The following is a 72,089-nucleotide window of genomic DNA, read 5'->3' as shown; positions in this document are numbered from 1 at the left end:
AATGTGGTTAGGTGGGCAAAGTAAATAGATTGAAATAGGAGTTACAATTGAAGATCCTACCAGTTACATTACTCAAATATATGTAATTAATGTCCAAATAAGTGCTTAGTGAGGGCTTTGAAAAAGAGACCCATGCTTGCTTTTAATTTGGAAACTCAACAATCTGATCTTTGGACTATAAAAATAAACTGACCATTTGTTGTTTTGCTCTCTGCATACTAATCATGAATTCTTCTTCTTAAATGTTGGAATAATGCAGTGTTCCAATATGTTTAGAATCACACTATTTTTGGAATATATATTGTTCATTAATATTACAACAAAAGAAATGTAGCTATACCCTACCTATTTAATAAACATCTCTCATTTTACTAAGGACTAGAACATCCATAAACATATTTATGACAATAATATCAATCCATTTCATCCATTTTATAAAAATCTTGAGTTACTTCCCTTTTTTTTCTTTCATTCTTGAACCAAACATTCTTATAATAGTATGTGGTTTGAGTCATTGTAATATTTTTTATTGTGTCATGCTCAGAAGTATAACCTAGCATGAACGATTGAGAGAGGTTCAATATGTTATTAAAGAGGAATATAAAGAATGAGATGAAAGTTGTTGTAAAAATTTAGCAGATAAATGAAGAAGATTTGTGGTAGAGTAAATGAGAAGAAGTTATATATATCCAATAGTAGGAAGCATTTTTTTGGTAAAACTAAAAAGTAATTAATTAAAGTTAATATGTGAACATTTTGTTCAATCTTTTTCCATCAAATTTTGGCTTATTCCTCTTTTGTTGATCTATAATTTGAAGAAGCAAATAAAATTAAAACGCATTTTCGCATTGGTGTCTCTCCCATTTAACTATTTCTTCCTCAACTCTTCTTCTCCCCTCCATTTTCCATCATTTTTTATCTTCTCCTCCCACGGGTATGAACTTTATCTTATTGGTTAAATTCATATTTTTCTAATTTATCTATATTCATATTTTTCTAATTTATCTATATAAGTTTTGACTATATTCTTGTATTGTATTGACAGATTTTGCGGTGGTTGAAAAAGATTTTGTTGTTATTAGAAAAAAATAAAGAGATGTATATATTTTCTTCTAACCAAGTTCACTCAATATATATATATGTATGTGAAATATATATTCAATTTATTATGATGTTTTTGTGAAGTATCGTATGTTAGATTGACAACACCATAAAATCAATAGGAAGAAAGTAGTAGAACCATCCTTCAAATTTGTAAGAACTTTTTTTTTTATTAACTTACTTCATCAATTGTATTATGCTTGAGGTTTAATTTATATTATTAACATTTTATTTGTATCAAGTATGATATAAATTGGTTTAATTTACTTAAGCAATAAATTCTGTCTCACATCAAGTATTTGTGTTCCATAGTTTGTTATTATGATTCGCTGCAGTAATTTTTTTTATTTTTAATTTGCATGTTGAAAAATAAAATTTTATTTATTGGATGAAAATTTTATGAAATAAAATATAATATTATTTTATTCTCAAAAGCATTGCCACGTTAATTAATTTCAAGTGTGAAAGTCTGTTCTTGTACTCATTGGTTGAGCAATGGATTTGGTTCCTTAGAGCACCCAAGTTTTGAAAGGAGGAAGGAGATAAGCAAATATTTCCGTTGGTCAGGCGTGGTGAGGAGATGAGAGATAAAATAATATATAATTCTTCTTACTCGGTATCTTACTGTTTTGCCAAATTAATATCTTACTGTTTTGATTGTTTTTTTACCCACGATTTTATCTCATTATTGCCCCACGATTTGCTCTCACATTAAACATGTGATCATTGGCTACCCCTCACAAACCCCACTATATATATATCAATTTCCCCTCATTCCTAAACATATAACAAATTTTGATTCTCTTCTGTGGTATTCTCTTTGAAAAGTTTTCGAGTAAAATTGTGTCTGTCATTCAGTGTTTTTATTTGCTAGTTGATTTTCGTGCAAAATCAATTAAAGACGAGAGACTGTTTTATTCTGGAGATGACGAGGCTATTATCTGTTTGCACAGTCGAAAGCAGAGTCGCGAAACGTCTTAAAGAGAGTGTATTACGTGACTCAGTCGTATATTAAGTTCGTTTCTATTCCACTACTATTATGTTTGTTGTTGTTGTTTTAATCTTTGCGTGATATAGTTTGCCGAAATTGATTGAGGCGTGGGTTAAAGACTGAAGTGCAACAACATTATCACGAGGTTAACAATATTTTAAATGTGTGTTCATCCATTGAAGATCTTGACCCTACAAATATTTATTTTAGTTAGACCATTGGCAAATAAAATTGTGTTTGTTCTTCGAAATATTATTAAAAGTAATTAAGAAGGATCTCATATTTTTAGTCCTAAAATGTGGTACTTTTTTGCTTTTTTATCATTATCGATTGGTCGTGAGAAGATTCAAAATCTCCCTTTCTCTAAAAGAAATATGGATTGATATTTTGATAATAGTGAACTCCAATGATTATAATTATTAGCTAGATTGTCACGAGAGTTTAGGGTTCTATTATCTTCAATACAAAAAGTCAAATTTATGATTGTTAGATTAATTTACATATACCTTCCCTAACTAAGTAAACAAGTATGGTTGTTTTAGATCTATTATTTTTAAAATATGGTTTCAGTTCATTTACTATCAAATATATAATTTATTAAAAACACTTTGTTGAATAGAAAATTTTTAGACTACTCACAAATTATCACATCATTTACTAAATTAATGATGAAAAGTACAAATAAGTAAATTTGGGACTAATTAAAATAATTGATATGTGTCCCAACTTAAAATTGAAAACATAAATTAGTTATGTCGCATGTTTTCATCATAACTGTTGGATTAAATTAAGCTTAATTGAGCTCAAATGCTAAATATGGTCCAAATCCATGTGGTTGAGTCAATGGGTCTAGTCCATGGACCAACCAAGACTCATTGACTCAACAACGCTCAAGCCCATAAAGCCTACCAGATAACTCTATAAATAGAGGAGTTCTTCTCATTTGTAAGAGTTGGAAATGTTTTACTCCAGAAGGTCTAGAGAGAATTCTCCCAAGACCTAAAAAACTCTCTAACTCCTCAAGTCAACCATCCTTGAAGATTGAAGCTCCTTTAAGATACAAGCTTTCTTCCAAGACTCCAATTTCTACAAGCTTTACAAGACTTCAACTTTCCTCGAAGATTGAACCTTCTTTGAAGATACAAAATTTCTTCCAAGACTCCAACTTCAAGAACATCACTTGCTCCGCTTCCTCAAATCAAACATAAGCATCCAATCGAGAGAGAATCAGAGGATCAAATTCTATAGATCGAACCACATCGCATCAAATCAACAAAAATAAAACATCAACTCAAGTTCAACTCCACGAATCAAATTTCTCCAGAAATTTCATGTGAACAAATTGGCACGTCCAGTGGGACATCTCTACCTCTCATCTCTCTCTTATCATCTAGATCTACAAGCAAACCAATGGCATCAAAGAAAGTTGCATCCAAATCTTCAGTTGCAAGCGACACTTACACGGGATTTGTCACCCGTAGTCATTCTAAGGGAATCTTCCAAGAGCAGGATCAAGGTTCCGCCATCGCATAGAGCATCCTTAAGCAATTGATGGAATTTCCTAAAGCTGGGATTGTAATCAAGAAAAATCCTCTATACAATTATTCTGATTTTGCCTCTAGTAGGTCAAAGAAAGAAGCACACCTTGATGTGATGTCTGTCATAATGGATGATGTAATGGTCGAGGCCACCATGGTAGAGATGGAGAGAAAAATTAATCTTATGATGAAGGTTGTTGATGCAGACTCGTGAAGCTGCTGAATCGAGTCAAACTCCTATTGTTAAAGCTGGTGACAAAAGGAAGAACGTGGTGCAAGAAAATCAGCCACAACAACAATCAACTTTTGTGGCTTCTCTCTCAATTCAACAACTACAAGATATGATCACAAAATTCATCAGAGCTCAGTATGAAGGTTTGTCTCAAATTTCTTTCATGTACTATAAGTCATACACCAAAATAATTGCCAACTTGAGAATGTTGTTTGGGTACCAGTCTCCAAAATTTCAGCAGTTTGATGAAAAGGGCAATCTGAAACAACACATTTCTCACTTTGTCGAAACATGCAAGAATGTAGGATTAAAAGATCAACTAGTCGGACAGTTTGTTGGAAGCTTGAAAGGAAATGTTTTTGAATGGTATATTGAATTGGAGCTAGAAAGCATTGGCCGTTGAGAACTATAGGAGAGGAAATAAAGCTCAAAAGAATAAAAAAAGAAGACCCAGAAGCTTAAGCTCGTACAGGAGGAAGACATGGATTTCTCTCGACCTCAGTGCTTAGTAACCTTGGCAGACTTTCTTCCAAAAAGCTTCCTTTGTGATCATTAGGATGAAGACTCAAAAGTCGTTGCATGTCATGCTATCATCACAACAGAGGAAGAAATAATCCCTCCAAGATCACTGGAAGAGGAGGGAGTGTCAAAAGACCTTTCAAGGTTCAATGCGGAGGATCTATTATCACTTCCTAAAGAAACCAAAACAATCTCTATTGATGCATTGCTAAATTCAAGAGCATCAAGTTTGAGTACTCAGACTACAACATATGAGAGTGCTTCTTATTGTATGTCTATAGACTTTTCAGATGATAATTTGTTGTTGGGATCTAAACTTCATAGTAGACCCTTATATGTTTCTGGATACGTTTAAGAACAGAGAGTCGATCGAATTCTCTTCGATAATGGATCAGTTGTCAACATAATGTCGAAGTCGACTATGAGGCAATTAGGCATCTTGATGAACGAGTTTCCAGATAACAAGCTGGTAATTCAAGGTTTTAACCAGGGCAGCCAAAGAGCAATAGGCATGATACGGTTAGAACTCACAATTGGCAACCTAACGGCCAGTGATTTGTTTCATGTCATAGACTGAAGGACCACTTACAAGTTGTTACTAGTTCATCATTGTATTCATGGAAACAGAGTAGTAACTTCAACACTACATTAGTGCTTCAAATTTTATCAAGATGGTATGAAGAAGGTTGAAGTCGACTCTAATTCGTTCTCAAAGGTTGAGTCTCACTTTGCAGATGCAAATTTTTATTCAAAGAATGATAATATCTTAGAAGCTTTATCTGCAGAAACCCCTCTTATAAAATGAGAAGATAATTCATAGCTGAAATCACTTGCAACCATAGAACCACATGAAAGTGCAAAAACCTTTAACTCTGGAAAGGGTAAAGCATACACTAGGAGCACAAAGAGTATAATCTTGAAGGATGAAAAGGCTGCAAACCCATCAATTTTGCGTTACATTCCTCTGTCGAGGCACAAGAAAGGTGAATCACGATTCGTGAAGTCTCCAAACAGTTCGAAGGTTGGTGACACTGAAGTCTTAAAATAAAGCTTCGCTACACCACTAACTAAGATAATGAAGCTGAGGTAAACAGAGAGAGTCGATGCATATAACTAGAAAGGGGAAGGAAAGAGTGGTTGACAACAATCATATTACTATAGAGGAGGTTGACAGTACTGATGAAAAAGAAGGCGATAATCAGATAACCTTAGCATTTATTGCACGCCCCCTAGTATTTGAAAGACTACGCATGAGAGAGGCAAAAAGAAAAAGTCACCAGTCAACACCGAGCCTTGAGCGACGTTCAATCTTTCGAAGGCTAACTATGACTTCTATAAAGGAGAAAAGCACATATCAGGCCTTGACAGCTACAAAACCATCAGCCTTTGGAAGGTTAGGTGTGTCTAAAAAGAAAAAGGTACAAACACCCCATACTCCAATTTTTAATTGTCTTGGAGATGGAGGCTCACATGTCAACATTGGTTCCAACATAAATACAAAGAAGAAGGAAACAACATCTCATGTATCAGTTTAGCGTCGAATTAAGCATACAAACGTTGAGAATTGTTGTAGTAAGGATTTCCTTGCGAGACAAAAGGAGAGGAAGAAATTCATAGCAATGTTCCTTCTCGAATGAAAAGAAAAACATTTCTTACTCTCAATACAAGTCAAGGTTCGTTGAAGGTAAAAAGACATAATGTTATACTAACAAATCCTGAAAAATAAGGGTTAGAACAAGGGGAAGGTGAAACTTCATGTCATCACATCACCATTGTTGAGGAATTAGAGACTAAAACTCATGAAGAAGACGCATAAGATGTCCGACAGAGTTTAGAGAATGGTGGCCAATCTACTGTAGATGAGCTAAAAGGGTGAACCTTGGTACAATAGAGGAACCATGCCCGACTTTCATTAGAGCATCCCTCTCTAACGAGGAGGAGGATAAATACATGAGTTTGCTCACCGAATACAGGGACATCTTTGCTTGGTCATACAAGGAAATGTTGGGACTTGATTCAAAAGTAGTTGTCCATCATCTTGTAATTAAACTAGGGTATCGGTCGATTAAACAAGCACAACGACATTTTCAAGTGGAGCTTATTCCTCAAATCGAGGTGGAAGACAACAAGTGTTGGGATTTATGTCCTAAGCTCATAGATTGTAAATATAATTCATTGATCATTATTAATAAAGTGTTATTATTGTAATAATTGTTTGATTAAGGTTGTCTAAGGTTGGAGGTACTTAAGTTGACGGTTTACGGAACACCTCCTACCCAGGAACTGAGCCAGAATGGGTGTTGAATTAATCTTATTTCTATTAGCATAAGATGCCACTAGGTAAATTAAATGGTTTAATACACCTAGAACCTCTAAGAGTGAATAAGATTTAAGGTTATAAGGGAACTCCACCGGTAAAGTTCTGTCTAAGGCTGTGGGTACTTAAGTTGACGGTTTATGGAACACCTCTTACCTGGGAACTAACCCGTAACCTGCATTGAAATTAACCTTACTCCTATTAAAAACGAGATATCACTATGTAAATTAAATAGTTTAAGTGTACCTAGAAACTTTATAGTAAAGTTTTATTATAAGAGTTATAATAAAAATAGACTTAGATAAATTCATTTAGCCATAATTTAGCTAAGTACAACAAACCCTAAATTAATAGAACATTTTAGTGGGAGAAAAATGGTATATATGATATATCAATTTTTAGCTCTCAAGTCTCTAAGAGTTCACACGTGAGATTCATACTCGACTTTGTGTTGTCTTGGGAGCGGCCTCCCCTCAAAGAGTGTTTGTATGGGTCAATAACAAGGTGAATAGGGGAAATGTTCATAGTAACTGGGAGAAGGACGCGTGTCAACATATCCTACGGTCTCTCCATTAGGTTGCACCGTGATTTTTCTATGATTCGTCTCCATATCGTTTTAGTGTGACCATCCCTTCGAAGGGTCTGATTGTAGAATTCAGAACAACGCAAATTCCAGAAATGGATAGGGTTTCTTAGGTTAATCTTCAACAGTTGTCTTTCCTTTCGGTAGCCCTGTTAAAGCGTACCTCTGGGATCTGAAAATGGTAGGGTCACACTTATGGAATGAATTAAGTTAGTTAATGAATCCTTAACTGAACAACGGTAGATAAAAACTATAGGAATATGAGTTATTCTGGTATTAATTATTACTTGAGATTGTCTCAATTCAGGAGAGGAGTAGTTGATCACCCTTTGATGGTTGTTGCTCTAAACTTCTGAAGTATCATTGCAAAAACCAAATCATTTGTTTGATTAGGGTTCTTTGATTGCTTGTTTTTGCTGAATTGGTTGGATTATTTTAATGGGTTAAGACAAAGATAACTAATACGGTCAATTGATTATTTCAACATGTCTTTTTCAATTATTCAGCTGCTGAAAATAAAAATTTAATCGATAAAAATTATGCGACGTGGAAGTCAAATCTGAATAAGATTCTGGTTAATAATGATCTATGCTTTGTTTTAATGGAGTAATGTCCTCCTTTCCCTCCTCGAAATGCATCTCAAAATGTCAAAGATGCATATAACCGTTGGACAAAGGCCAATGACAAGGCCCGCATCTATCTCTTTTCCAGTATGTTTGACATACTAAGTAAGAAACCCGAGACCATGGTCATTGCATGTTAGATCATGGACTCCCTCCAAGAGATGTTTAAGAAGAATTAAAAAAAAAAAGGTAAATATGATTTACTTGTCTTAGAAAGATGTTTACTAACCATGTTTGCTCTTCTTTAAAGGAAATTAGTTCCTTTAAGCAACTCGAGGAGGGTGAGATGACTCTCAAGGTTGGAACGGGAGATGTCATTTCAGCTCGTGCAGTGGGAGATGTTAAGTTGTCTTTCAGAAATAGATTCTTGTTTTTAGAAAACTTGAACATAATTATGAAGATTAATAGGAACTTAATTTCTATTTTTTTGCTTATTGAACAATTGTACTCGGTTATTTTTTTCTTTAAGTGAACTGTTCATTTTAAAGAATAGTGTACATACTTGTTCGGCTAAGCTTAAAAAACAACTTGTATGTATTAAGACATAATGAAGAGAAAACGTTTTTAAATCATGAGATGTTCAAAAATGCTAATACTCAAAATAAAAGGCAAATAATTTCTTCAAATAACAATACCTATTTTTGGCATTTAAAATTAGGTCACATTAATTTCGATAAGATCGGGAGATTGGTAAAGAATGAACTTCTAATTGAGTTAGAAGATGATTTGTCACCTTCATGTGAATCTTAAGTAAAAAAATGATTTAAAAAAAAGACTAAAAGATCTTTTATTGAAAAAGGTTATATAGCCAAAGAGCCCCTAGAATTTATACATTCAAACCTTTGTAGTCCGATGAATGTAAAAGCTAGAGGAGGTTTTGAATACTTCATTTTTTTATAGATGATTATTCAAGGTATGGTTATTTATACTTAAATGGGACATAAGACTGAAGCTCTTGAAAAGTTCAAGGAGTATAAAGCTGAAGTTGAAAACCAATTAAGTAAAAAGATTAAAATACTTGGATATGATTGAGGTAGAGAGTGCATGGACTTGAGATTCTAGGACTATATGATAAAACATGAAATCTAATCCCAACTCTCAGCACATGATACACCTCAACAAAATGGTGTATCAAAAGGAGAAATAGAACCTTGTTAGACATGGTTCAATGATGAGCTATGCTCAATTGCCTAACTTGTTTTGGGGTATGCAATAGAGACTGCAATTATTTGATTTGTTGATTACCCTAAACAAACGAGAGGTGGTCTATTCTTCGATCCAAAATAAAACAGAGTGTTTGTATCGAAAAATGCTACTTTCTTGGAGGAAGACCACATGAGAGATCATTAACCACAAAGCAAATTAGTATTAAGTGAAGCTATTGATGAATCAACAAGGGTTGTTGATGAAGTTCGTCCCTCATCAAGAGTTAAAGAAACCAACACATCATGTCAGTCTATTCTTTCTCAATCGTTGAGAATGCCTTGATAGAGTGGGAGGATTGTATCACAACCTAACCGTTACCTGGGTTTAACTGAAACTCAGGTTGTCATACCAGATGAGGACATTGAGGAACCATTATCCTATAAACAGGCAATCAATGATATAGACAAGGACCAATGAGTCAAAGCCATGAACCTTGAAATTGAGTCTATGAACTTCAACTCAGTGTGGGAGCTTGTAGATCTACCTGAAGGGGTGAAACCTATAAGGTACAAGTGAATCTATAAGAGAAAGAGAGATTCAGTTGGGAAGGTACAGACCTTGACAGCTAGACTTGTAGCAAAAGAGTATACCCAAAGGGAAGGGGCTGACTATGAGGAAACTTTTTCCCATGTTGCTATGTTAAAGTCTATAAGGATTTTCTTGTCCATAGCTAGTTTTTATGATGATGAAATATGTCAAGTGGATGTTAAGACTGCTTTTCTAAATGGCAATCTTGAATAGAGTATCTTTATGTCTTAGCCCGAGGGGTTCATAATCTATGGTTAGGAGCAAAAAGTTTGCAAGCTGAATCGATCCATTTATGGGTTGAAACAAGCATCTAGATCTTGGAACATTAGATTTGATACGGTGATCAAATCTTATGATTTTGACCAAAACGTTGATGAACCTTGTGTATAGAAGAAAATCAACAAAGGTAAAGTAGCTTTCTTAGTACTTTATGTGGACGATATTCGTCTCATTAGGAATGATATAGTACATGAGTTCGATTTAAATTTAAAATAAGGGTTGGAATATGGCCAATTCAAGGTTCAAAGTTTTATCCGCAATTTAATTTTATTTTAGGATAAAAAAAATTTAATATGATGTTTTTTTTAAAGTAAAATTTAGAACATAACCAAAATTTTAATTTGAAATAAGGATAAGGTTTCTACCGTACTTGAATTTGTCTTGAGGATGCATAAGAATTTGGAATGACCAATTCTAATTTGAGATAAAAATTAGGCCCTCAATCTTGAGGTAAAGTTGGATTTATGACTTCGATTTATGTCATATATGCAAGTTAATTTGACTTGAATTTTGAACCCAAATTTTAATTTTAAATTGGGAATACCTTTTTTCTTAAAATGTTTACATATTTAAATATTTTAAGTATCTAAAAAAAAATTGAGATTTATTCCAAAAACAAAATAATTTAAAAATAAAATAATATAATTGGATTATCTTTTCTATATATATATTTAAAATCCTATTCCTTTTAGGAATTGGGTTTGTTTTTTTTTTTTTAAATGATTAAATATCATTTTTAATCCTTTTAGGAATATGATTTGTTGGTTTTATAAATAGACTCACACCTTAATCCTTTAATCTTCATTCAGCAACAGAAAGGTATAGAAAATTTTTCTCCTCCCTTTCTCTTTTTCTCTCTTTTTTTTTATTTTTTTTTTGTAAACGTTTACACGAACGATTTTGCCGTTAGCGATTCAACTTCTTCTCGGGGATGATCGGGCTTTTGCCGTCAGATCCACCGCCTTAGTAGAAGTGATTGGGCTTCTTCGTCGTTGGGCATCTTCATCGTCGGGCTTCTTCGTCGTTAGTGATTCAACTTCTTCTAGGGGACAATCGGGCTTTTTTCATCAGATCCACCGCTCTAATAGAAGCAATCAGGCTTCTTCATCGTCAGCAATCTAACTTCTTCTAGGGGATGATCGAGTTTTTGCCATCAAATTCACCTTTCTAGTAGAAGCAATTGGGCTTCTCTGTTGTCGAGCTTCTTTTCCTTTAGCGATCCAACTTCTTCTAGAGGACGATCAGACTTTTACCGTCAGATCCACCTCCCTAGTAGAACCAATCGGGTTCTTTACCGTCAGCGATCCAACTTCTTTTAAGGGACGATCAGTCTTTTTTCGTTAGATCCACCTCCCTAATAGGGGCGATCGAGTATCTCGGTTCTACTTCGCTGTCAGCGATTGAGCTTCTTCGTTCTTTTTTTTCTTTCTTCTTCGTTCTTTTTTGTTTTCTTCTTCTTTTTCTTTCTTTTTTTTCTTCTTCTTCTTCTTCTTTCTTTTTTTTCTTCTTCTTCTTCTTTCTTTTTTTTTCTTCTACTTCTTCTTTCTTTTTTTTCTTAATTATTAAAAACCCTTTTTTTTTCCAGGAACTCTACTTTTCACCATGGCGCTTCACTGAGTATTCTGATTCGACCAAAATGTGTTTAATTATCTTAAAGGACGAAAATCAATCTTTAGAGAGTGGGGTCATTCTCCCTGTGAGAGAATGAACATTTGAGAATATTACGGACTCCCAAATACCCAAGGACAATTTTATTTTTTGCCTAAAAAGTCTAAGGAACAGTTCGTAAACCCAAATTCATCTTTAACATCTTGGTTTCTGGAATCCTCAATTCACAACAAGCCTCCAAATGAGAATCCAAAATCAACGTTGGGTCGTGGAATTATAAGCCACCCAAAAATTTGTTGGGGCAATGTGCTCAAATTCCATGGAGAATTTTACTATCTTTCTCATTATTGGGAATGGTTAGAGCTCGTCGTTGCTAGAAATACGGCGATACTCAAGCGAGCTTTCCTATTTAATTTTGTGATGGCTTTCCTGTACACATATGATTGCAATAGTGACATCGTTCGGGCTTTCTATAAGGCATGGTGTCCTTCAACAAACACTCTTCACACCTCAGTTGGTGAGATGTCCATCTCCTTATAGGACTTATGGATGCTAGGAGGACTCCCTATTAAAAGTAGATTTTATGAAGAAAGCATTCCTTGCCACCAAGACTTATTAGGATCACCTGACGCATGTCCAAGAAGTTGTGAGCATTTATTTGCAGCCTATTATCACATTGTCTCTAACTGCATGGATCACTCTCAAATCCCTGTAAGCGAATGGATCTCTTTCTGAGTTACACGATCTTAGGTAAAGTATTCAAAGCCGCTACCTCAAAAGCCAAAACAAACTGCTCGCCCTCGCTCAACTCATAATCAAGATGGAATTCCCATAAAACGTTTTGACTAGTATGAAGCTGAACTCAGTGTGTTCCTTGACTTAAGCGTCACAGATGATCATAGGGAGAAAAGCTATCTAGCGGCATTTCTCTCTTGTTGGCTCTGTGTGTTTGTGTTCCCTTACAGGTAACTTTCCCTTCGTTTGGATGTCTTTAAAGTTGCTAGCCTCAGGACGGAAGGCTACACTGTTAGTCTTGCCATCCCTATTTTAGCTATTATTTATAGCGGCCTACGCCAGATTCATGATTCTACTTCATCACTTGGTCATTCCAATGTCTGTTTTCCTCTTCACTATGTCCATGGGTGGCTTGCTCTTTACTTCAGCACTCATTATAAAGCCCATAGGAGTCTTAAGGGCCCTCACATGGTTGAATTTTCTGGTGAAGGTGGGGCAAAATATTATACTAATAATCTTGAGGCTCAAACACATATCCACAAGGGAAAGTATGTGTCATTGCATGCGTGTCTTCTAACAAAGAATAAAGGCGAACTCTTAACGGATGATGGAGAGTTAATTAATTGGAATGCTTCATTTTTTATAAGTATTCGCTCTTGTTTTCTATCCTCGTAATGTTGATCCTTCACAGTTCTTAAACCTTATAATCCTTGTCGCTTTAGCCGAAAATTTTAGTTTTATCAAGACGTACCATATGACTTAGGCAAAAAAATTCTCGAAGTCGATTTTGCCAATGTACGATATTGTTGGATAATTTTCATTCGTGAGAACACACTTTTCCAAGTATATCTTTATGTGTCTGCCCTTAACCCGAACACACATATTACTTCTCATTATAAGGTCTGGTGACTTGCAAAACACGATGATTACCTCCAAGAAGAAGTATAACATTTGATAGATCGTCTCACTCCCCCTCACATCAAATCCAAAACCACCAAAAAAATTGAGATTAATTTTGGTAGTGGAAGTCAAAAGATATGCTCCAATGAAACTGAGGAACGAGTTGTGGAGAAAATTGAGGAAGGGACAAAATGCTTGGTGAATAATTCGTCTCCTTCTACACGATTTAAACTTCCTATTAAAGGTGGTACTGACGATGTGGATAAGGACAACCGCTTATTGATAGATGTCAAGCGTCCTTCTGAGCGTACTGAAGACAATCAAAGCAGCCATGATGATCGCCATTGGAAGAGACCCAAGAAGTCCAACAAACGGTCAATTGATGATGAAGAGTCTCATATTAAGGTCCCAGATGGTGCACAATTTTTTGATGTCCCCTCCCCCATGGTTTCTTTTCGTCTCCCTTTTTATTTATTTATTTATTATATTTTCTCTCCTTTACTCCTATTCTTATTTCTTGTTGTTAATATTATTTTGCAGTCCTCTTTAGGTGATAATGAGCACATCGAAGGAACCTTAAAGTCGATGGCAAATCTAGAAGGCTATAACGTTGTACTTACTTATAGTGAGAACCTTAAGACACCTATAGGTGCAACTATTTGGTCTGCTCGTCCTCTTGTGATCAAGGGGTCCCCTCAACAAGTGGAAGGAACGAAGCCTATTGCATCTTCTAAGATTTCTCATTTTTGTGACGACAACTTAATTTCTGACCTCCAACGACAGACTGCCATAACATTGTGGGAAAACCTATGATAGAAGATCACTTGTATCCCATTTGAACGAGTAAGTAGTCTTGAACAAGAAATGCTTAAGATCTTTGATGCAATTGCTACTAGCGGCAGCAACAACCTTACCGTTTTGAGAGAGCTTGTGGATGGTTACTTCTAAGGTGTCAAGAACCATAATCAAATACATTACTCATTTTTGCTCCAATCAACTAAGGATGCTCAGTTAACAGAGGCAAAAGGTTTTGTGAAAACTCTACGAGTTGATGAGAATCATATATTGGCAGAGACCAGCACCGTCAAACACCGCCTTACACGACTGTCTGCCAAGGAGGCTAAACTAGAAGCAAAACTAAAGGTGGTGCGGACTGAGTCTGCTAAACTTTCTGGCATAATTTTTAAGAACGACATAGAGTTGAAGCGGAAGCAACATGAGATTTCAAAGACTTTGTGAGGAAATTGACAAACTCGAATGTGCCCTAATCGTTGGAGACGTTGATGTTAATATGCTATCAACATTCATGAATCTTTAGAAAGCACACTAGAGGAGCTGAAGAATCTTAAATGGACCCCATGATTCACTGCCTCCTCTTATTTATCTATTTTACTTATATTTTTTTGCAATAAGTTTATAATAAAAATTTCATTCTTTCATTGTTCGACTTCTCATCATTTTTTTTATTGAATGTAATTTGTCATTTTTTTTATTGGACTGAACTTAAAGTTTCCTTTAAGTTGCCTATGTACCCTTTATAATATACGGATCAAGTCATAACATAGTTCAACTTTTTTTTTTTTTTACATGACAAAATTAGGCATAAAACTTCTTAAGAAATTTACCGTTGATTGGGCCAACTCGTAGTTCGTCTTGATCAACGATCTTGTATGCGCCATTTGTATAAACTTCTTTAACAATGTAAGGTCTATCCCATTTATGTGTGAACTTATTTCCTGTATGCCTTGTTGTGATGATCGGTCTTCTTACAACAAGTACTAGATCATCGACTTGAAAGGAGCGAGGTTTAACGTGCTTATCAAAAACTTTGCACATTCTCGCTTGATAACATCCCAATGCTTGTTGAGCCTCCAATCGCTTTTTATCAAGTGCTTCTAACTCTTGAAGACGTAACTTCACATTATCTTCCGTAGTCAATCCCTCTTGTACTGCCATTTTTAGCGACGAAATTTCCCTTTCAAGAGGAAAAAAACCTCCACACCGTAAACAAGCGAATAAGGTGTAACCCCTGTAGGAGTGTAATGAGTAGTTCGATAAACCCATAATGCCTCACCAATCCTTCCTTGTCAATCCCTCTTTGACTTGGAGACAATTTTCTTAAAAAGATTGCACAACGTTTTGTTGAATGCTTCTGTCCATACGCAGTTGCGTTGTACATGGATGACTTGTATTGCTTGAACTTGAATTTTTCACATAACTTGTCTATCATGCTATTGGAGAACTTCCTTCCATTATCTGTGATGATTCGGTGCGACATACCATATCGATAGATGATGTGTGTTCGAATAAAGTCTACCACGTTCTCCTTCTTGGCTTCTCTCAAGGGAATGGCCTCAGCCCACCTTGAAAAATAGTTTGTTGCTGTCAGGGTATAAGAATGTCCTGCTGATGATTTTGGTGTAATGGGGCCAACCAGATCGAGTCCCCAAGCCTCGAACGACCAAGAAGCCACTGTTGGATGAAGTGGCTCTGGAGGTTGGTGTATGAAGTTTGCATGGTATTGACAAGCTTCACACTTCTTTACATAATCTATTGAGTCTTGGATCATCTTAGACCAGCAGTAGCCCATTCTGCTTAGCTAGAATTGAAGCTTTGGTCCTGATTGATGCACTCCACAAACACTTGCATGTACTTCCTTTAGAGCTTTTACCGACTCTTCCTTTCCAAGGCATCGAAGGAAGAGCCTTTCAAGAGAACGACATTATAAGGTTCCCTTGTAATAAATGAAGTGTGCAGCTCTTCTTCGTACCTTAGTTTTATGATGGGAATCCTTTGGAAGCTTTTCATGTTCAAGAAACTCTATGATGGGTTGACGCCAATCTTCTTCATCAATCAAATGGGATGTTTTCGCGTTCACTTCCTGACATTCAGACATAACTGGATGTATAATCCATTGTTGACAAGTGGTATGTTCAGAGTTACATCATTTGGCATCATCAAGGCAGTGGCTAAATTTGCCAATGCGTCCACCCTCTTATTTTCTACTCTAGGAACATGTTCTAACATCACAGTATCAAACCTTTACATCAATTTTCGAGCATAAGTGAAGTATGGCTTCAAGTGTTCATGTTTCACATCATACTAAAGCGAGAGTTGATTGATTATCAACTTTGAATCACCATAAATCTTTATGAATGATACTCTGATTTCTAATGCCATTTGAAGGCCAATTATCAAAGCCTGATATTCAGCCACATTGTTTAAACACAGTTCAACAAGTGCAAAGCTATAAGGCAACATATGCTTAGAAATGAGGACGATGCCTGCCCCCGTACCACTTCTTCGCGCTGCACCACCAAAATACATAGTCCAAGGTTCCATAACTTCCGTGAAGAAAACCTCATCGTCTGGCAGGTCTTCACATAACTTTCAATCCGAAGGAATTGGGTGGTCTGCTAAAAAATTTGCTAGCGCTTGTCCTTTTATCGTCTTTTGAGGAATATAGACAATGTCATATTGTTGGAGTAGAACCGCCCATTTGGCTAAGCATCCAGAGATGATTGGCCTAGACAGAACAAACTTTATAGTGTTTGCTTTTGCCACTAGATGAACAATGAAGGCTTGCATATAATGCCTCAACTTATCAATGGCAAAAAAAAGTGCGAGGCACATCTTCTCGATGGGAGAATAGTTAACTTCAGTCCCAATTATTGTTTTGCTTAGATATTAGAGAGCACACTCCTTTCTCTTTTCCTCCTCTTGTGCCAGTAATGCTCCTAAGGACCTTTCTTGTGCAGCAATGTACAATATTAATGGCTTGCCAGGTACTAGAGCTCCCAGCACTAGGGGAGTAAGCAAGTATTTCTTTATGCTATCAAAATCATTCTGACAAGCTTTATCCCACACAAAATTTTCTCTTTTTTTCATCAACTTTTGAAAAGGTTGACACCGACCTGCCAATCGTCCTTGGAGACTTCTTAAGTCATGCAAACTCTTAGGTTTTGGCATCTTCTGAAAGGCATCAATCTTGGACTAGTCTATTTCGATCCCTCGGTGCCTTACAATAAATCCAAGAAACTTTTCTGAAGTCACACCAAACGCACACTTGAGAGGGTTCATCGTTAGCTGATATTTTTGCAACGGTCAAACACAACTTTTAGATCATTCAAATGGTTTTATCGTCTCTTTAATTTGACTACAAGGTCATTAACATAACATTCAACATACGTATGCAACATATCATCAAACACTTTCTGCATGGCACGTTGAAAAGTAGCACTGACAATTTTAAATTGAAAGGGCATCACCTTGTAATAGTATATTCGCTTTAGAGTACTAAAAGCTGTCATTTCTTCATCTGAGAGGGCCATTCGTATTTGATTATATCCAGACGACCCATCCATAAATGACAATGGCTTGTGTCCAGTAGTTGCATCAACCATGATTTATGTGATGGGCGAGGGGAAATCATCTTTAGGGCACGCATTATTCAGGTCACGAAAGCCTACACAAACGCGAAGTTGTCTGTTCTTTTTTCTAACAGGGACAATGTTATTCATGTTGGGTATTTGACCTCGCGAATGAATCATGATTCAATCAACTTGTTGACTTCCACCTCTATTTAAGGGATAAGTTCTCCATGAAAACGTCGTTGTGCTTGTTTAATCGACCTATACCCTGGTTTAATTGCAAGATGATGAACTGCTACTTTTGGATCAACTCCTGGCATCTCCTTGTATGACCAAGCAAAGATGTCCCTGTATTCGGTGAGCAAAATTATGTATTTATCCTCCTTGTTAGAGAGCGATGCACTAATGAAAGTCGGGTGTGGTTCCTCTATTGTATCAAGTTTCACCTCTTTTAGCTCATCTATAGTAGATTAGCCACCATTCTCTAAACTTTGTGGGGTATTTTCTATGTCTTCTTCGTGAGTTTCAGTCTATGATTCCTCAATAATGGTGATGTGATGACATGAAGTTTCACCTTCCCCTTGTTCTGACTCTTCTTTTTCAGGATTTATTAGTATAACATTATGTCTTTTTACCTTCAACGAACCTTTACTTGTATTGAGAGTAACAAAGGGTTTTCTTTTCATTCGAGAAGAAACATTGCTATAAATTTCTCCCTCTCCTTTTTTCTCACAAGGAAACTCCTTACTACGAAAATTCTCGACGTCTATATGCTTAATTTGACGTCAAACTGACGCACGAGATGTTGGTTTCTTCTTCTTGTATCTATGTTGGAACCAGCATTGACATGTGAGCCTCCATCCCCGAGACGATTAAAAAATGGACCACGGGGTGCTTGTACAGTTCTCTTTTTCGACACACCTAGTCTTTCAAAGCCATCTTGTACTAGTTGTCGAGCCCTGACATGTGCTTTTCTCCTTTATGGAAGTTATAGTTAGCCTTCAAAAGACTGAACATCGCTCAAGGCTCGGTGCTGACTAAAGACTTTATCTTTCTACCTCTGTCACGCTTAGTCTTTTAAATACTAGGGGACGTGCAACAGGTGGTCTAATTTGATCAAATGTTAAGGTTTTTTTTATTATCGTCTTATTTTTCATTAGTACTGTCAACCTCCTCTATAGTTATATGATTGTTGTCAACCACTATTTCCTTCCCCTTTCTAGTGATATGGATCGACTCTGGCGACTTGTATCTGAGTCCTTTTCGAGATACGAGTATAGCATGTCCTTTCTGTAAAAGCTTCTTTTGAGTTGAGGAGAGCTCAAGTCAGTTATGAATTTTAAAGCTTTTAAACTCGGTGTGAGCTGTGAAGTCATAACCTGCTTTCACCATCAATTTGTAAGCCTTGGGGTCAAATTCGTCTTTTGTTCACCTTTGGGGAAAGTTTACTTCCATCCGATCTATCTTTACCTCATGCTTCGTTACTTTGGTTAGTGGTGTAGTGAAGCTTCTTTTAAGATTTCAATGTCACCAACCTTCAAACCAAAGGTGATTCCCCTTTCTTGCTCCTTGACAGAGGGACATAGCGCAAAACTGGTGGGTTTGCAGCATTTTCATCCTTCAAGAGCATACTCTTTGTGCTGCTAGTATATGCTTCACCATTTCTAGAGTTAAAGGTTCTCGCACTTTCATATGGTTCTGTGGTTGCAAATGATTTCAGCTATATGAATGATCTTCTCCTTTTATAAGAGGGGTTTCTGCAGGCAAAGCTTCTAAGATATTATCATTCTTCGAATAAAACTTTGCATCTGCGAAGTGAGACTCGACCTCTGAGATCAGATTAGAGTCGGCTTCAACCTTCTTTACACCATCATGATAAAATTTGAAGCATTTATGCGGTGTTGAAGTTACTACTCCGTTTCCATGAATCCAAGGACGACCTAGTAACAACTTGTAAGTGGTCCTTGAGTCTATGACATGCAACAATGCACTGGCCTTTAGGTCACCAATTGTGAGTTTTAACCGTATCATGCCTATTGCCTTTGACTGCCTTGGTTAAAACCTTGAATTACCAACTTGCTATTTGAGGCCTTGTCCATCAAGATGCCTAATTGCCACATAGTCGACTTCGGTATTATGTTGACAACTGATCCATTATCAATCAAAATGCGATCGACTCTCTGTTCTCGAACGTATCCAGAAACATACAAGGGTCTATTATGAAGTTTAGATCCCAACAACAAATCTAATCCTCATTTAAGAAGTTTATAGACATACAATAAGAAGCACTCTCATATGTCGTAGTAGAAGTACTCGAACTTGATGCTCTTGAATTTAGCAATGCATCAGTAAGGATGGTTTTGATAGAACTAAGTCATGCACAGCGGAAAAAGAATCGAATTTCTACCCTAATTGTCACAATTAACATGTAACCATAAACTAATCAAATTAGGGTTTTAGGAAATATTACCTTTGAAGCTTTCAAAAAGTTTGATATCTTCTTACCAATTCAAGCCGAGACCACCACTAGTACTCAACTGCTATCCTCTAGACAAAGAACCGGGTTGTGGGACCCAATTTTGGTGTAGAAAGTAATGGAGATAAAATGGGATTGGAAGGTTTCCTTTTTTTCTTTGGTTGAGGTGATGAAAATGATAAAAGAGGCAAAAGTCCTTCAACATTTGAAAACACCTCTATTTATAACCTAATTACATGAAAAAATGCATGCAATTCATTTGCCAAATCTCAACACCTAATGTTCCACTAACAATTAGTGGAACTTAGTGGGTTAGGTGTCTATATCTCATATAGCCACATATCCCACTAAGAGTTAGTGGGATTATCCAACAAAATGTTGGATTTTCCCACTAACTTAGTCCAAGGGTAAAATGATCATTAGATATTTTTAGTCAAACGTTAAACTTGAATATAAGGCCGGTCAAAGTTTGACTTTTCAAAGTAAAAAGTCAACATTTTGACTTTTTACTATTTTTGACCAATTCCATCAATTCCGAGCTTCTTACTATGAATCCGCATTCACACTTATAGTACGTAAAACATAAAGCTCTATTTCTAATTAGAAGACCGATGACTATATCACTATATTTGTTGGTTTCCATTTCTTTTCCCAATTCGAACAATTCGACTTATTTCATCACACTGTTCTAAGTTTAATCCATATGAGCTAGCAGAGGAACCTAATGGACCTATAGATCATGGGCTCCAACGATTCAAGATTAACTAGCTAAACTCTTTTAAACCGAGTTAATCAACATTCGTTAACTAACGGGTCATTCCACTAAAGTCCCGTAGTTGCACTCCCCTCACTATAGATATATTTGTGTCCATTTGATAAAACCATAATCAGTAAGTTAATCCTTCACAGGTTGCTCGTAACCTTGGCTGGGTCAAAATACCGTTTTACCCCCAAGATTACATCTTGCTCCTTAAGTCCCACTAATCCACTATTGAACAATTGGTTTAAGGTTCAACCTATAAACTTAATCCCTCTCGGGCCAATGAGAGGGTGGGGCCCCTTGTTCAAGACTTGGATTCAATGCTTAAGAGAACAACCTATCTACTAACCCTAAACCGGGTAGGAGTGAATTCCATCTTGTACCCTATGTTTCCAGCTATCCACCCGATCTTACCCCTGAAATGGGAGGCTTATTGGGCCAACGTTGATGAGCTGCCCTAACCTATGCAGATCTAAGGATAATCTCGTGTGAACAGGAGTTCATAGTTAACTCAGGATTAAGACTAAGTTACCTAGGTCATTAATAATTGAGATAGTTAGTTTTAAACAGTAAATGGTGTTATAACGTAAAAAAGACTAATTCATGGTTCAATCTTATGTAAACACTTTACATAGGATGCCCCCACTTTCATGTCTCTACATGAACGATTAGGATCACCTCGTTTGTACTACAAAGTGGGCCGCATCCATAGTTTCTCTAAATAAGGCGCCCAACCTTTATTTCATATACTATAGACTATTTAGGCTATATACTCGAACTTGATCCACGTTTATGTTTACACATAAAGTTCAAGTTTATTCAAAAAATGCCTTGGAACTTGATTTATTGGATTTAAGGTTATAATATTTAATTTCTCAATAACAACTTTATTGAACAGAATATGATTTACAAACTACGAGTTTTAGGACAAAAATTCCAACAGGTTTTGGTCTTTTAAGAAAGTGATAATAGATCCTCCACATTGAACCTTGAAGGTCTTTTGACACTCCCTCCTCTTCTAGTGATCTTGGAGGGATTATTTCTTCCTCCGTTGTGTTGATAGCATGACACGAAACAACTTCTAGATCTTCATCCTGATGATCACAAAGAAAGCTTTTTGGAAGGAAGTCTGCCAAGGTTACTAAGCGCTAAGGTCGAGAGACATCCATGTCTTCCTCCTATAGGAGCTTAAACTTCTGAGTCTTCTTCTTTTTTTATTTTTTTAGTCTAATTTCCTCTTCTATAGTTTTGGTAAGAGCGAGACTCTCTTTGGGTCGAAAACGACTCTTTTCTTCCGGTAGGTCACCACTATCAGCCCTTCATTGTCTACTTCGATTGGTCTTTTTCCTCCTTGAGGATCCTCATATGAGACTTCCTGAAAGAATTGGACAACTACAGGTTCAAAAATCCTGAAGTGGACCAAGCTTTCCTTTTGCTCACAAATTAATCTCGATGAAGGAGCCACAGACATTATCGTCACTGCAGCATGGTTTGTTTGAGCTACTATCTCCAAATCTAGCTCGATCCTTTTCTCACGAGCCAACCTTAGAATTAGCTCCTTCAGCATGAAACATTTCTCTATGGATGACTGATGACCCGATGATACTTGTAGTAATTGGGATCATCTACCTTTCATGCTTGCTCAGGTCGCTTACATTCTGGTAGTTGGATTTACTACTTCTCCAGAAGTTGCTCTAGCATGTTTGCGATATCTTAATTGAAAAGTGGATAAATTTTTTCCTGCCTTTCTTTTAAAGTCAGATGTCGCCTTTCGCTTTCATCATCCTTCTTCTCAGCTCTCACTTCCTTTCCTTTGGAGAACTTCTACAGGATCGTGTTTACAACCATAGATTCTTTCACGTTGCTCTTCACTATCTTTTCAGCACCCTTCATCTCTTTCTTGTCTTTCTTTACTTCAAGAACAGGCAAATATTTAGTTCCTCTACTGGCGATGCTCAACTCCATATCATGAGCTCGAGTTGTCAGTTCTTCAAATGTGCGGGGCTTTATTCTCTACAAAATGTAGAGGAGTCCCCAGTGCATGCCTTGGGTACACATTTCTACAACCGACAGTTTAGTGAGTTGATCTTTACAATCAAGACTTAGAGCTCTCCATCGATTGATGTAATCGATGACTGGTTCTCCCTTTATTTGTTTCGTATTTGTAAGCTTCATCATGCTTATAGTGCGCCTGGTGCTGTAGAAGCGGTTGAGGAACTCCTTTTTCAGTTGTTCCCGACTGTCAATGCTTTCTGGCTCCATATTAGTATACCATTCAAAAGCATTTCCTTTCAAGCTTCGAACAAACTGTCTGACTAGTTGATCTCCTGTTGATCCTACATTCTCGCATGTTTTGACGAAGTGAGAAACGTGTTGTTCCGGATTGCCCTTTCCATCAAACTGCTGGAATTTTGGAGGCTAGTATCCAAGCGGCGTTCTCAAGTTGTCAATTCTTTTGGTGTACGACTTAGAGTACATCAAAGAAGTCTACGATGGGCCTCCATACTGAGCTTTGATGGAGTTTGTGATTATATCTTGTAATTGTTGAACTAAGACATAAGCCACAAAAGTTGATTGTTGTTGTGCTTGATTTTCTTGCACCACGTTCTTTCCTTTGTCACCAGCTTTAACAACAAGAGTTTGACTCAATTCAACAGTTTCGCGAGTCTGCATATGCTCTTTTAAAGCTGCGATTTTGTGGTCTTGTTTATCAACAACCTTTATCAGGAGATTAATTTTTCTCTCCATCTCTGCCATGGCAACCTCGATTGTTATATCAGCCATCATGACAGACATCACATCAGGGTGTACTTCTTTCTTTGACCTGCTAGAGGCAGAATCAGAATCATTATATAAAGGATTTTCCTTGATGACAATCCCAAATTTAGGAGATTCCATCAATTGCTTAAGGTTGCTCTGTGCAATGGCAAAACCTCGATCTTGCTCTTGGACGATCCTTTTAGAACGACTACGGGTGACAAGTGTTATACATATTATCAATTGCTAGGTATATTATTATCACAGTGAACAGAAAAATCATACACAATTATAGATCTGAGCTAAACGAATTCACGTTGTCTCCTTAAGACAAATTTACTCACCCTGGTGCTTGAGAATTTAGAGTAATTGCCTTCCTGGATAAAACAAATCAACTTTCTTCTACGTGTAGCACCCCGTATAGAAGATCTACAAATGAAACCTTGTGAATCTACCGAACGTCAAGATTGTGGATATGCAGAGAAATTTGTTTTTTCAAGACAAATGATTTTTTCTCTGTCATTTTCTCTCAACCAAAATGACTTATTTATAAACTTTTTGTGGCCATTCAAAAATTCATGTCCTTTAGTTCATGAAATGATGCATCCACTCATGATGCATCCATTCATGAAGAAACATAACCATTTATTCCAACGTTTCATGAAATGATACATCCACTCATGATACATCCATTCATGAAGAATCATAACAATTTATTCCAACAATCCCCCCATAAATGGTAATTTGACAAATGGGAGAAAATAAGCGTTCGGTATTTTCCAATGGAGAACCTGCATGAGGATAAGTAGTATAAACTTTGAACTTTCCTTAGTGAAAATCAATCGAGTTTACTTGGTTAATCAATGAACATGATGTCTTGAACTGTCAACCGTTCTAGAGTAAACTAAAACAATAGATATCACACAGCTTCTCATTATAACAAAGTTTGTTCCCATGGTTGTGTTCGTTTTGGCCTTGAACACCGTCTGGTCTCATGAGTGTTTTAGAGAATGTTGCCTTAAAAATTCTCATAGAAGCGGCTCCTTCACACTCACATAGGTGATTCTTGTACAGAACATCGTATATCTTCTTTTGTTAATAAATATCACTAACAAAAATCATTAAAAGCATAAAGCTTACCCTAAAACTATACTGGCACTACCTCATCCTTCGTAAAATGGGAAAATCTTTTAATGCAGTGCTTGTTGTATTATTTAGAGATCGGTTTTCCCGTTGAACCTAGATCTTGGGATCTCCAGTCAACTAGGTTGGGTTGCCTCTCTGGATAACTTTATATTATAGGCTTTAATCCCATTCTTTTTTATGAATTTTCAACCAACTCCCTAGTTAGGCCTTTAGTAAGTGGATCCGCTATATTATCTTTTGACCTCAAAAAGTCAATTGTGATAATTCCACTAGAGAGTAGTTGCCTGATTGTATTATGTCTCCGTCGTATATGTCGAGACTTACCATTATACATAATATTTCGTGCCCTTCCAATAGCTGCCTAACTATCACTATATATACATATTGCAGGCACTGGTTTAGACCAATTGGGAATATCTTCCAAAAAATTTCGAAGCCATTCTGCTTCTTCTCCAGCCTTGTCTAAGGCTATAAATTCAGATTCCATTGTGGATCGTGCTATACATGTTTGTTTGGAAGATTTCCAAGAAACAGCCTCGCCTCCAAGGGTAAAAATGTAACCACCGGTGGATTTGGAGCCTTTAATGCTCGATATCCAATTGGCATCACTATAGCCTTCAAGTACAGCAGGATATCGAGTATAGTGTATTCCATAATTTTTAGTATGCTTTAAGTATCCCAAAACTCTCAAGATAGCTTTCCAATGATCATGACCTGGATTTCTTGTATAGCAACTTAACTTGCTTACCGCATACGCTATATCAGGACGTGTACAACTCATGATGTACATCAAATTACCAATGATGCGAGAGTATTCTAATTGTGCTATACTATCTCCATTATTTTTACTGAAATGGAGACTTCCATCAATTGGGGTCTTTGCAATCAGTATTTCATGTTTTGTATATTTCTTCAATATTTTATCAATATAATGTGATTGAGATAACACTAACCCTTGTGGGGTTCAATTTTGATCCCTAGAATAACATCTGCGACATCCATGTCTTTCATCTCAAATTTATTAGCCAACATTTGTTTGGTTTTCTTAATAATGTTGATATTGCTACCTATAATTAGCATATCATCAATATATAAGCACACAATGACATGGTCATGCTCATTGCTTTTGACATATACACATTTGTCACATTCATTGATTTTAAACCCATTGGCCATCATTACACTGTCAAGTTTTCCATGTCATTGTTTCGGTGCTTGTTTTAGTCCATAAAGAGACCTAATTAACTTGCAGACTTTCTTTTCTTAACCTAAAGAAACAAACCCTTCGGGTTGTTGCATGTAGATCTCTTCATCTAACTCATCGTTTAAAAATGTCGTCTTGACATCCATCTGATGTATCTCAAATCCATGCAAAGTTGATATTGCTATGAGCATGTGAATGGAAGTAATTCGAGTAACTGGTGAGTATGTATCAAAATAGTCAAGTCCTTCTTGTTGCTTGTAACCTTTAGCGACAAGTCTTGCTTTATATTTATCTATTGACCCATCGGTCTTCAATTTCCGTTTGAAAATCCACTTGCAACCAAGTGGTTTACTTCCTAATGGAAGATCAACTAGTTCCCAAGTATGGTTATGCATAATGGACTCAATTTCACTATTCACAGCCTCTTTCCAATATGGAGCTTCAGGAGAGGACATGGCCTCTTTAAATGTTTGAGGTTCGTTTTCTAACATATAAGTTAAATAATCAGGCCCAAATGATTTTGACATCCTCATCCTTTTACTTCGTCGGAGTTCCTCATTGTTTGTTAACTCAACATTTGATCTATTGTGAGATTCACTCGTTATAGCATCAAACGAACATTTTTGTAACCTTGCTTCACAAAACATTTTATGAGGAAAAATATTCTCAAAGAATGTTGCATTCCTTGATTTCATGATTGTATTAACATGTATATTTGAAATATCTGATTTATGAACTATAAATCGATATGCACAACTATTACTAGCATAACCAATGAATATGCAATCAACAGTTTTTGGTCCAATTTTAACCATTTTAAGTTTAGGCACGACAACCTTTGCTAGGCACCCCCATACTTTTAAGAATTTATATGAAGGTTTTCTTCCTTTCCATTTTTCATAAGGAATGTTTTGTGACTTCTTATGAGGAATTCTGTTTAATAAATAATTTGCTGTTAACAAAGCTTCTCTCCACAAATTTTGGGGTAAACCTGAACTTATAAGCATTGCGTTCATCATTTCCTTAAGTGTTCGGTTTTTGCGTTCAGCAATTCCATTGGATTGAGGTGAGTAAGGAGCAGTAGTTTGGTGAATAATGCCATGTTCTGAACAAAATTGTTCAAAAGGAGGACCATATTCGCCACCTCGATCACTTTTTATTGCCTTAATTTTTGTGCTAAGTTGATTTTCAACCTCTTTTTTATAAAGCTTAAACACTTCAATTGCCTCATCTTTGCTTTTTAGCAGATAAACATAACAATATTTTGTGCTATCATCGATAAAAGTAATAAAGTACTTTTTTCCACCTCTAGTTTGCACAAATTTCAAGTCACAAATATCACTATGAATTAACTCTAAAGGTTTGGTAATTCTATGAGTTGAATGAAAAGGTGCTTTAGTCATCTTTGATTCAACACACACCTCACATCGATGATTTGTGTCAAAAGTGAATTATGGAATCAAGTTCATATTAATTAGTCTTCGCAAAGAATTAAAATTAACATGTCCTAGTCTTCCATGTCAAACAAATGACTCAACAATATAAGCAAAAGTAGATACTTTATTAATAATACTTTGGGTACAACTGTGAGTACATTTAATTTAAATAGACCATCTCTCAAGTAACCCTTTCCAATGTACATCTCATTCTTGGAAAGTACAAACTTATTATATACAAATACCAACTTAAAGTCATTCTTACTAAGCAATGAACCAGAAACTAAGTTCTTGCGAATGTTAGGAACATAAAGCACATTGTTAAGAGTGAGTTCCTTGCCAGAGGTCATCTTAAGAATCACTTTGCCTTGTCTCTTAACCTTTGAAGTAGAGGAGTTACCCATAAATAGTTGTTCTCCACTAGAAACTGGCACATATGATGTGAACATATCCTTGTTGGCACAAATATGACGAGTAGCCCCAGTGTCTACCCACCACTCCTTGGAATTGCCCACCATGTTGCATTCTGAAATGACTGCACAAAGGTCAATATCTGCAACACCATCTGATACTTCATCAACTTCTGTGATATGAGCTTGGGCATGTTTTTTCTGAAGCTTCTTTGGTTTACGACAATCTTTTGATTGATGTCCCATTTTGTTGCAGTTGTAACACTTGCCATTGAACATTTTTGTGAATCATTGTTTTTTATTTGAACCTTCACCAGAAAACTTCCTTTTCTTGTTACTTTGTGGTCTATTTTCCACAATGTTGGCCTTGGGATCCATTGTACTATCTATAGTACACTTTTCCGCCTTTCTATTATTTTCTTCAATCCCAAGTCGGACCACAAGTTCCTCAAGGTTTATCTCTTTGTGTTTATGCTTGAGATAATTTTTGAAGTCCTTCCATGAGGGTGGCAATTTTTCAATTATTGATGCTACCTGAAAAGACTCACTCAAAGTCATATTCTCAGCATGTATATCATGTAGAATTACCTGGATTTCCTGAACCTGACTGAGTACAGTTTTGGAGTCCATCATTTTGTAAGGTAGAAACTTTCCAATGATAAATTTCTTTGCACCAGCAACTTCAGTTTTGTACTTCTTCTCAAATGAAGTCCATAGATTTTTGGCCGAATCAACACTACTATACACATTGTATAGTGTGTTATCTAACCCATTCAAAATGTAATTCTTGCAAAGATATTCTGCATGTTTCCATGCATCAATTGCAAGTTGCTTTTCTTTGTCAGATTCTCCCTCAGGTAAAATGGGAGCATCCTCGGTGAGAAACTTTGTCAAATTTAAAGTGGTGAGATAGAACAACATATTTTGTTGCCAACGTTTGAAATCAACACCACAAAATTTTTCTGGTTTCTCCCCATGGGCAACACCAGTTACAGGAGAATTAAAGTTTGTTGAAGTCATATCTTCAAAACAAATAAAGTTAAACAAATAATTAAAGATAAAATCTTACAGTTAATATACTTACTGTGATATTTGAAACAAAAAAAATAATTAAAATCAATCAAGTTAATTTTCTTAATGAGATACTTGAATAACCAAAAATATTTAACACATTCAAGTTAATAGGCTTACTGTGATAAAAAAGAAAATCTAAACAATATGTATATATAAAACAAACTAATTTGTATATGTGTGAAATATAAATTTGTCTTAAGATTGTTATACATATTATCAATTGCTAGGTATATTATTATCACAGTGAACAAAAAATCATACACAATTATAGATCTGAGCTCAACGAATTCACGTTGTCTCCTTAAGACAAATTTACTCATCCTAATGCTTGAGAATTTAGAGTAATTGCCTCCCAGGATAGAACAAATCAACTTTCTTCTACGTGTAGCACCCCGTATAGAAGATCTACGAACGAAACCTTGTGAATCTACCGAATGTCAAGATTGTGGATATGGAGAGAAATTTATTTTTTGAAGACAAATGATTTTTTCTCTGTCATTTTCTCTCAACCAAAATGACTTATTTATAAACTTTTTGTGGCCATTCAAAAAGTCATGTCCTTTAATTCATGAAATGATGCATCCATTCATGAAGAAACATAACCATTTATTCCAACGTTTCATGAAATGATGCATCCACTCATGATACATCCATTCATGAATAATCATAACAATTTATTCCAACAATAGGTCCCGTGTAGGTGTGTCACTTGCAAGAAAAGATTTGAATGTCGCTTTCTTTGATACCATTGGTTTGCTTATAGATCTAGATGACGAGAAAGATATGCACTAAACGTGCCAATTTGTTCGCACGAGATTTCCAGAGAAATTTGATTCGTGGTGTTGAACTTGAGTTAATGTTGTATTTTTGTTGATTTGATGCGATGTGGTTCGATCTCGAAAATTTGATCCTCTGGTTCTCTCTCGATTGGATGCTTACGCTTGATTTGAGGAAGCGGAGCACGTGATGTTCTTGAAGTTGGAGTCTTGGTAGAAAGTTTATCTCTTCAAAGAAGTTTCAATCTTCAAGAATGGTCGACTTCAGAAGTTAGAGTCTTCTAGCTCTTGGGAGAACTCTCTCTAGACTTTCTAGAGTAAAAAATTTTCAACTCTTACCAATGAGGAGAACTCCTCTATTTATAGAGTTCTCTAGTGGGCTTAAACTTGATTGAAACGTCTTTGAAGAGATAAAATTTCTTCCAAGACTCCAACTTCAAGAACAACACGTGTTCCGCTTCCTCAAATCAAGCGTAAGCATCCAATCGAGAGAGAATTAAATGTTCAAATTCTAGATATCAAAGCACATCACATCGAATTAATAGAAATACAACATCACCTCAAGTTCAACTCCACGAATCAAATTTCTCCAAAAATCTTGGGCGAACAGTAACAATCTCTCTTAATTTTTCTTCGGTAAAACCATTTTTTAAAGGCATATACCATATTACTTTTTATAAAATTTCACCTATTTTCATTAATACTTAATAATTAATCTATGTCCAACCAAATATTACATTTTAAATAATTATTTTTAAAAAATAGATTATAAAACATAAAAAATACAATAGTCGGTACAATAACCACATTTACAAAGAATGAAATAAATAAATAAAATAAATAAATAAATAGAAAATAATTAAAGTTGAAAACTAGAGAATGAAATTAGTATTTAAATCAATTTAAATAGAAAAATTAACTAGAAAAAAAAACAATATGTAAATAATAATAAATTTTAAAATTAAATCAAAACTATAAATTGAATGTAACAATTTCTTTTTTCTTTTACATATGTAACCCAATATAACAATAAATATTTTTATAATAAAAACCATATATTTTGTAAAATCTCACCTCTATTTTGTTTTTATAATCATAAGTTTGGAAAAAAATATTTTTGTTAAATTTTAATACCACATCTTTATTATAATAATATTTTATAAAAAAATTAAAATGATTATATTAATGTATGAACCATTTAACTTTCTATTTTAATTTGGTCTATCAACTTTTTAACATTGGTTGTTATAGAATTATTTTAAATCATTATCTTTCCCTTATTTCGTTCAAAATATTATATGAATATTTAAAAATATGTATATATATAAATGATAAGTAAAATAACAATAATTAAACTAATTAGTAGTAAATTTAGCTCATAAATTTTAATTTTTACATTTTGTATAAAACACGATTGAATTATCTTTTATGTGATTTATGTGATTTTATTTTTAAAAATTAATTTTTTTGTGTATTTTATGTGATTGTATTTTATATTTGTTAAATCTTTGTTTTTCTGATTTTTGTGATTTTACATTTTTGTATTGATTCAAAATTTATTCTAGTGCTTTTTATATTAATTAATTATGTTTATTGTTTATTTTATATATATATAGAAAATGATAATGTCATTTATGTTGTTTACAAATGGCATATGATTGATGGTGTCGATAGAATTGATTATGATCAACTTCCATGTGGAAAATTTAGTATAAATGCATTGAAATTGTTAATTCCTCTAAAATGTGAGATTATCATTTGGTGTAGATATGAGTTCAAGTCATGTAGAGATAATATATAGACACCCTATTTTAACCTCATTCAAATCAATAAAGTTTATGTCCTTCCCTATTTCGAACAAACAAGATTTGAACACATGTTTTCAATTGCACTACCATTTTCGAACATGGTCCATTTGTATGTGACTGTGATTAGGATAGATTTGGGCATAAACTTAAATGCAAAACCGGAATATGATGAAGAATATATTGATGTTGACCCAAAGTTTGATGCATAACCAATGTGCGGTGAAGAGGAAATGGTAGCTACTAATGAATATAGAGACTTTAAAACTGAGACTAATGAAAAATTTGAAGAGATGGACTTTGATGATCGTGAATATAAATTTTCATCAATTGCATTCACTGAGTTAGACATGAATGCAGTAAATAGCATTCGAAAACACGATCCAGTTATAGTACCGATGGTGACCGACAACACGAAATTGCATAAGAGAATGATTTGTAAAAACAAAGAAACACTACAACATATAGTCAATTGTTTTGTCATAATCATGCACCATATGCACTAGTAGAGTGAACACCGTCAAAATGGGTCATCCGATGTAAGAAGTTAGACGAAAAGGTTGTAAATTGAGACTTCATACAATAATGAAAAAATCTCATGGTTTATTTGAGATCACAAAGTTATCTGACCAATATACATTGTTTTACTCAAAACTTAGTCAAAGTCATGTGTAGTTGGATTCTTCAATGCTTGCGCGAGAGTTTTGTAAATATGTTAAAGAAAAATTGCCAATAAGAGTAACGTCACTACAATCCTTGATCAAGGAAAATTTTGGCTACCATGTTCCTTACCATAGGGCGTGGGACAGTAAAAGAAAAGCAGTAGCCAAAGTGTTTGGCGATTGGGATGAGTCGTACAAATTACTAGGTATCGAGGTGGTTGTACATGGTGAAGCATACCAATCTTGGAACACTTGTTGAACGGAGGGTACAGGCCACACCTATCAAATGTCATGTCATACTATCATCGATATTTTAAACATTTAGTACATGTATAAAAGCCTTTTGTAGATGTATGCCACTTATTCAGATTGACGGCACTCAGTTGTATGGCAAGTATCAAGAAAAGTTATTAATTGCTACATCTATTGATTCAAATGGTCATCTTCTACCATTAGCATTTTCCGTTGTGGAAGAGGAGTCTACAGATTCATGGGGATGGTTTTCACAACATCTAAAAAAATTATTGTGTCTTACGATGAGGTATGCTTGGTTTTCTATCAACATGTTGGCATTATATCAAAGATAGACAATTCAGAGAATGGATGGATAGAATCGAAATGTCATCATAGATTCTGTTTACGCCATGTCTTCAGCAATATCTACAAGAGGTATAAGTTCACACCATTGAAGAATTACGCTTACTGTGTCGAGTGTCAGTTTCAAATCCAAAAGTTTGAGAAAGCAATTCAAGATCTGATGAGAATAAACAGCAGTTGTATGAGTTTTTTTTATGACATTCCTATAAAGAGTGGACTCAAGCACATGACAGAGGATTTTGGTCAGAGTGGATAATGACGAATCTATCGGAATGAATGAATGAAGTTCTCAAAGGACCTCGAATGTTGTCGATAAATGTTCTAGCGCAAATTACATTCTTCAAATGTGTGAATTACTTTGAAAAAAGAAGAGAGGAAATAAGAGTTGTGTTGGAACGTCGAGATAAATACATCGGGTATGTACTTTTCAACTTGACAGTATTCAATAGTATTTTTTTACGTGCATGTTTTATTAAGTGCATAAATTTTCAGGTACGCACTTTAAAAAAATTTAAAATGGGTTGCACGATCCAGTAAGCATGAAGTGCAATCATAGGATCGATTTCAAGGCGGTCTTTCATGTGAAAACTAAACGTCACGACTTGATTTCTAAAAGAGGAAATATCCAAATATTTTGACTAATTGAGTCTGAGTAGCATTATTCATGTAGTAAGTGCCAATCCTTCGGAATTCCATGCTCACATTTTATGGCAGTTTGTTCACAGTTCAACATGAACTATGAAGACTTTATTGAGGAATATTATAAAATATCAACTTACGCTGCATGCTAGGCTCCTCAATTTCAACCTGTACCACATAAAGATTACTGGATCACAGCCACATGTATGCATGTCTTACATCCAAATCCATCATTGTTGAGAAAATCAAGCTGATCGAAAGAGTTCACGCTATCATAATGAGATGAATTGAACATAACAAAGTGCTCAACAACGATGCTCATTCTATGGTCAGCTTGGTCACAACCGATGAAAGTGTACTTTGTTAACGAGACAGATACCTAATAATTAGAGATCTTTGCGTACTCATGATTTCTTTATTGTAAATGTTCAAAGAAACATTTTAGAATGTTTGTTACTGTAAATTGTAAATACTTTATATTTAATTAAAATTAACTTCTATTTACTTTTTTTTGTTCTTAATGCTACAACATATGTTCTTAATGATTAATTAATAAACAAAGAAATTGTTTATATGTAGATAATGACATTAAATCCAAGACCAATCGATTCAGATGTTTTATATGATCAAAACATTCATCAATCAGAAATTGTATGAGATGATCGAACTACACCCAAGATAATTGTAAACGATGTGAGACAATTGTTTATCGTACTATCCCCACAACATCACAACATACTTCCACTACTACATGCTTTAGGATTTTATAGTACTGTCGGATTGTGGTTCATCCAATTAGATTGGCAGCTTATCACTACACTTGGTGAGAGATGGAGGCCCGAGACGCATACATTTCACATGCCTATTGGAGAGTGCAGTGTTTCATTACAGGATGTGAAAGTTTTGGTGGGATTATCTATTGATGGAAATTCTGTTACCAGTTAGAACCATAATTATTGGTTACATGTTTGCCAATTGTTACTCGGTATGACCTCACCAGCGAAACAAATTAGGGAGTTTAAGATTGAGTTTAACATGGTTGGGGGTAGGATTTTCTAGATTGGCTGACGATGCCGACGAGAAAACTATTGACAGATATGCATAGACATATATTTTTCAGTTAATGAGTGAGATTTTGTTCGTAGATAAGTCAACTTGTTATCTACATCTAATGCTCCTACTGTTCTTAATTAATCTATGAAACATGTTTCTGGTTTTAGTATAAGAAGAAAATTTTGGTTTACTGTTTTGAAAATTTGCATTTGGATAAGAAGAGTCGTTTTTAAGTAATACTCGTGATAAGAAGTTGGCGTTTGAATCAATCCGCATAAAGGATTAAGAGATAAAAACATTTATGGTTAAGTACAAGTTTTGCGATTAAAAAGGTAATTTCGAGAAGTTTTCACGAAAAAAAAAAAGTTATTACGTTAAGATCTTCGAAAGCTATGTTGAGTGGATGAAGTTATTCGTCCAATGGAATTAGGCAAGAAGAAAGGCATGACCAAGAAAATGTCAAATCTAATTTGATAACTTGTAAGATTAAAGATTTAAGCATGGTTGGGTTAATATTAAATTTACACGTATAGAGTTTTAAGCAGAAGCTGGATAACTGAGAAGAATTTAACGTAAGACCCATTTCTAAAGTGAGGATAATAATTTAAAATCTAGTTAAAAGTTGAAATTTTGCATTTTAAAATAGAGTAGGCATTTCAAAATAAGACTTCGCGTTAAGAAGTAACATTTGGCTGAGTATTAAGAAGTTGGTGTTTAAATAAATCCGCGAAAATAATTAAGCAATAAAATCTTTTATGGTTAAGTATAAGTTTTGCGATTTAGAAGTTAATTCGTGAGGAACTTTAGAGAAAAAAAGGATTTGTGGTAGAATCTATAAGTCTAAACGCTCCCAAACAAATGTCTTCGCGTAAGTTAAGAAGTAAAGTTTTGACTAAGTGTTAGACAAGGCGTTTGGATAGTCTTCGCGATAAGAATCAAGTGTTTTGCGGTGAGGAAGTCTGCGAGGAAGCCTTAAAGTTTAAGTACGTGACAAGAGTTCTAAGCAAGTAAAAGTTGTTAGTTCGCAAGGACGGTTTCTTATAGTAAAATATAACCATGTGATAAGGTTATTCACGAGAAGTGTTAAGTGGTTAAAATTATTTGCGGTATGGAGTTAGGGGAGAAGTAAGGTCTAGCGAAGAAAATGTCAAATCTGATTTGACAGAGGTTAACGTGTAAGATTAAGAAGTTAAGTGTGGTTGAGTTAAATATTAAATTTACACGTGAAATTTTAAGCAGGAGCTGGTGAACTAAGAAGAGTTTAAGCATGACTAAGATAGTTTAAGGGCTCAAGTAAATAGAGGACTTGGTCATTAAGTAAGCACAAAAGTTTTTTAATAAAAAAAAAGAAGTTAAAATGTTGTTGTTTTGCTTTGGCAATAAGAGAAAAAAACCAAGTGTTAAGTACACCGATTTTTTCCGCGAGAAGAGAAGGAAGAGGAGGAATTTTGGTAAAGTGTGGTGAGTGCTTTTCTTTCAAAGTTTTGTGGGTGCTTTCCATAATATTTTATATAAAATGGTTCCTTATAAATCTCTATTGATCAGAGTTAGTGATTTCGATTCCAATTGATTTCTAAAAGAGATTTATATGAAAAAGTATTATGAGGTTAAAAGCATGATTTGATCTTAATGTTTATGATATAGTTTGCACACCAATAGTTACTTCATTTGAATAAGATAACTTTTATGTACAAATAAAAAGTTAAAGGCCACCATGAGTGTACGGGACTCCATGGTGATGAAGCTGGCTTATGCGTTGAAAGGAGCGTATAATGTGCGGCCTAAGCAACAAGGACAAATCATGTTACTCTCGGATGCTGATGATTCAGTAGTCTAAACACGAAGTTTTGTGACCTAGCGTAGAGAGTGATTCGAGATCTTTGGCGAAATGAAATGGTTCTGAAATGATTTGTTAAGCATAAACAAAGGTTTATGCAAAATGAAATGATTTGTTGGTGTGTTTAAATGACTTGAAATTATTTTTGCAAAAATGATTATGAAATGGTATTACGAAAAGGTTTTCATAAAATCTCACTAGACTTACGTTTTCAAAATCTGTCTTCCAGGATCATATGTTTAGGCCAAGTAGAGAAGAAGGTTGAATAATTTGCAGCGAGATGACTCCAGGTATCTTGGAAATAGTTAAGCATTAGTTATTTGGTCAAAATGTTGTAATTATGTATCAAACGCCTGTTATTAATAAAGTATACATTTTGTATGTATTTATTATACTTGGCGTTTAGGTTGACCACCGTTGCATTTTGAACTTTGTTAATAGTTTAAAAGGAGTTGAGAAAAAGGTTAATAAGACAAATACCAAAGTTTAAGCTAAATCTCATCATTTCCACTCTACTTCCTGCATTTTGGTTGTCTTGCGAATTGGGGTGTGACATTTAAGCATGACTAAGTTAGTTTAAGATCCCTATAAATTGACTTGGTCATTAAGTAACCAAAACGATTTTATTTTAAAAAAAAGCTAAACCGCTGCAATTTTGCTTTGGCGAGAAGAAGAAAAATAAAGTGTTAAGTGTTGCGGTTTGTTTCGCGAGAAGACTCCACACAAAGAGAAGGAAGAGGAGGATCTTTGGTAATGTGTGGTGAGTGTTTTCTCACAAATAAATTTATGTTAAAAACTTTATTATGATTTCTCTTTACTGGTTTGAAAGAAGAATTCAAATGAGAAGTGTTTTAAAAAAAAATTATAAGAAAATGTTATATGTTTCCAAACCTGATTTATAATGTTAAAGCTTGATTTGATGATTAATTCATAGACTTAAGTACAAAAAAATAATTAATTCATAGAATTAAGTACTACTAATCATAATAATAGCAACATATAATAACAAAATAGGAATCAAATCAAGGTATGATATCTAATAGTAATCTTATAGAAATCTAATGGTAATATAATATTAATCGCAACAACATCAAGAAATCTTATAGAAATCTAATATTCAACTAATATAAATCTAATAATAAACGCAACAACAGATAGCAATCAACCAGTAGAAAAAAAAATACTTACAATGAAGCTTCCTGATATCTCAACTAGCTTTCTCATCTCTCCTCCAGCCCATTTAGTCAAAATACTATTCCAAGAGGTTGATGATTTACTTCTTTCATAAAACCACTCTTGGAGTGACCATTGAATTGCATCTAACAACGATGCAACAGGTAAATTTCTATCATTTTTCAACACTGAATTCAAAGACTCATAAATATTTGTTGTCATCATTTGATATCTTCTTTGCTTAGAGTATGCACGAGCCCATCTCTCAAAACCAGCATTCCTAAGATATTCTATAACAGATGGGTATATTGACTCCATATCTCATATTCAATTCAAAATCATCTATTGTATAAGACTTTGCATACTGGTGAAAAAGTTTGTCTATCATAGAATCTTTGAACGAAAGCTTCAAATTGTTTAGTAGATGTTCGATACAAACACAGTATTCAACTGATGGAAACACATTCAAAAAAGATTTTGCAATGCTTATATGCCTATAAGAAATAAGTACTAATCCAACTTGACCTCTAAAACAAACTTTTAACTTTTCAAAAAACCACGTCCATGAAACATCATTTTTTGAATATACTATAGCAAAAGCAAGGGGGAAAAATTTACTATTACCGTCCATTATTGATGTAAGCAATAATGTTCCAGCAAATTTATACTTTAAAAATGTCCCGTCAACAAAAAAGCTTGGTCTACAATATGTTCAACCTTCAATTGATGGCCCCACAACCATGAAACAATACTTGAAAGGACCATTTGAATCTATTTATATTCGGTAAACATCTTTGCAAAATACAAAAAGAAAATTATTACTAATAGATTACTATTAGATTTACTTACCGATTACTATTAAATTCATAAATTACAATTAGATTGCTTACTAGTTGCTATGAAAAACAAACGTGTATTCATTTCTTTCAACTTCAAAAAAAAAAAAATTGGAATGATCAAGACATAAAGAATCACTTTCATCTCCTCTCAACAACTTCATAATGGATTCCTTTGTCCTCCAAGCTTTATAATAACTAACAGTTACACCATAATTCATTCACATGTGAAGTACGTACAACATCCTTTGGTGTGGAATGATGGTAGCAAGCTATATCTAAAACTCTCAATCATACAATCACTAATAAATTGTGAAGATGCGTGCTTGTGAGAAGAATGAACCATCATAGAGCAATTAATCTCACTAATATACTTCCTAATCATCCACAATTCATGACATTTATAACGTGATGCCCTAAGAAATCATTGACAACCATCTTGACTACATATCAACTCAATAGATTTTGAATTTGACCTTACAGTTCTAAATTCAAAATTGTTCTTAACATCTATAAATTGCAACCACTTCAACAAAATTTCCTTACTACTAAACAAGTCTTTCTCCTTCAAAGACAATGCAGAAGACATATATTATCAGCATGAAAATCTTTAAAAACTTATAGTTCATCAAAAACTTATAGTTCATCAAAAGCAACTAAAACCTCTGAAAGTATACTTACAACATGGACAACTAGCAAATATTTTGTAAATTGATCATTCTTAACCACAGTAAAAAAAAACCAACATATATGTTTATCTTCAAAAATCTTAATAATATGTTGAACCCTCGTAGTACCCAAATTCATTAAAACTGAAAGTTTAACAAGTGAATTAATTTGAAGTTCATTTTGTATGAACTGATTAAGAGACTGAAAATCCCATTTTTTTCACTAATACACCGATAGTTTGATAACCTATATAATATTATTGATCATTCCATTGGCGGTGGAAGACAACTGTTGAAAGTCTACCCATAACTAAAAAATGCTGCAAAAATGTAAAATCTTAAATTAAAGTATAAACAAACTAGTAATCTGATTGCAATTACATGACAATAATATATAGAAATAGTAATCAGGTAGAAATCAAACAAAAATAAGATAGAAATCAGATGTCAATCAAACCAATAAAATTTAAATGATGTACATACACTTATTTACATTAGTTCACAAACTGTAAACATAACCACAAACTAAAAAGTAAGACACCATAACATAAAATGATCAAAGAAAAATGGAAATCATAAAAGTTTAAAGAACGTGGTAGAAGGAAATCATAAGCAATTATTGAAATCATAAGCAATAAATGAAATCATAAAAGAAAAAAAGATAAGAAAATCGTACAAATCTCCAACAAAACAATAACCGAACAAAGCTCCAACAAAATCGTATAAGGCGATGGCAAACTATCAAAAGAAGAAGAAAGAAAGGAAAACGAAAGAAAAATAGAATTTCCAAAATTTCAATATGGAAACGGAAGAAGAAGAAAGGAAAACGAAAACGAAAGAAAAAAGGAATACAGAGAGGTATAATTGGAATTCATAAATTTTTAACAAAATTAAAAAGATATAATTTAAAAAGCAGTTGACATGTATTAATTTTATGAAAAAGAATTTGCCACCTATTCTAATTTCTTAATTTATTTTCAATCATTTCTAATCCACTTTAACGTTTCACAGACATCAAACAATATTAAACTTTGAGATGTTGCAGGTGATCTACGCTTAAATACATGCAACGATAACAAACAGTACATGGAGAACATTCACTATATATACGATGTCCCTATTGTACATGCTCCATTTCAAAGGAGATGTGCTCAAGTGCAAGAGCCTAATGAATTGCAAGAAGTTGACCAGCAAGTCGAAGAAGTGGCTCCCATGACATAATCACAAAGCGAGTCTAGTTACATTAGTCCAATGATGATGATGTCAGCATTTGGAATGAGATTTTATGATTCAGAAGTCGGTCAATTGTCAAACTTTGAAATATAATATTACAATTCATAGGCAAATTCATCATCATCAAACATTGGGTGAAAATATTATGATTTAGGAAGCGATTCATCATCTTCGTACATGCATGGTCACGGACGCGGTCGTGGAGAACATAATGAATATTTGTAATACGAAGCAGCTGCAGTGGTACCCAAGCAACTATATGAGCAACAACAATAAGAGAATCAGGAGGAAATACAACAACAAAGCAAAGTCGAAGACGGCAACCATCTAGAAATCGTCGACGTTTAGGTTGTTGAACACATTGATTCTTTTCATTGAATGAAAATTGTTAAATTATTGTATTATACATTCTATTTCATATTTAACTATTTTCCAATCAAAAGTGTTTGCTCAAAATTCATGAACTTCAATTAATACAAATGAATTGGGGCAATAAATATCCATAAATTAGAAAATTAACATAAATATAAATTAAAATTTTAAAAAAAAATTGAAAGAAATTTTATCAACTTAAAAATAAAAAAAGCACACATTTTCAATTAAATTGATTCTTATAATACAAATAATTTATTTTTTGTGAAAGAAAAATAAATGGATATTAAGTTGAAAAACAAGAATTTAAATTTTAGAAAAGAAAGATAAATTTTAAATTGAATAAAGAAATAAAAGAAAGACGTGGATTGATATGATATGAAAAAACAATAGTTTATGAAAAGGAATTATTTTAAAAGGAAATGTATGTTCTAAAAAGAAAGAAAAAAATAAAGAATTGAAATGAATTTAAAAGAAATAAATTGAACGAAAAATGAAAGAAAAAAAATGGACGAGTCTTAAAACTTGCCCAAGGGAGAGAGAAAAAATAAGGAGGATGGGCGAGCAGAGCCGAGACTCGCCCTATGTAAGAAAAAAGAAAAATAAGAAACAACAATATTAATATAAATAGTTTGAAAACAATCCTATTAATATAAATAGTTTATCGAACAACAATATTAATCTAATATATTTCACATAACACCCTCTATCTAAAAAGATTATTTCATGTTTTAAACTAACGTTTAAAATTCATTCATACTCATCAACTGTTCTTTGGCTCCCTCTTCCCTCTATTTAAAAGTTAATCGAGTCATATTCAATCTAGTACCTTTGTGACTTTTAAAGTTGCAAAGTAATTGACATCACCAGAGTTATATGTAATCATAGATGACGGTTAGAAGTAACTAAAAAAAATCAAGTTAGCGAGGGATCCACTGCCCTAAAGAGCATTTGAGAGATCCATGAGTTAACAAAATAAGTATTTGATCTAAACACAGATACAAATTTGATGGTAGGGTTATTATTATTATTTAATTATTTAGTTACATTAGACACAGATTTAAATTCATAAAGGGTTGCAAAAACTGGGCCGTCCATTTTCACTATAACTGGGCCTTCCGGCCCATTATAACCTTTAGCTTCATTCTCCCATTTATATACCATTCTTTACATAAATTAATCCATAATACTCTATATACAAACTTATAACTTTTAACTACAACTCCTCATACTAAATATATATATATATATGTATTAATCAATTATTCAAATTTGGAGTCTACGTTTTTTATATTTCCTATCATATCAACACATCTGAAAAATATTAACTTTATTTTAAATTTTCTATTCTCAGATTGTCTGAATATTTAATTTCACTAGCGTGGTTGATTTTAAAACCATACATTAAAAGTTTAATTAAGTTTGATTTATAAATTACAATAATAAGGTTTTATAGAGGAATACCTCAGCTTCAATCTGTCCTTAGCGACTCTCCTCCAAATTGCTACGCCACACCTTTCTCTTCCTTTTGCTTTTCTTTAATTTTGTTCATATTATTCACTTTCTTCTCTCTCTCTCTCTCTTTTATTTTCTATTGTGATCTTCCTTACTCACTCACTTCAACTGTTTTTCACTTTATATACTTTTAATTTTTAACTTTTTGAAAGAAAAAAATATATATTAGAGAGAATGTGTAGAATTAATTTTGTTTTTAAAAGAGCTTGTATGTTTTATATCCTACTTTGTCCTTCAAATCTAAAGGTAGGGCAAAGCCAACTAATCTTTTAAATACACACTTATTTAGAAATATAGTAATTGACTTTATAAACTACTAGTAATTATAATAACATATAAAAAGAAATGGAAATTATAAGAAATTTTAGATCTACTATTTGACTTTAAAGTAGTAGACGCATATATATTAGCGATTTCTATCATTTGGTTAATAGTCATGAACTTAGCTATGCAAAGTTATTGAGTCTACTCTAAACTAAAATAATACTTCTAGTTAAGTTTGGAACTTAAGCATTAAGAGTTAGGTCGAAAAAGACTGAGCTAAAGATGAAAGTAGAATTTGCTTTTTCAAAACAAGCCCGAAAGTTTTTGTTACAAAAGTAATAATTTAAAAATTTTAGATTATATCAAGTAAATAGAAAGCAATAACCAAAAAGTGGGGATTTGCAAAACAGTCTGTTTGAAGTCACATTTGACTCCAACTAAATAAATAGTGGATGTGTTGCTAATTTAAAAAAACAAACATGATGGAAAGAGAAAATAAAAATATTAGTATAATTGGGAGTAATAGTAGATTTGATTTTATTAATGTTAGATTTTGGTTGGTTCATAAGATTGCTGACATGTCATTAGGTCAGCCATGTATTGGAATTAAATAAATATATAGACTAAAAGCAGTATGAAGGAAAATAAACTTTGAAAAGATGGTTTGTTCAACTACATTACATTAGGTATAGAAGTTTAGAGGTTTAGGGTAGAAAGGAGAGAAAGAAAGAGCATAAATGTGTAAATACTAGTTTAGTCTTTATATTTGAAAATGATGGTAACAAAATGAAGTTGAAAGGTTATAATGATTTAAAATGAAAGCAGTGAAATGGAAATTGTTTTTGTGTTTTTTAAAAAAGGAAAGAGCAAGTTGGAACCGCATTATTTGAGATGGTTGATTGGATGATAAGAATGAAACGTGGTGGGGCCGTATTGGTGAGATGGAGGTTTCACCATGACCATGATGAGTTAGTGTGTGACAGAGCAGCACCATATTGCTGCCCACCACCACCTCCTCACCTCAAAACTGCCCATTGGCAAAGGATCAAATCTGCCCATTCAAACCCCGACACGTGGTCACATGCCACACACCCCTTGGTCCCCACACCCTTGAATACTTATAAAAAAAATAACCCGTTCGCCTGTCCCGCACACCACACCACTTCCCCTGGGACCTCCCCCCCCCCCCCTTTTTCCTTTATTTTAATTATCCTTTCTTCTGCATCCCTCCTCCCTCCTCCCGCCTCCCACTCCTCTCCTTCTCACCTTTCCATAATTAACGTATTATTTATTCTTTTTTTAACTACATCATCATTTCACTTTATCCTATAGTTAACCAATCTAATTCACCTCACCTTAAACAAATATTAATACGCACATTTAAGTTTATATAACATGTCTCAATTCAAGTATATATATTCCTCATTTCGATCCAATTCTTAAACTATACTACAAATATACTCTTAATTAACATTCAAAAATATGTTCAAATCTCTAAACCCACCCTTCTACCCATATTTATTTATTCAAAATGATGACAAGTTGTCACAATAACGTTAATATAATATAATAGTAGAATCTATCATGGGACTTCATAATTTTAAAAAAAACTAAATATAATAATTTGGTGAAAAGACATGTAATGGTATTTGTTTAAATTGGTGTATTGGAAGGGTCCTCAAATGTACGTTTGGAGTGAGGGGTTAGCTTGTGTTTTCGTGACACCTAAGAGGTACATAATTTGTTAATAATATTAAATACTTTTTACTTCAAAATTACAATTCAATGTTATACTCTAATCTTCACATGAGGTGTGAAACATAAATAGGCGATGATATAGCACAAACAAAAATATATAAAATACTTTTCGTCTTTGTCATAAAAGCAATGATACCAATACTTCTAACTTCCACTACTTAACAAACTATTTGAGAGCTCCATTCCCATAATTATACTCTACCCATCACCCTACCATATCCCACGTTTGTTAAAAAAACATAAAAGTAAAGATTAATTATTTTAGGGTCATTCATTGTAATCCATGTGTAGCACCTATGTTTCTCGTTAGAGATGAATGATATTTGCTTTATTTGTTGTGTTGAGAGGTGGATTAACTTTTTGTTTAACTTGTTTTGTTGGATGGCACTACAAGAAAATAGATTTTTTCCATCGCACAAAATAATCAGCATAAAATCGAAAACGCATCAACAAATGATCTGTCTACATCCAAATAGTCGTTGACAGTTTAGTCGGTAGAATGCATCGGAAGATTATCTCCCACCACCAAGAGTATATCGTTGACAATTATTCATAACTGCCAACCGTGTAAATACAATATCGCTCGTTAGTATCTGTCGATGTCAGAAATACGTGGTCGAAAGATATGCTATCTAACAATGCCTCACTTGACCGTCGACAATTATCCACAAAAATCACAAATTTTCATTTTCGAAGCTCTCGACAACATCTTATCTCTCCCAAGGTTCTTAATTTTCGGGAGTTTTGATTATTGGCTTTTTAATTTCTTTTTTAATATTATCTTCATAAACTAATATTGTTATACAACAATTAATTTTATAAAGCAAAAATTTAAAGAACAATATTCATATCAACATTTTTTTAACAAATATTAGATAAGATAACAGGTAACATTTCCATGAAAACAATATATTCCATAAAAGCAAAACATTTTCCAAAAAAGAAAATTGATATTTGGATCCACGCTTAAATATAGGTATTTTCATAAAAAAAATATACATAATTAACTTAAGTTGCGTGAAACTAAAATTTTTAGATTCAAACTTCAAAAGCATCTTCAAATCTTGGACATGACCTACAATTAGAAAGGCAATTAGTTAGGAGTTGTTATGTATTAAAATTTGTAATGATTTGTTTATAAAGTAAAGCAAAGTTGACTAAAAATCAATAAATAAAACTTAACAAACTTTAACCAAAGATTATTTTTCAAAAGAATGAGCAAATATACTCTTACCTTAACTAAAATGAAACACCTTTGAGAAGAACAAGCATCATACATTCATTGCATTTTATAGATATCCAATGCTTGAAACAAATTGAGAAAGCATAACCATAACTAAACTTTAAACTTCAAATATAATCTACATATCAGCAAATATGCTCTATACTACCTTAACTTCAAATATACTATACATTAACTAAACCACCCAATCCAAAACATAAGTTAATTAAATCAAATTATAACAAAACAATAACCCACTCAAACAAAGGATTTCTCCCATTCAATATGAGTTCTCTAGTTGTCTCTCCAATCTCTTTCATCAAACTATTCAAGCAAAAAGCTATATCACTCAAACTGATGATCAAAATTATTTCTTTACTTTTACTTTTAACAATCTCTCCGATCCCAACTGCTGCGAAAATGAATTAATCAACTTTACCTTCTCAATTTCATCCATTCTTTCTATCCTTTCTGCCTCTCCCATCTCAATATATCACCACAATGATCTTCCTTAATTTCATTCGGCCCTTTCAAAGACTTCAATGAAGAAGATCTCAAATCCTCATAAAATTTCACCAAAGCTATTGCTCATAACTTCCTTAAACTTCTTTAAAAAAAGCCCTCTAATTCCTGCCCAACCTTTCTCCATAAATATTCCTCTCTCAAATTCTCTTTAAGGTTATTCAATGCTTCACCATTCAAAGCTAATAAACCCAACCATTTTTTTTAGAAGGAATTAAACATCTTAAAGTGGCTATCCCCATGAAATGAATGCATAAATAAGAAATTTGGTTTAACCTCAGCCTCATCAATCAATTTTTCTTCATCTTAATAACTTGAATTCGATCTTAAGCCTTGCCAATCCTTCTCCATTATGGTGCTTGATTTAAAATACAAAATTAATCATTAATGCATTTCTGTAGAACTAAAAAATGAGTTGAATTTTCACCCATTTTAGAAGCTCTTTTTGGTTTAAAAATGATGTCAACTACAATTGAAATAAAATTCCCAATAAAAGTTTCAATCACTCTTTCAAAAGCAAATTCTTTTGGTGAGCCATATAGTTTGTTCTTCCCAAAACTACTAAAGCTATCTCCAACAATGGCTGAAATTCCACCAGCTGAACCATACAATGTACTATGTTATAAAAAGCTTGTGAAAATAAACCAAGGAAGAAGACAAAGAAGCCTTCCAAATTTATAACTTATTGAAAAGAACAAAACTCAAAATTCCAAAAACAGATCCCCACATTGTTCCATGAACCTTAATGTTTATGTTGGTTCTCTGTTTGAAGCAAATGCTTACAGCCACTGCTAAACTGCCCCCTAAAAATCATTTTTTATTTTATTGTAAACCAATACCAAAATCACTGAAATTGCCAATGAAATTAAACTTTTCAAAGCTGGAATTTAACGTCGTTCAACACAAGAAAATGATACCATAACGACAGAATAGCCATATTTCATAACTCAAACAGAAACTTTACAAAAGAAATGAAAACAAAACAAAAGCACAATTACATCTACAAAACTACTAAAAAAGAATAATACATGAATCGACTAGAGATAGAACAAACACAACTTACAACATTGTCAAAGGAGCGGGGTTGTTGTCAAAGGGAGAAAATTGACCAGAGTTATGGTAAGGGAAGAAGGTCTCAGCTCGGAATCAGGGGAAGGAGTGGGAGAAGGTGACTGGCGGATGGAGAGGGAGAAAATCGATCAGAGAAGTTAGAGAGGAGAAGAACATGAGGGTGAAAGTAGAAGAGAAAAAATTACACCTGCATGAAAAGTTTGTGAACCAAAATGAAAAGGGGACAATGCGACAAAAGAGGACCGGTTTTTTTACAAGAGAACTATGGACGCTTTAAAGGGCATCGGCAAAAGTGGTTCACAGTTGTAGCATCTCCTGACGGGTCATTTGAACCCGTTGGCGGTTCTTAAAAAATTATTATTTTGAAGTCTATAACAATGGCTAAGCATACAACGTCAAAAAAAAAATAGACTAATCTTCCTATGCACTTTATACATCATCCAAAGATGGATTCTATCTTTCAACGCCTAAGATAACTATCGGCAGAAGTGTTATCTCCCGACGTCTTTTTTTATGCATCTGGCATATAGTTTTTTTTCTTGTAGTGTGGGTTGTGAACTTTTTGGTTAACTTGTTTTTGTTGAGGGGTGAACGTGTTTGCTTCACTTGTGATTTAGGGGTGAATAATTTTGCTTTTAACTCTACCTTATTATGGAATTTTTTTAGGTGGAATGTTAGATCTTTTGAATTTTGTAATAACGTGCTTTACATGATGTGATTGTAAGTAAGAAGTTGTTCCATGATGATGTTTGGAGAGGGTTGTTGGAGAATGACATCTCCTCCTGTATATGTATTATTTCAAAGTCACTTTGTAGACCATTATGTAAACTTTTTTTATAGTTTTCTTTACTGAATACACTAAAATTTGTGTTACATCAACTTTTAATTTTAGTTGAAGAAACGGCAAAAGAAACAAGTTAGGTGACTATCAAAAAAAATAAATAATAAATAAAACTACAAAGAAGGTTGAAAAACGACTTTCGACAACTACTGCCACCGGGAGATAACTTACCAACTCCTGACACATTCCAAAAGGCTGACAAAAGTTGTCATGATTCATCTAATTACCCTAAATGAGAAGAAATAAATTTCATATTGTGAAGCTATGTTTCCAACTCCTTACTCAGATAAACCCTCAAAATGATAGACTTATTGAGTTCAAGACTTGATTCACTCTCACCCATACAAATCAAAGGATTATCCTTATAAAAAGTTCATAACTCACTTAAGATTGAGGTTGAGTTATGTATGATCCTCCTATGAAATGTTAATTTCTCTTTAATGAATAGTGTTCAAACGAGAGATTAACCATTTTGTGGTCTGGTCTCTTATAAACTCTTTTCTAGGATACCTATAAGGCCCTGATCGCGTACCACCAATGCAATAAAGGCCCTGCGACAAAGGTCCTGAATGAAGAAATTTTTTATGGTAGACTATGTTTCGCGAAATGAGTATGTGCGTAAGGCCCTGACTCGAAGAAAGGTTGTTCGGTTGAAAAAGATCCTTACTGAGTTCATTTCGAATAAGAGTATAGGACATCATGTAAGGAAACACACAAAAAGTGGAAAAGACGACGCAAAGAGAAATACCTCAATTATATCGCGTGAATGGAAGCAACGTGATAAGAATAAGTAACGAGGAAGAAGCTTGTGTTAAATACCACTCCATTGACCTGCCCTGAATGCCCTACAAGCTTCATCCACTCGCTCAATCTTAAGTTCCACACCAAGAGCCTTCAAATAATCATGCCAAGGTAACCTCAAGTAAGTGTACAAAAGATCATCTCAATTCATCGTTACAAATTTATATCAAATCTTAAGCATTTATCAATAAACATAATCTTAATATGCATTTTAAGATTTGAAAAGCATAAGAGAAATCATTTCGTTCATAGTTTCAGTAGAAATATAGTGAGGATTTAAACACATTTTAAAAATCCTTTTCATTTTGGAAAATATATTTTATAAGAACTATTCACAATCTCAACTGGCTATCTTCTAGACCTCGATCTTCCCTGCACTTTTCGGTCGAACTCAAGCTCGTTTAGAATCCCTAAAATCCTTGAAATTTTTCTCAATCTTCTCTCAAGTAAACTTAGGGTAAAAACAGCTTCAAAAGGATCGAAATTCATCTATTTATAAACTTTTTCGTTGAAGTTTTCTATATGTTGAAATGATTATTTCTGTCGGCGGTGAGAATTGGTCCAGTGTTAGGACGCCATACGTCTCTTTCGTATCTTTATCTTGGATTCGAATTGGGTGGCAAGGTTAAATCAATCGCTGACTTCCTTGTGTGAGAATGACATCATCACTTCTCGATTGATGAAGTAAGCTTATATCGTAACAAGGATTTTGCAGTCTTTTCTCATCGCACAGTAGTTCCTATCGCATAGGCTATCTGTGTTGCATGGAGTCTTACCTCGTAAAGGTAGATTGCCATTAGAGCCTCAGGACCCACCAACTTTCCATAAAATTTTCTTTCAACTTTTCTACCCAATCATCTTTCTTCTTCTTTCCCCTTGCAAAGCTTAAAGGGTCATTTGGGGGAAGGAAATGAATAAGGGGGGAAAAGAATAAGAAAAGTGGAGGAAATGATTATTATAATCTTTGTTTGGGGGAAGGATTAAGTAAAAAGAATATGGATGATTATTTATAATATTCGTTTGGGCGAAAGATTAAGTGAAAGGATTATGGAGGATTATTATAATCTTTGTTTGGGAGAAGGATTATGAAACAAATTTTTTTTTATTTGTACGTTAACCCCATATGAGAAAAGATACATAATTTTTTTTTCTGTAAAGAAAATTATTGTTTTTTTTCACAAACCCAATACAAAATGAAAAATGTGATAATATTTTTTGCATTTGTGTAAATTGTTCGTACCATAAAACCTCTGCAACCAAAAATGGTAATCAAATTCATTTTTTTAGTTAGGTTGTACCGTAATCCAACCATTCACAAAAATTTTGTATTGATTTTCTTTTGTTGATTTTGTATAAATATTTTTTTTACTTATATCGTACACCTAATATATTTTCAAAAGTAGAGTATTTTTTCTCATTTATACGGTAGTTTTTTCTTTCTATTTTAACATTAAATAAAGTGCACAAAATAAGGTGTATCAATTTTTTTTTGTTATGTAAAATATGTTTATGAAATTTAAATCGTAGAATTCACACTGTATTATTTAATTTTTCATTTGTGTTCAATTTGTGGTTCAATTTGATTCGTAAATTCAATACATTAAAAAAAATATGCTTTTTCTTTTTTAATTTATGGCAAATATTTGTTTTCCTACCACAACCCCATTTTCTTACAATGTGTAAGAAATGTTTGTGGAATGTTTTCTGTAAACCAAATATAAACAAATATTGTATTATTTTTTTTTACGTTTGGCTAAACTTATTTATTTTGTTTGTACTGTTTTCCAAAACGACGAAAAATTGTATTAAAATAATCTTTATACTGTAACCCCAACACACAGAAAATATGTATTAATTTTTAAGTTTATTTTGTATAAAAAAATTTGGATCATATACACATACATAATACAAACAAATTGTATTTTTTTCATTTATGTAAAATATGTTTATTCAAATTGTACTGTAAATAGAATACAAAAACAAATTTTGTATTTTAAATTTGAATCATCAATCCTATACAATAAATAATTGTATTTTATTTTTTTTATATTATTTTTCTTTCATTTTTAATATTTTTCTTTCGTTTTTAATATTTTTTTCTTAATGAGAACGATAAGCAACATATGAGAAGATGACTAATTCGTTTAACATAGAGAGAACGAAGAAGAAGAGAGGTGAATTAATTTGTTAATTTGTTTGGGAAAGAGAAGAAATAAGAGAATAATTTGGAGGGAAAAATAAATAAATGAGAAAAGAGAAAGAAGAAATAAATGAGGAAAAAGAAAGAAAGAGAAAAAAGAGAAGGATTATATTTGGAAATGGAGGATTATATTGGAAAATGAAATGATTAAGTGAGAAAAGTGGGATAATAAAGGAAGAGAGAGAAGGAATAAGAGGGATTAAGGGTATTCGTTTCCCTTCCCATAATCTATGGGCCAAACAAGATTCTTTCCTTTCCTTCCTCCAAACTGTTCCCAAAGGTCTTTAAATTTACAATTTACACCACCACTCTCCAATACACCTCCCTAAAAGAAGCAACCCCAAATCGACAACAATATGAGACAGATTTAAACAACTCCACAGTTTTCTCACCCATTTGCATTTGAACAAGGTACGTTCTCGTATCTCTTCCTCTCAGGCCATAGCGCACACACCACTTATTCCAACTAATCTTTTCCTTAAATAAATTTGCATTAGAGGGAATAATGTTGTGAACCATTATTCTCCACATTAAAATCTTGATGTTTTTAGGAGTCTGAGCACCCTATAGGTATTTATATACCATAACGCCATCCCATCCACCGTACTTGTACTAGGCTGGTGATTCTCAAAAGCCAAGTTATATGCATTGTAGAGAACAACCCATTTCTTGAAAAATTCCAAATCCATGTGTCTGACCTATTAGTCGAACAGATAGCAATTGTTCGTATGCACGTGCAATATCTTAATCCCAAAAAAGTTGGCTTAGTTTTTCTCCATTCCATTCCCCCCTGTTCATTCATTAAGTCACGGACTCTTAAATTCTCATGACCTTGTTGTCGAGGTGGCATTGGTTTAAGATTATGCAGTACTCTTGGTAGCCAAGTATCATCATACACCAACGTCTCATCTCCTCTCCCTGTATGTTTTCAAACCCTCATCTTAAGCAACTCCCTACCCCACATCAGACTCCTCCATACATAAGATGGGTTATACCCCAATACCCAACACCTAACACAGAGGATTTGGAAAATATTTGCTTTTCAGAACCCTTGTTTAACGCTTTCATTTCCCTAAAACCCAACCCTCCTTTTTGTTTAGACATACACATCTTATCCCACACCAACCAATGAATTTTTTTCCTCTGCTGATTAGATCCCCACCAAAATTTGGCCATATATCTAGAAATATCATCACACAAACTTTTTGGAATTCGAATGCATGACATTGCATAGATAGAAATTGCTTGCGCCACAGCTTCAATCAAAACCTCCTTACCTCCTGAGAGAAGAGACATCATTTTCATTCAGCAACAGCCTTAGTCATCCTCTCCGATCCATAATGAACTGTAACTTGCGTGGCTTATTTCTTGAAAAATGAGAGAGAAGAGCAAGATAATTGGTTAGGTTGGATACCTCCCTCATGCCAAGACAATTAGTGAACATTCTCACATGCATCCCCCTCCACATTTGAGCCAATTAAACATATATCGTAGAAGATTTATAATAGTTTATACAGTCGGGCCAAGACAGTTAGTTAGTAACCAACTCATAAGGGTTTTCTAAACAATCACTAGTAATTGCAGTAACTACTTTTTATTGAAACTACAATTACTAAAATAATACAAAATTTATAATATAGAGACAAAAATATGTTTTAGTCAGTTTCAAATTTGCAATTTAAGCTTTAACCTATAATGGTACTTCCACGTTAAAAAAAAAATAATTTCAAGCACTTCATCAAATGTTTTAAAAAAAAAAAAAAAAAAAATTGTGTAACAACTTTATTCTTCATACTTCGTTGATACAAATTTGAACTTTAATAATATTTTGATGAGAAATACAAAAATCTAAAATTTAGAGCTAAATTGTTGGATATTATGGGTATATGCCGTTAAAACACCAATTCTATTTATAATTTGGCAAACTATATCTTTAGATATTGAAACAAGATTGATGTAGTTTCAGTTTCATCTTTTTTACTATTAAGAATTACCTTTTGTTTCTTCCTTAATAATAATATAGGATAAATACATGAAGTACTGTTTAATAATGTAGTATGTAATTTTGAATATTTTGGTTCTTAAATGTTTCACACAATTCTTAATTTATTTAGAGACATGAACATACTACTAAAATGTTACTTATAATACTAAAGTGAGCTTACCTAATAATTGGCATGGGTTGATTTTATAGTGTTAGGAGGTTTAATCTCCTATTTTACATTAAATCCTACTTATAACACATCTTATTCTATTACTATCTAACCAATGTTTGCAATATGAATGCATGATGTATCCAAAATACTTAACCCAAGCAGAGAGGTTGTAATATGTTCCAAATTCTCATATCCCAATTCTTTTTTCGAAATAAACCACAGCAAGCAAATAATGAGGTTTGATTGTTTTATTTCAAAATGGTTATTTAAAACTCCTTCAAACTATAGAATACCAAATACATATTTATTTTCTTCAATAAAATGTTTATTTCTACATATCCAAAAAAATCAAATAAAAAGTGACAAAATGATCAAAATAATATTATTTGTCTTTTCTATTTGCCTTATATTCTTTAAAACATTACTTTCTAATAAAATATTTTGTTTTTTCTTGCTAAATAATAAAACAATTAATGTAGCAGCTTTTCATAATAATACAAGGGATGCGTTCTTGCACCATATTTTTATTTTCTTTAATTTCGTTCTACCACAATATATTTTATTTTTTTAAGTTTAAAAACATTACCACCCATGTCAATTTTGCGGATTTATTAAAAAGTCTGACACAGATGACTGTTTCCTCTTTTATCACTTTTTATATTTTAATATTAATTTTCATACCTTATATTAATATATATATATATATTATATATATATATATATATATTAAATTTAGTTTCATTTTAATTAAATTTTGTTTATATTAAATTTAGTTTCATTTTGACTAAATTTTGTTTCCCGTCTCCTATGGTTGTGTACATCTACAGAACTCTTAGGTGGTGCTTTTTCTAGCCCTCACACTCATTTGTTATCTAACAAATATTTAGAAAAAAATTAACAAAGTCGATAAAATCCTAGAAAAAATTCAATAAAGTCGGTAAAATCCTAAATTTTGATTTTCTAAAGGAACACAATTTTTTAAAAGGAAGAAAAACTATTTAAAATAAAACTCTACTTTATTTTCTAGCCTTCATTTATTATCTAACAAATATTTAGAAAAAAAATGTAACAAAGTCAAGGAAACCCTAACTTATTTCTTAGACATAATGCAACCGACCCTAATACAACAAAGTTGGTGATCGAAAATTTCATTCACTCAGCAATATTCTCCATGAAAAAGTATTATTTTTTTTGTTTTTTATGTAAATTTTAAATTCACATATTTACATTATAAAAAATTATATAGAAAATATCGATATTTCTTTATTATTACAAATATTATAAATATTATTGAAACATCAGTAAAACGTCGAGATATTCTTTTAAACATTTTAGAGATATTCTTTATAAATATTATTGAAACATCAGTAAAACGTCAAGATATTCTTTTAAACATTTTACAGATATTCTTTTAAACATTTTATAATAAATTTATTATATAATGTATGAAGCTCTTATATAAAATTTGTGAATCAACACTGATCATAACTATATTTCTAAAAATATTTCTAACTACGGTTTTTGTGAGAAATTTTTAGGTTTTTCAGATAAATTTTTAAAATAGTAGATTTTTTATATTAGCGACCAATTAGTCGAAAGCCTGTTTAATTTTAGTTAGTTCCTAAATATTTTAATTTATTTTACTATTTTTTAATTTTCCTTAGTTCCTACACATTTTAATTTATTTTACTATTTTAAAAAATCATCTTTTTTTTTAATGTAATTTTGTTCACTCCATCATCCTATGTTCAAATTTAGAGTTTAACCTAAAAAATAGTTTATTTAAAAAAATTAGAAATTTTATTTTATTTTATTTTATTTTATAGTTTTTGAGATTCACAAATATATTTTAAGTAACTTTTATGAGAAGAATTCAAATAAAAATGATTTTCCTGAAAAAAAAAATCTTCCCAAATCAATTATATTCAAACCGACCACCCTTAATCCACATAATTTTTAAAATGTCAAAACCAATTCCCATTATAATTTGAATTTAGCTTTGAACAACATTTGTAAAAGCAGAAAGAAAGAAAATGCTGTCAAATTGAAAATAACAGTTTTGTAAATAAAAAGTTAGCGTAAGCTCAAGCTTTAGATGTATTAGAAGTAGTAGAAGTATGAACACATTTTAGAGAACTATCAGAAAAAGAATTTGTTTTAAAGAATAAAATAGGAAAAATTAAAATGATAATTTACTTATTCATTCATTCATTTATAAATTTTACAAATCATGGAATTATTTATCCTAAATCATTGTAATACACTGTCTTATCTTATCCCAACTTCCAATACTAAAATCAAAAAGAAAAGAAAAAGGAAAACTCACCCATCTCTACAGAATGGAATACCTCTTATCATGGAAAAAGAGGATTTGACCCCTAAAAAACTTAAAAACCAAACATGGAATATATGTATACAATAAAATTTATAAACCATTTTTTTAAAAAAAAAATTAGTTTGAACACTTTCTGATATATTTAATTTAAATTTAAATAAAAAAATTTAGCTGTACTTTAAAAAAAATGATAAATAAATTAAAAGTTAAAATAAAACAGTAGAGAACAACCTTTTTTTTGGTCCATATCCTAGAGGATATAGAGTAAAAATATAATTAAAAAGTAATCTTATTATTATTATTATTTTTGAAGAATTAAATTGGAGATTTACATATGGTGTATGTACAAATAATGTATAGTGGAAAAAGAGAAAAGAGAAAAAAGAGAAGGAAAAGTGAGAAGGAACTATTAATAAAGAAAAATAAAATTGTGAAGGTAATTAATTACTAAAAGCCACACCCGAAAAGAGAAAATGGATAAGGCGGTGGTGGTGGATAAGTCTCCTCCACTGTCATTTCCGTCAAATACTTTCTCTCTCCGCCGTTACTACTTATCCCTATATCAATCGCCTGCACCGTAGGAATCGGAATCCCCAAATTACCCTCCGCCTCCCCTATAAACCAAGGCCCACAAACCTCCGGCGACGATAAATTAGGCCCGAAATCCTGCTGATTATTACTGTCCTCTTCTATTTCATCTCCTTCCGTCAGCGTAGTGGTGGAAGGGGAAGAGGAAGAAGACGAAATCATCAACCGCCGTTTCTTCTCTGCAAATTGAAGCCGAGTTGGATCTTTATGAAGCATGATCCTTGGAAGAATTTCAGGGTCTTCCACCACTTTATGAAGAAAAGCCATCATCTGTTGTGGCCGTTTCTCAGTTGTTTCAAGACGTTTCTTCATCCCTTCAAGTTGTTCTTCCAGAGCCCTCTGTTCTTTTCTCAGTCTACCAATTTCAGTGACTAATTCCTCATCCCCCATCTGATCCCCAACCAAATACTTATTACAACTCTGTTTTCTCCTCACAATGTTTTTCAGTAACTGAAATTGACCTCGTAGAAACCATTCGTTTGCAAATTCCCATCTATCTGGATCTACCTTCCGAAACCCCTGTGTTTAATTTTCAAAAAGAAAAATCAAAACCAAGAAATAAAAAAAAAAAAAAAAAAAATTGAAAATAGAAGAAGAAGAAGAAAAGGTGAAAAACAGGGGGGAAGTTACATACGTAAGTATTGAGTTGACGAACGAAGCTGGAGAAATTATTATGTTTGAAAAAAGCAGGTAAGAGAGTATGTGAGAAATGGAGAGGGTCAAGAACGATGAAGCTGTTGTTAGCAGAGCCCCAAGAGATGAAAGGGTCGGTGAGGGGATCGTTGACCATTTGATAAGTTTTGAGAACAAAAGGAGCAACAATGTCGTTGTTACCGGAGTTGGGTTCCATCCCATAAAAGGTGTGTGTTGTTGTTGTTCGAAAGAGAAGAAAAGAAATGAAAATGGTAGCGGGGAGGGGGGATTTTTCTTTTTTTGGAAGGATGAGGCGGCACCGTAAATAAATAATGGACGCGCATACTGTAGCGGGAAGGGGTAACGTGGCAGTTGTATGATATTATTTGGACTGTCAAAAACTTAAAATAAATAATAACAAAAAATGTGAGAGAGGGGGACCCACTTGAGTAAAGCTTTGGTGTTTTCTATTGGCTATTGCTTCTGAATGTGTAGGCTCGTAAGATATTTTGCATCTTATGTGTTTATAATCCCCTTGATATTTTCATTAAATAAAATCACTCTTTACTTTAAACAATAATAATGACAATGATAAGTTTTAAAAACCATATTCTTTCTTTATTATTGCCCCTCCAATCTCTTTTTTCTCAGCTTCCTTCCCAATTGCTTGCTCCTCCTCACCTTTCCTCTACTTCCTTCTACTCATCTTACTCTGCTCATTATGCCTAACTCAATCTTCTCCTTTCTTCTGCTTCAACGAGTCTATCTATAAGTTTCTCATCTCACAAATATCTTTAATTATATATGATGTCAGTTGTTGTTCAAGTTGTTTGTGTGTTTCAATTTTGTAAGGTATTAATCTTATATCTACTCAATTAATTTTTATTTGTTATATATATACCAACTCGGTTGATCCCCCTAAACTTCAAAACATTAACGTTTTTCTTTCCTATTGCACTTTCTTCTATAATTTTTCTTTCAAATACCCTTTAGCCTCTGAGTCCACTTATGTGCCTTTTGCTCCTGCCATGAACAATTCCCAGCATGCTTAATTTATAATAAAGGGTACAATTAAATAAGAAAAGTAAAAAAGAAAATAGGATAAGTGTTCACCTTACAATTTCAACAATCCTTAAACTAACTACTAAGAAACACATTTAATAAAACAAATAAATCCTATATAAAAAGATAAAAAAAAAAAAAAAAAAAAAAGTAAGTCATGCATTGAAGGATTTTCTATAAGTTTAGGTTTACTTGCTACAAAAATATTAAGCTTATGAAGGGTAGTTGGAGGAGTAAGTTTATGGTTTTTGGAAAAGAAATGGAAGAAGGAAAGAAAAAAATAGGGTGTAGGAAGGCGCGTGGAAGAGGAGGTTCCAAAATAAAACCTGAAAGAGTGCGAAACAGTGGCTTAAGCTTAGATTCCCTTTTAAGGGCACATCTCCTCCAATATTTATATTATTATGGTCCTACATATATTTTTTTTCTTCTAACAATTAATATCTTATTATTAAAAACTTTATATATTTTGGTTTATTTAAATTTTTATTTTCATCTTTCCACTGAATTATGATTGTTTTTTTCATTTTAAATAAGTTATAATTAGATATTTTGAGAAAAGCTATGTACTTTTTTATATATAGAATTTTGAATGGGTCATTATTATTATTATTTGATATTTTTGGAAGTAGTTAAAGTATTATTATTGTTTTCATGAAAAGAAAGTTAAGAGTTTGAAGTATATTTAATAAGGTAGTAAATGAATTAAAAATTAATTAGATGTAGAGTGAGATAAATTAGCAGAATCAAAATTGTAACGTACTTATTAGATGGGTTTTTTTTATTTATGCGAAAAAGAAATAGTGATAGGAATAATACTTAAATGAGGAGGTAGAGGTAGAGGTAGAGGCAGAGGCAGAGGTGGGGTTGGAGCGTGGAGGGATGAGTAGATTAGTGAAGGCGTGGTGGATTGTAAAAAGGACACGTATGGTATGGAGGGGGGAGGAATTGTAAAACTTAAAGGAAGGGGTGGGAGGGAAGTGGTGCTTTGAGCTGGGGAGCAGGTTTATGTGCTCCAATACTCTGCTTTGTCTCTTTCCATTTATACAGGATCTTATTTTACCCCTTGTCTCCTTCCCTCCCTCCCTCTACCTTTTCACCTTCCCCCTCCCCCTCCCCTATTTTTTTCTTTTCTTAATCCAATTTCTTTCCTTTTTTTTAAAAAAAAAATATCTTTCAATTTTTTTAAAAAAAATGGTTCAATAATATCTTTACTATTCATTTTTGTTGAAAATAATTTAATTCTTCTACTCTTATACTTATGATAAAAAAAGCAAATCACCATCAGAAATAAAACTAAATTAGATTGGATTTTTAAAATAATATGAGAAAGAAATTATTACATTTTAGTCTTTAGATGTTTTGAAAATTAAATCATAAATATATTTTCTATCCCTAGATTTATTTGTTTATAATATACGTTCTACCGAAATCAAATTAAGCTAATTTTTTCTATAAGAAAACATGATTTTATTTATTTATATATTTTGAAATGTTTGATTAAGAATTATTCTCTTTTTTACTTCGGAGTTGAAACCTATAAAAAAACTAGAGAAAATTAAATTATCGTTTTAAAACTAAATAATTATTGAATGGGTAATTCAGTAGGAATGTAAATGTAAGAACTTGTGGTGAGGTCATCTCAAAAGGTATCTTAATCAAGTTGAGATGACAAGAAATTTTAATTTTAAATTTAAGTATCACAAGTTATATTTAATAAGACATTTTCAAAAATAATAAAAATGTAATTTAGAGTTGATAATGAGTAGTTTCTGTATTTTTCAATATTTAAGGGTTTTAATTGCACAACTCCATAACATTAATCAAATTCAAAGTTTCGGATATGGATGGGTAGTCTTTTCTTTTTTTTTTTTTTTTTTCTCTCAATCATTTACGAATATTTTAACTTTTCATTTTCAATTTAAAAAAAAAAGAATGAAAGAAGAAAATTTACTTAGTTTTTTTAAGGAAAAAATAAATAATTAATTAGGTAGGAAACAGTGTTAAAGTGCAAATGATTTTCAAACACATGAAACCTACTTCAAGTCTTCAACGGAAATGAGATCACATTTTTATAATGGATTTAATTTTAAAGAAAAGTGTGCTTTCCTCTTGGTTGGTTAAGAAAATAATTTTGTAATGAAAATCAAATAATTGAAGATGTGTTTGTTTTGTTGCTACTAATAGAAAGAAAAGATTCATTTGATTACCTAATTCATTAACTAAACTTATTTATTAAATATTCATATCTAATTTGGGAAATTTTCACTTTACCTGCATGCTACCCAAACTGATTCCTCCTTTTACATTTATTAATTCATCAAATAACAAGAATCGTCAATTTTATAATTATATTTCCTTTCTTTATTATTCACAATTATCTAATTATAAAACTTTAGAGCCTTTCAATTTCTACTTTATAAAAGATTTAAGTTTTTTTCCCCCCAACTTTTGTTTTATTCAATGTAACCTTTCTTTCCTTTAGCTGTAAGAATTTAGCAACCTTTTAGCATTTTTAATGTTGCATATAATTGGATGTCAAAATTTGTTATGAGTTCATTTTCAATCAATGTCGAAAAAGCAAACAAAGAATAATTGAAAGAGTGAGTTTAAGAAGGAGGTGAGCTTGGTCTCGACGTGTGTGGTATGTAGTTACTATGAAGCTTAAGTTAGAAGGTTGAAAGGAGTAAAGCTCATCCACCCCTAAATAATAAATTTATTGTTATTGTTGTTCCGTGGAGATTATGTACGCTTGTTTGATTAAAATTTATCATCAACAATAATTATTGATAGTCATTAAAAATGACTAATATAATCAATTTGATAACCAATTTTTCATCCACTCAAATAGTAAAAGAAAAAGAAAGGCATAAAATTGTACAGACATACAAATTATTGGACAAGTGAACTATAATTTAATACTTTTTTCTATGTAATAGATTGACGTAATAATTAATTTTACTATTTCTTTTCTTAGTGTATGTCTATTCATATTGGCTTTAAAATTTAGTTGATGAATATGTTAATTAAATACACGTAGTTGGATGCAATAAGTTCGAATACTAATTGAAATTATTCACGGTCAAAATAAGAAAATTCCATTCTTAAAATTAAAGTTAAAAGTAACTCTTTATAAATAAAACGTATATATAATGAATTAATTAATTTAGAATTAACGAATATTCAGTTGTCTAATATTTTCCCAACCTCATAGGTAATGGCTATTAACATTTTAATAATTTAGTATCGGATAGAAATAACTCTACCATGTGATCTTATCAATCTAGAGATTCCTTTTATCAAGGATTAAAAAAATTGAACATTAAAGATTCCATCTACTACTTCCTATCTTCTTGTTAAAAAATTTCTTTTGTCTTTTATTTCTATACGGAACATTTTATCTTTTAAATGGGTAGAGAGAGTTAACACGATGAATAATGAGCGGATAAATGTGAGTTAACACAAATAACAAGAAAATAAACTTTTTCAAATTATTGATGAGCCAAATGGTAGATAATTATTTTTATTTATATCCAACTCATCATAACTGGGAGCCAAACATCCCTCGTTAAGAAAAAAAAGTTAGAGTTGTCCCAAAAACTTTTAGTTTTTATTTTAAACAATATATATATGTAAAAGCCGTCAAGGATTACTCCAAACAAAGTTCAAAGTCCATGGATGTACCCAAATTTTAGAGAATGGAAAGGGGGCATTAAAAAATTTGCATACAAAACAAAAAAAAAAAAGTTAGAACTACAAGTTTTAAGTCAACCAAACGATCGAAAGACAACATCTTATCAAGAAATAACAAAATTGGTTAGTTTGGTGCTTTATAACCTTGAGAGTCATAATTTTTTTTGACACCATTAGCGTTACACATACTCATAGATAAGTGTTAGAGGGCATTTATATAAATTGCCCATAGGACAAAACCAAAGTTCTCAACTAGTTTACATAGTACTATATTTTGTTGAACTCTACACTTGTTGTAATAACTTGGACTGTCAAAGAAGTGTGGTGAATTTGGCACAATATTTATTATCATTGAACTTAAAAAACATAAAGCTAAACTCAGAACTCGACCAAGCAGACTCTAAAGTTTATCTCTGTTTTTTGTTGGCATAATTTAAGTAAATGAATCGTTTCTTGTAATACACTGGTAAGAGAAAAGATGTTGGTGATTAGGAAGTAATAGACACAATCTTTCAAAATCTTGTAATGAGACAAAATTTAGTAATGGACATGAGAGGGACCAAACCAAAAATTGAATATGCTAATCATACCACCACTCAATCAAATCAAACAAACAAAATAAAAAGAATTCAAGTTTATATTTCATAAGTTTCTTCTTGCAAATTCTAGGAGAGGTATGAAATGAAATTAATCCAGACTCTTCTTTAATTTGTCATTATAAGTCAAAGATAGAACCAATCCCAATAGTGAAGCAGATTGATTTAGTCTCTGATTGGTTGGTTTTGGTAATTACACACAATATCAACAAAACAAAACAACTGATTATGAAATTTTAACTTTTCTACATATGTTTTGTTTTTGCTTAAGGTCTAAGTTTGATAAACAACTTTAATTTTTTTTTTTTTTTTTTTTGCCAATTTCTTTGGATTTGAGATATTATGAGATTTTCTTTGGTCAAATATTGCATATATTTACTGTCACATGCGATTTGATTTGATTTTGCACCTAATTAACCGACTTCATTTATTAATTTCATTAAATTCATGCAGCACCATTCACTAGTGCCAGGTCGGTGAAGCAGAATCCATTAGTAGATTTTGAGAAGATGGCTTATAAATTCTTAAAAGAAAGGACAATTAAAGAAAGGTTGGACATTCTTGTTGTGTAACCTTCTGCTTTTTTCTTACTAAATTTTGAACATGAGACAAAGCTAAACGTTCTTTTATCATCAGCACGTTTGAAATTTCTGTTGGGGATTTCACGTCAGTAAGATGCGTCTACTGCCATTTTTTTTCCAATTGATGTTAAAGATGAATCATATCCTATTTCACTCTATTATAGTATTAAAAGATTATAAAATCTAAACAGATATTAGATCCAGAAAATAGAAGTTAAATGTTCAATGAAACACCATGTCAAGAGAATACACCGTCGCAAAAGAATTTGTAGACCCTCATGTTTCTATAACAAATTTCAAGTGATATCGTACCTTCTCTCGACCAAATTACAAAAATTAACTTGAAATTTTGTCACAGTGTAAGCAATAATAGTACTAATTTTTTCAAAAGTTGCAATCTTTTATTCAAAATCTTCCATAAACTATCAAAATCACCTTTTAAAGTATAAATCTGTTACAAAGTTAGAGAATAACTGAGAGGAGAAACAATAGAGTAGGGACCCGAACATAACTTATATGTTACGGCCATACCCATACTGGTCCCAACTTCTATCTAAAATTCTAACAAAATTATACTCCAACAGATGGCTTTGAAAAAACAAACAGAGAAAGCTTTGAAGAAATTATAAAAGACCTTTTTGAAAGAAAAAGACATTTGACACAGCAAACTTAAAGAGTTTTTTTTTCTTCCTTGTAATTTATAGGTTCAAAGTCAAACTTCTCACTACAATATGTGATGTTGCAAAAAGAAAGAAGAGATTTTGGATAAAATGAGATTGATTTAATCATACCAACAATCGTTTATAAGATGATCAAACAGAAATTGCAAAAGCAAGTTGCTTTTAGCTTCCTGATGTGGAAAGGTAATCAGAACTCTGTATTAGTTTTCTTGGTTGTTGCTCATAATAGCAGCAACGGCAACAGCTCGGAAGGAGAGAAGAACATCCATGAATACAAAACACTATAGACAGGAAACAAATCTTCTGTACAATCAGAGAAAACTGAAAACCACCTCTGAGGGAAAAACTTGTCAATTTTCGATCACATGCCATGCCTGAACCATTTTCATATCAATATCAATTAACTTCAATCGACCAGCTCCCTCGGGCCTGTGCAAAATAAGATTTTGGAGGAAAAAAATGGGAAGTGTCTTGACTCTAAGTTTGTTTCAGTTGGTGGAGGGTGCCACCAAAACATTGTATTCATCCAAACGTTTTTGAAACTGAGCCAACTGAGCTTGCAGCTGAAAAATGCTTGTAGCCTTCTGTGATAGAATGACATTTAATTTATGGATGTAGTCATCTAAATGGCTACCGGGTTGATCAGCTTCAACAAGTAAGTTCATCTCCTGCATATGTAGGACACAAGGCCTTAACACCCCTAAATGTGGCTTTTATAACGCATGCAATAAAAGAGAAAAAAGCATTGCAAACCTCTCTAACAATGTCGATTGTCTGCTCCACCTGTTTCCTATGAGCAGTAACAAGATTTTCTTCTTCCTAATATAAAGACAAGTAGGATGTCACTTACAGTTGGATAATTGGTGTCAAAGTTTGATGATGGTCAATATTCACTACATTGTTACCTTTAAAAGAGCATCAAGGTCCTCATCTGAATGAGAGTCAGTCTCAAAATCGGCCATAGCCCTTCGGTTTGTTTCATTACTTGTTTTCTTCTGGCTGACAAAGCCTGACACTTGCCGAGTTTCAGTAATTTTGGTGTTCGTCCGTGATGATTTCTCTTGTTCATACTGTTGCTCTGGGTAAACAACATCGTCTAGAGTGAAGTCATCTTGAAAACTTCGCTGACTTCTGTGATGAGGCAAAGTTATGTCCGCCCTGTTGCTAGGAACACGCTCAACGTTCAACGGTGGAGTACCTTCCCTTTCATTCTGTTTGGACCAACCAAATCTGTTCTTGTCATTTGGTAAATAAGTTCTGTTATCCTCATAGGTAGGCTCCGCAGGTGACGAGGAAGACAACAAAGAAGCTGTTGATTCTCGAAGATTTGAAGATGAATATAAAGGATCCCGCTTTGTGTTGTTCCCTTTGGATAGACTCTTTACCCTGAGGGGACAATCACAAAACATATTTAACAGATAATGGAATATACATTTGTAAAACCCCAGGAAAGAACTTACCTGTCAGCGTATCTTAGTGTGTTGAGAGTGTGTTCGCATGATCCCGAGCTAGGTGATATACATGATATCATAACAGTGCGTGAATCTCCAACAAATGAATCTCTAAGAACTTCAGTTAATTTACTGCCTCTGAAAGGAATGTGACCCTGATCATTGTCAAGAGCTCTAATGCATTCTTTGAGGGCTAGCAAACTTTTGTTAATTTCCGCACCTTCCATTCTGCAACACAGATATTTCAAAGTCAATCACAAGAGAAGAGAGGGAGAGTAGAAGAAAACTCCAGCTTCCGAGAAGGGAATTCAGACCTTGTCTGTTTATCATTATCTGTTGTATCAGCACCACGTTCGCTTCCAGCAAGGTCAATAAAAGATAGTTTTCCTACAAGTCGAGCAGGCTTGGTTTCGGAACTATCTACTGATCTCTTAACGCAAAGCTGAAGTATAGCATGTGATCTAGAGGATTCTTCATTTGCACCAGTTGTACCGGTGCTTCTTGTGGCATTTCCCCGCTCAATCAATTCCTTGATCGTCTCAACATTGGATACTTTGAATTCTTGCAATCCTACAATGCATACTTGTTGCTTCCCATCTTCCCTCATGAAAAGCTTTCTGCATGATGATGATACATTCAAGAAAACTAACTGAATTCATACATTTTCTGCTAGAATCTCAACAGAACTTACTTCCTTTCATTGAGGAGATCAAAAACTTTCCCTCCATATATCTCAAAGAAGCTAAAAAATAATTGGAATCCCTGGTTCCGGTGTGTGTGGTGCACCAATCTTAAAATGTCTTCGGACGCCTTTAAAGGCAGTGGTTGCATAGTGTATGTTTTTCCACTACCTGAACAAGCATAAAAATGTATTTCAAGTTAACTATCGTCATAAACGAAGCAGAAAAGAAACACGATAAACAAGAGAATGAACACATGCTTTTTACAATGAGTGATCTATTTGATGGAGTTGTGGAATTATTTTAGGCAGCCATCAAGTAAAAATGATTAAACACAAGCACTGATCTATATCTACTAGGTGAATATACATTCCTCTACACAGGTTCATATAACATCTTATGGTTCTAACACCCTTAAAAAATTGCACGAGAGTTTAAAACCTTGCCTGTTTGCCCATAAGCAAAACAAGTTGCTTTTGTTCGATTAAAAATAAGAGGAACTATGGGTTCCACAGTTTCTGAATATAGCTGCAAGAACAAAAGAAAATATTTAGAAATCAAAATAGATTTTCCATTACGAAATGGTACTCATCCAAGTCTTGTCCTTACTTCATCATTTGAAACGCCTTCATGCAATACCGCATCAAAAACAAATTCATGTTTCTCAATATACTCTGTCAAGTCAACCTGCAGATGCAATATTTTTTAGGAGAGAAGAAAAGAAAAGCCTTCTCGCTTACTCACTTGCAATGCAAACATAGAATGTTGCCGTGAAACTAGATGGTCATAGCTATTGACAAGAGACTTACTTTAAATTTTGTTTCATGAACTGTCAGGGAATTAGAAATTCGCTCAATCGTGATTATATCTTCTTCTTTCTTTGTCATCTCCTTTTTATTTAGCGGTCTCTTGCGTACCTGTAATGAAGAAAATTATAACATATAATGGATTCAGTTTGAGGAGTCTCCCTCTGTTGTATGAGGAAAGGTAGACCAAGAAAACTCTCCCATGGCTTATCAACATGCAGCATGCACATTTTAGTATTTTCACCTAAAGACTGCCAAAAGTTATCCCATCTACCAAACGTCTTATATAAGAAAAAATGATTCTTCAACCCTTTTCATGATCATACCACGTTCAGGAAAAAAATGTACTATAAAAGGAAAAGGCATAATAATCTTCAGTACCACTACAACAGTTTCAAGTCTTTTTTTATTTTCCTTGTTTTTCCTCCTCAATCCTAGATAAGTTGGAGTGACAACCCAGAGCAGATAAGTGTCTTATAGGAATGACTTTGGCGTTGCGCTTCCTTCTTTGGGAATTAAAATACTAAAAGGGAATTAAGATGGTATCAAAGAGACATACTACAACTTTGATCTTAGCGACATTGTTGGTTCTTTCCTTGTCAATGGGGATGCTTTTGAGAACATTGTTGTCAGATGCACCTCCAGGCCTATTAGACAGCTTATTGGCAAAAAGTGGCTCCGAGTCATCCAGACTTTTGCGATAGGTGGTCTGATAAAAATGAAGTAAATGGTGGAGTAAACATGAAGCTGTAAAAAAGATATATAATTTGTTGAATCAAAAGATAAGAAAATTTAAAGGATAGATCTCCCCCTCTGGATGCCATTCCGGACCATGATTCTGAATCTATTATAATACTGATGCAAATATTGATAATAGCAATCACATTAATAATAAAAGAAAATTGAATTTCATCATGTTATAAACGCAAAGGATTTTGGACGTAGGGGGCTGAGAGTGCATCAATTATTAACTTGAGAAATGAAGGATTATTTTATTAGATTTTGGAATCATACATACCATGTGATCAAATCTGATTCAATCAAAAGCATCCATTCACTCTATTCTATTTGAATTAATCCAAGTTTTAATTCGTACAAACTTAACAAGAACGAAGAGAAATCAAGCAGGAACCACAATTCCCAGTTCATATCCCTAATCTATATGATGAAATTGACTTGAAATGGAATCAAATTTTAGAAGATTAAGCGAGCACCCATGCCTTCTTTATTCAATTACAGGGCTATAAGCAACGCACAATTGTAAAAAAAAAGAAAGTGATTAAACACTGATAAAAGCATGCTCTTAGACTTCCATCTCTCAGTACTGAAAATCTGCAGTAAGAAGAAAGGGATGTATCTCTTCTCCAATACATAAAGAGAAAGAGAAGAGAAAATTTCAACTGTCTGGAAATACCCCACGATCTAAAAGGCCAACAAGCCATCAAAACACATCGATATTAACAAATGGCACAAAGTCATCCGTATACTACGGGACTTCAATATTAGAAAGAGAAAGAGTAAAGCAATGAAACAGACCCAACCTCAGGAAGCAATTCAGTATCAAAAGCATGAAGATCGAGGAGACCAGGGCTGTGATGGCTAGCAAGGAACATCTCATCAGCATTCTTCCTCATGCTGGAGGAGCGAGACCGAGACTGTGGGGTTAAAGCATCGGCCGAACCAAGATCATTGAAACTCCTCTGCATTCCCCTGGTAGCCCTCGACCCAAAATCCTAAATTCGAAAGAGAAACGTAAATAAGAAACACAATTTAAACAAGAAAAGGCAATAGAAAGAAAGAAGCAAACAATCGGTAGTGTACATGAGAGAGATTAGAGGGCTGAGCCCATCTTCCATAAGAGCAAAGGGCATCGAAAGCAGTATCGGAATGCTGACGTTGGTGATGCACAGCCGGATTAGATCTTGAAATCTGTCTACCGGTCGCGTTCATGGTATGTTTCGGTAAAACCCAGTAGAGAAAAGTAGAGTAGGAGACAGAAAACAGAGGGAGAAGGGATTGGAATGGAAGGAGGGGAAATGGGGGTGGGTTTTTCTTTGGGAAATTTGAGAGGAGAGGTGGGAAGAGGATGAGAGTTGAGTTGAATTGAATTTTTGAGAATTCAAAGTTTGAAAATGAAGAGAAAGAGGAGGATTGGAGAGGGTATGTGGGCGGTGGACAGTAGACAGTGGAGAATAAAAAAAAAAACAAAGAGAGTACACACACATAAGAGTAAGTCAGTCACGTAGACGTAGGTTGAGAGAAAGAAAGACTTCAGGAGAGAGCGAGTGTCTTTCACGTGCTTTTGAACGGGGCAGACCCATTCATAGGTCTGCCTGTTTTGCAACTTTTCAACATCCAATTATGTTCATCAACTAAAAAACTAGTCAGTTTTACTTCACTTAAGTATTATAAAGTGTAAATAAGTAGTATCGTTCAAATTCTATTTGGAAAAAGCATATGTCATGTATTATTGAATTAAGGCTATAAAAGTTGTGTGGTAAGATAATTTAGTATCATTAGTTTAATTGGATCGTCTTAAACAAACATACCATTGTTTCGTCAATTAAAGACAAGGTAAATCAACTATTGCCACTTTGGACTACAAATATCTTTGACTCAAAGACATAAAGACCTCTGGGCCTCCTTTTCTTTCTAATACCCTCTAATACATTTTAAATCTTATGGTCTAGAATTAACCTTACTCATGCATTCAAGTTCTCATCTACCAAACCCTAATACCCTTTTCACATTCACTATTTGTAATTTATTGTAAGCTTCAATTTCTAATGTTTCCTCCCCTCACACAATATGCAAATATGTTTAATTTTTTAGGGTTTTTCTAGATAAGGCTCAAAGTTCAAGACAAATTGGAAGACACATGAGGAAAAGTCAAAAGTCTTAAATTTTAGACTAAGATATTTATCAATCAAGAAATAATCGAGCTACACTTTTTTGTGCCTTAGTTGAACTACACACCTTGTATTTCCCTATGACTTGACAACATCATCGTTACTTGTCTTAAAGACAAATTCTTTGTCCCCACTCACATGCATTGTAGAAAATTTTTCAAGAGGTCACCCAATATAAAATTTCTCAAAGCACGCTTAACTTTGGAGTTCCAATGATTGATCTATCGGAAAGGAATGTGCACGTTGTTGGTATAGGTAGTAACTTTTAAATCTTTTAAGTCTTTCTTAACCTTACTTTCATGTCCTCAAAATCTCTCTCATTCAGATGTGATATCGGTTCATTCATGTCCCACTCATAAACTCGGGACGTTATATTGTGTTTGATAGGCTCAACACCATATTGGTACTAGTCTATCCAAATTTCCATATGTCTTTGCTGGTACAAATTCTCATAGCTTTCTTGACATTTTAGAAGGGAGATAGGTCTCCCAATCCAATTAATGAAAAACTGACAAGACAGAGGAGAAGTATATGTCGATACTTTTTTTTTTTATTATTATTAATGATAATAGTACTTCTTCCTCTTGAAGTTACTCAAAAAATTTCACATAGGTCGACTTAGAAAGTGAAAACTAGCTAAGAGAAGTGAAATCCCCAAGAGGCCTAAAACGATGACAAATTGGCATGAAATCTGAGTACTAATGATATTGTAAATACACGTTGAATTTTGCTCACTCTAAGTTGTGTCATGACACAGTGGTATACATTTTAAAAAAACAATAGAATAAATTAGCAACTTATTATATAAAAAATGTCCTAGCAATCACATAAACAACAAGTAAAGTATAAACAACCAACTCAATCGAATAATATTTAGAGTTTGGTAACTCAGTTTGGTGATGATATAACACTTACATTTATAGGTAGTGTGTCTGAGAAAGATAGATTCACTAATTCACTAGTATGATAAAGTGAGCAATCAATTACAACAATATGCATATTTGTAAAATAAAGATGATTACAATGGTAAAGCCAAACTTATTGGTTCAACTACGTTTTTCCTAGAAGGGAGACTCTTTCTCAAAAGAACTTAGGCTCCCCTTAAGTGTGTGAGACTTTCTATCACTATAATGTTATCTTTCCTTCTTCTTGCAAACATACCTTCACTTCTCAAATTTGATCCAAACACACCTTCGAAACAAACAATGAAACAAGCTACCATGAACGACTATACTTCTTGTTTTTGCAAACTATAGAAAAACCAAACACAAATTAAAGATATGATCTTGATGCACTACACAATATATGACTTCTCTCAAATTATATGAAAGCGACAACTCCAGCAAAACAACTTCAACACATCGAAAGGAAGGAAAATATCTCTAATCATAATCCACGACCATAAACAAAGAAAGTTGGAGAAAACAGTGCACAACATAATTTAAATAAGGAAGAAAATATTATGTAAAAACATGATGTGAGACATAATCTAAGACAACCTTTAAAGAAATATGACTTACTCAAAATTCTACCTAAACCAACCATTATACCCTCTCAAGGATGATTGATAATATAAAGGAAGGAAATAACTCTTCTAAGAAGATGGCTACTCAAAGGAAGAAGCCAAACCTACAAGATTATGACCTAGAAATTAAATTTTATCCAATTGCTTGGCTTTTTTCATAATTCCTCCCAATACTTAGTGATGCTAATAATACTTCATTTATAAGAGATAAACATGATAACTTTGAAAATTTGTTACCTTATTCTGCTTAATTCAGAACCTTTCTTGTATTTTACATGTCTATTCCTCTATTTTCTAGGTTTTAAGCATAATTTAGGTCATTCGAATCATCATGTCTATCTTGAGATACAATGAACTCAATTGGAGGTTTAGAGGGGTTAACAGAGTAAGAAAAATCAATGTGGCACATAGAAAGCATGGCGTTGCAGAGCTGTAAGAAAGAATGGCTAGTTTTTTAGCATAGTGCACAATGTCGCAACATTACAAAGTTTGGACACGGGACCTTGCACGCAAATTGCACGGGGTCGCGGTGCTACAATATTAGATCTCTTTTTTACCTAGCCGCCAACATTCACGAAGTTATGTTTTACACACAGTTTTAGACATTTTTCTCCAAAAATCTTTGCATTTTTTTTAACCATTTGATTGCAAACTTTCATTTATTATTGTGGAAGTTTACGAGGATTTATTGTAGTTAAGTAAAATTCAATCCAATTCAACAAACTACCCATTGGTTACTTTACAACATGTTGATATATGAAACAAAAATCGATTGGTTCTTTAGGACCCGTTTGGTAACGATTTTGTTTCCTATTTTCAGTTTCTTGTTCCACGTTCTTTGTTCTCTGTTTCTTTTTTTTCAGAACAAGAAACATGAATGTGTTTAATAACCATTTCTGCTTCTTGCTTCTTGAAAAAAATAAACAAAAACAAAAAATGTGTTTGATAACTGTTTCTTGTTTTCTTCGAGATTTTTTTAAAATTTTATTTATGTTATTTTATTCACATCTAATTCAATTAAACATTACACCACTCACTTTATCAAATATAGATAGGAAGATCTTCTAGTAATCTTATGAAGATCAAGATGAAGATTGAGATCTCAAGAATACGATAAAGAGGAGGATTGAAATTCACGGTGAAGAGGAAGACAAAGACCGACGGTGAAAACCTAAAGCGTAAACTCATATCCGCACGAAGAGGAAGAGAAAAACCCAAATCTGACAAATAGGAAGACGTCGTGTAGAGGAAGACGATGAGAGGCGAGGAGGAATATGACAAAGACAATGAGAGGAAGATGAAGACGATAAAGGTAAGAGGAATAAAAAGGAAACCGTGTGAAGAGTGGTTATTTGGGGAAGATGACGGAAATAAGATGAAGAAAAAGAAAATGACGTGGGAAAATGGAAAAGAAAATAGAAAAATAATTGAGAAAAGGGAAAAAAAAACCAACTAAAATAATTGAGAAAAAAGAAACCAATAAAAATAATTGAAAAAAACAAATAAAAAAATTAAAAAAGAAAAAGAAAAAGAAACGAATAGAAATAAAAAAGAAAAAGAAACGAATAGAAATAATTTAGAAAAAAGAAAAGAAAACCAATAAAAATGATTAAGAAATGAAATTGGAACTACTTCCTTTTTTGATGTAAAATGTTTTTACTTTTCTTACGGAACCAGAAACATAAAACATTACCCAACATTTAACAAAAGAAAAAGAATTAATCATAAAAACAAAGTATAAAGAAGTTTATAAAGAAGT

At 33.1% G+C, this 72,089-nt stretch overlaps 2 protein-coding genes and 1 long non-coding RNA gene across 3 annotated transcripts; all 3 read right to left on the bottom strand.

Moving 5' to 3' along the window:
* Positions 1-44,825: 44,825 nt before the first annotated feature.
* On the bottom strand, positions 44,826-47,285 carry LOC116401714. The gene is made up of 2 exons (XR_004214044.1): positions 46,789-47,285; positions 44,826-45,056 (listed from the first exon to the last, which is right to left on the bottom strand). It is a non-coding gene; the product is annotated as an uncharacterized LOC116401714 (long non-coding RNA).
* An 8,117-nt stretch (positions 47,286-55,402) lies between these two features.
* LOC101211206 (heat stress transcription factor C-1) lies at positions 55,403-56,939 on the bottom strand. The gene is made up of 2 exons (XM_004150337.3): positions 56,352-56,939; positions 55,403-56,236 (listed from the first exon to the last, which is right to left on the bottom strand). The coding sequence occupies exons 1-2, from the start codon at positions 56,565-56,567 to the stop codon at positions 55,577-55,579; spliced, it is 876 nt and encodes a 291-aa protein (XP_004150385.1). The 5' UTR covers positions 56,568-56,939; the 3' UTR covers positions 55,403-55,576.
* Positions 56,940-63,038: 6,099 nt separating this feature from the next.
* On the bottom strand, positions 63,039-68,102 carry LOC101210218 (kinesin-like protein KIN-13B). The gene is made up of 12 exons (XM_011657177.2): positions 67,718-68,102; positions 67,438-67,629; positions 66,456-66,605; positions 65,900-66,007; positions 65,700-65,777; positions 65,537-65,618; positions 65,102-65,261; positions 64,725-65,027; positions 64,420-64,638; positions 63,865-64,345; positions 63,713-63,778; positions 63,039-63,627 (listed from the first exon to the last, which is right to left on the bottom strand). Exons 1-12 carry the CDS (start codon positions 67,844-67,846, stop codon positions 63,448-63,450), a joined length of 2,148 nt encoding a protein of 715 aa, XP_011655479.1. The 5' UTR covers positions 67,847-68,102; the 3' UTR covers positions 63,039-63,447.
* Between the last annotated feature and the right edge of the window lie 3,987 nt (positions 68,103-72,089).

The sequence above is a fragment of the Cucumis sativus genome, chromosome 1, assembly GCF_000004075.3.
Source record: "Cucumis sativus cultivar 9930 chromosome 1, Cucumber_9930_V3, whole genome shotgun sequence".
In the NCBI taxonomy this organism is placed as follows: domain Eukaryota; kingdom Viridiplantae; phylum Streptophyta; class Magnoliopsida; order Cucurbitales; family Cucurbitaceae; genus Cucumis; species Cucumis sativus.
Note: the sequence above shows the minus strand (reverse complement) of the source record. Positions and strands in the feature narration are given on the sequence as shown.

Coding starts and splice junctions, on each gene's coding strand:
- LOC101211206 (XM_004150337.3), bottom strand. CDS start 56,567: ATGGAACCCAACTCCGGTAACAACGACATTGTTGCTCCTTTTGTTCTC. Junction 56,237..56,351: donor TTCGTCAACTCAATACTTAC/GTATGTAACTTC, acceptor AATTAAACACAG/GGGTTTCGGAAGGTAGATCC.
- LOC101210218 (XM_011657177.2), bottom strand. CDS start 67,846: ATGAACGCGACCGGTAGACAGATTTCAAGATCTAATCCGGCTGTGCAT. Junction 65,619..65,699: donor AAGGCGTTTCAAATGATGAA/GTAAGGACAAGA, acceptor TTGTTCTTGCAG/CTATATTCAGAAACTGTGGA. Junction 63,628..63,712: donor CAATCGACATTGTTAGAGAG/GTTTGCAATGCT, acceptor CTACATATGCAG/GAGATGAACTTACTTGTTGA.